The 72,089-nt window shown below is 37.6% G+C and overlaps 1 pseudogene; it reads left to right on the top strand.

Moving 5' to 3' along the window:
• Positions 1–18,822: 18,822 nt before the first annotated feature.
• Positions 18,823–69,100, top strand: LOC128046850 (3-beta-hydroxysteroid-Delta(8),Delta(7)-isomerase-like; annotated as a pseudogene).
• Positions 69,101–72,089: the final 2,989 nt, after the last annotated feature.

Here is a 72,089-nt window from a genome sequence, read left to right as displayed (position 1 = left end):
ATTGTGCATTTTTTTAAGTTGACATTAGTTTATCTATCAATTCCCTTCACATTTTTGTTTAATCAGCTCTTTTTAGTTTCATCTCTTACCAATCATTAAATCTACCCTACATTCTAATTGAGATCAGATTCCCATCCCTTCAAAAGCAGGGAGGCACCACAGATAACTGAACCAGACTGGGACATACACTAGATAGTGGCTATGTGAAAAGTGTAGGATTCAAGTCCAAATTATAAAAACCCTTTGCTTGTCAAACTGAACACATCTGTGAGCCAAACACAGCACTGAGCAGTATCCCACCAAGATAGCAATCTGGAGTGTACTGTGACCCCCCAGAGTCAACAGTGAAGAAACCAGAGAAACTGATTTCAAAAACAGATTCCAAGAACCAGTGAACATTTGTGAAAGCAGAGCAACTAAAGGCCACCTTGATCTCAGGGATGAAGGAAGTGAGCAAAGGGCTGCCTGATGCAGGGCTGAGAGTCTAGGTGAGAGAAAAACTAAATAAAATTTGCCCTTGTTTTCCCCTAATATTGCAATGAGCAAGGCTTTGTCTGACACTTCATTGTGAAGATCTGTAGCAATACCTGAACGGTGGGGTGCTTGTATCTTCTGAGAAACATCAATGCTTTTACAAAGAGTTGTGGAGATAGACAAAGAGTTGATAAAAATAGAAATGATTTGTCATGTTCCCTTTGGACTATCCCTCTCTACCATTTTTCCCAAACCATTCAACAGCTCGCTCACAAAATAAAGACATTGATTCCAACTGATGTTCTTTTACTTTAAGAACACAAGAAAATATCAAAGGGGACAATTTAACCAAAGGAACTGCCTGCCACATTAGTAGCAAGAGTGATTAACACATCTTTCCTTAACTTGAGACAGGAGAGACTCTGATCACTGGTCCTTGCCCTAAACACATTTTAAGACAGAATGGTGATAGCCAACTTCAGGGAAATATCACTCAACACACCAGAACAGCTAGACAACCGAGAAAAACAAAACTATCTTAAAAGATTGACAAGTAAGTTAACAAACATAGTATCTGAATGAAAATGTGTGGAAAGTGGTGGGGGGGAGGCATAAATTCAGAATTTGGGATTAGCAGATTAAAAACTACTCTAAATAAAATAAGTAAGTAAGTAAGTAAAGTCACTCAGTCGTGTCCGACTCTTTGTGACCCCGTGGACTGCAGCCCACCAGGCTCCTCAGTCCATGGGATTATCCAGGCATGAATACTGGAGTGGGTTGCCATTTCCTTCTCCAGACTCTGTATAAAATAGATAACCAAAAAGGGCCTACTATATAACACAATGAACTATATTTGATATCTTCTAATAACCCATATTGGAAAGGATTTTAAAAGCTATTTGCATATATATATATATAATATATACTGAATCACTTTGCTATACACCTGAAACTAACATAACATTGTAACATTGTAAATCAGCTATACTTTAAAAAATAAATAAAGAAAAAATATGTGGAAAGGATAAGTAATTTTTAATATAATATATGCAAGGAAATGAGATAAAATATTAGCAACATAAACAAGATCATCAGAAGAACTGAGTCTTATTCAGCTGCTAAAAATAAAGCAGCTGCATAAAACTTTATAGATGGAATAAATGGATGAATGTAGCTGAAAAAAATTAGCAATTAGGGATAGCAGCCTGTAACAGAAAGAAATACAAAAATGATGAAAGATAGATATATAAAAATATATTATAGGAATGAAGTGAAGTGAAAGTTACTCAGTCATGTCCTATACAGTCCATGGAATTCTCCAGGCCAGAATACTGGAGTTGGTAGCCTTTCCCTTTTCCAGGGGATTTTCCTGACCCAGGAATTGAACAGGGGTCTCCTGCACTGCAGGTGGATTCTTTACCAACTGAGCTATCAGGGAATACCCATAGGCATGGAAGGTGTAGATAAATGCTTATAATATCTAAAAAGTACAACTACCTATCTAATAAAGTCCCAGAGAGAGGGAATAGTCAAATGGAAAGGAAAAAATACTAGAACGATTAGCTGTTGCTCCAAAGTTTAGGAAGATCAAAGTCCTCCACTACATTGTTTGCAGGGTAGACACTTGCGGTATGGCCCCTGTAGTCCATGTTGTCAGGGAGCTGGAGTTAAACTCCTGGTATACCCTCAGGTGACTCATGCATCAGGAAAAGCATGTGACACAATTATTGGAGAAGCAGACTGTGTGAACACATGGCAATCTGACTCCTCCTTAAAGACATAGTGTTGATTGGTTAAAAAAAAAAAAAAAAAGGAGAAGCAGGTATATGCATACACATCATATAATTTGTATACATGAAAATTATAAGTGCATAAAACAGTCATTTTCTTGGAATATTTATGGGGCTTCCCATGACTTCCCAGGTTGCTCAGTGGTAAAGAGCAGCTCCATTGCAGGAGCTGCAGGAGACATGGGTTTGATCCCTGATTGGGAAGTTCCCTTGCAGGAGGAAAAGGCAACCCACTCCAGTATACTTGTCTGGAAAAACCCGTGGACAGAGAAACCTGGTGGGCTACAGTCCATAGAGTCACACAGAGTAGGACACCACTGAAGAGACTTAGCATGCACACACACCGGTATATTTATGATCACAAAGATATGTATTGTACATATTACAAAAGTTGTATGAGAGATGGAAATAGGGTTACACACAGACTAAAGGAAAATAATTGTTAATTAAGAGACTGATTCATTCATAATGGGTTTGCTTAGCTGTGCATGACTTGTTACTGCTCCTGAAACAAGTCTGCATGTCCTCAACTCTCCATGCCCCTCTCTGCCCTTGCACCTCCTTCAATATCTCCCTCCACCCTCTTTACTGGGAAGCTCTGCTGTTGACTCTGCCTGAATCCTTCCTTCAATTTGAAGTGTACTCTTCTTGTGTACTGTGTGTGAACCAACCACTGTGACTTTCAATGTATGGTGCCTCGTTTAGAACAAGAGGAAGGTGACAGCAAAGACCACTTCTCACTTCTCTTTAATGCCCTAATATTCAGAACAATGTCTGCTTTGTACCTAGTGCAAAATAATATGCCTGAAAAAAAAAAAGTTGCTAATACTAGAAGGGGCACTTCATCTCCATGTTGGGTTTTGTTTCCTTAAGCCACCTGTGTTCTTCAAAGTGTGACCAGAGCTGTGTCAGGAGGAAAGCAGGTTATGGACAGGGTCCTGTCAGCCAGAAAAGGAAAGGGATCGAGTGAGTTACTGTCTCTGATTCTCCATCCAAATGGTTTTCTTGAAAGTTTTACTTAAGAGAGGCCATCACATCTTATACGAAGTTTAACTCAAAATAGATTGTAAATCTGAGCTTAAAATATACAATCCCAAAATCTCTAGAATAAAATAGGAGAAAGGCTTCACGATTTAGATTTCAGCAAGAACCCAGACATGACAACAAAAACATGATCCATAAAAATTTCATGAAAATAAACTACATACCCCATTTAGATTTCATCAGTCATTACCATCATCTGTGTGTGTGTGTAGTCAATGAAATTTTATCACATACAGGAACTACCAACATCATTGGTACCAATATAAAAAGCACAAAGAAAAAAGAAATGATCTATTTCCCATTATTATATATTTGTCATATCTAGAATATTGTGCAAGAGAAATCAAAGAGTATTTTGATATTACTTAATTCAATAAGTCTGATGCATTTGAACAAGGTCAGGAGGGGCAGCGGTGAGAAGATACCCCTCGTCCAAGGTAAGGAACAGCAGATGCACTTTGCTGGAGCAGCCATGAAGAGATACCCCATGTCCAAGGAAAGAGAAACCCAAGTAAGGCGGTAGATGTTGCAAGAGGGCAGACACACTGAAACCATAATCAAAGAAAACAAGTCAATCTAATCATACTAGGACCACAGCCTTGTCAAACTCAATGAAACTAAGCCACGTCCTGTGCAGCCAACCAAGACGGGAAGGCATGGTGGAGAGGTCTGACACAATGTGGTCCACTGGAGAAGGGAATGGCAAACCACTTCAGTATTCTTGCCTTGAGAACCCCATGAACAGTATGAAAAGGCAAAATGATAGGATACCAAAAGAGGAACTCCCCAGGTCAGTAGGTACCCAATATGCTACTGGAGATCAGTAGAGAAATAACTCCAGAAAGAAAGGAGGGATGGACCCAAAGCAAAAACAATACCCAGTTGTGGATGTGACTGGTGATAGAAACAAGGTCCAATGCTGTAAAGAGCAATATTGCATAGGAACCTGGAATGTCAGGTCCATGAATCAAGGCAAATTGGAAGTAGTCAAACAAGAGATGGCAAGAGTGAACGTCGACATTCTAGGAATCAGTGGACCAAAATGGACTGAAATGGGTGAATTTAACTCAGATGACATTATACTTACTACTGCGAACAGGATCCCTTAGAAGAAATGGAGTAGCCATCATGGTCACCAAAAGAGTCTAAAATGCAGTACTTGGATGTGTTATGCCCAGAGTCCGAGTCCCCAAAACTGAGAGAATAAGACGTCCACAGCAATGCAAAAGCATAAAGGGGTTTTATTGCCAGCTCGAGCTAGGGCTCCCATCTCATCCAGCGCAGAGGAGTCTTGACGAGAGCCCCGAGCCCAGATTTACAGCAGTATTTATAAGTTTAAAACAAAGACAGGGAGTTGGCAAGGGTTGATTGGCTGCAGGGGTTTCCTGGTATTTACTGATTGGCCAGTCATCATCCCTCTGATTGGCCAGAGTTATCATTTCTGATTGATTGGCCAGAGTCACCATCTCTCTGATTGGCCAGAGTTACCATCTCTCTTATTGACCAGAGTTACCATCCCCGGAAGCATGACTCAGGGATTATTTTTGGCCTAGTGCACCTCTCTGAGCCTGTCATGGCTCTGGTGAGGTAGTAACATTCCCCCCTGTCTTTAGATCAGATAGAGGAATCTTCCTGTTTGTTTTGGGGTACAGTTTGGTATTGCTGTCTAAGCACAAATAGTTGAACTGTGTTAATATGCTCTTTTATAAACATAATGAGCCGGGTGTTTGTTTTCGGGCCCAGTAGTTGTACATTATCTTCTCAGGGTGGTACAGGATTTGGGGCATTACAGTCACTATTATACAGAACTCTCTGTTTTGATTAAAAACTGATGCATGTAAACATGGAGTTAGCCTGATGTGTGAACAAACCCACCATCTTTTGTCTCAGACACAATCTAATTTGTTTTATTTAGTCTTGTAATATTGGCCACCTGGGCACATAGTGGGGCTTTTTACTTTTAAAGATAGGCCATATGGGAGGGAGCCTCTCATACATAACTTTGAAAGGGGTTAAGTCCAGCTTGTAGGGGGTATTACGCACATGGAAGAGGGCGAAGGGAAGGAGAGTCACCCAGTCCCCGCCAGTCTCTATTGCCAATTTTGCCAAAGTTTTTTAGAGTCCGATTTATCCTCTCAACCTGTCCTGAGCTCTGGGGATTATCTTTACAATGTAGCTTTCATTTGGTCCCCAGAGCTAGGGCCAGTCCCTGTACAATCTGACTCACAAAGGCAGGCCCGTTTTCAGAGCCAATCGTCACTGGCAGCCCAAACCTAGGTACTATTTCTTTTAGGATCTTTTTAGCTTCTATCATTGCTGTTTCTCTCTTAGTAGGGAATGCTTTCACCCACCCAGAAAAAGTATCCACCAAAACTAACAGATAAGGGTACCCATACTTGCCTGGTCTTACCTCTGTAAAATCTATCTCCCAGTGTTGCCCTGGCCTCTCTCCCCGGTACCTCATTCCCGTATGCTGTCCTTTTCCCGGCTTCATCATCTGGCACGCTTTGCAGGCCTGGACTATGTCTCGTACAGTTGCCTGTTGTCAGGGAAACTGCAAACGTGCTGTCTGTGAGAGAGTTAGAGTCTTTTTTTCTCCTAGATGGGTGGTCAGCTGTAGGTGCGTACAGAGGTGTTGACCCAAGTTGGTGGGAAGTATCAAGCTGTCATCTTGGTCACGATACCATCCGTCTTAGCCCTCCTGAGGGCTGGCATTTTTTTTTTTTTTGAATCCAGTTGAGATCAGAAGAGGAATACTTGGGGGTTGGGGGCAAGGTTCCCATACCTGGGGGTGGCAGCCCCACAGTTAGTATAGGGGCTGTGCAGTCCCTGTTAGCCGCCCCATGAGCCACCATATCAGTGGCTCAGTTGCCTTGAGCCTTAATGTCTCTTCCCTTTTGATGTCCAGGGACATGTACTATTGACATTGTTCGAGGCTGTTGGATGGCTGTTAAGAGTCTGTGGATTTCAGGCAGGTTTTTAACTTCTTTTTCCTCAGCTGTCAAAAATCCTCGTTCTTTATATATTGGGCCCTGGATGTGTACGTTGCTGAATGCATACCGACTGTCGGTATAAATAGTGACTCTTTTCCTTTTGCCCTCTCCAGAGCCTGTATTAAGGCTATTAGTTCTGCTTTTTGGGCAGCGGTACCTGGGTGAAGGGCTTCAGCCCATATTATCTTTTCAGAGTCATCAACTATTGCAGCTCCAGCCTTTTTCTGTCCATCTTTTATAAAACTGCTTCCATCTATAAACCATATCAGCTCACTGTTATTTAAAGGCACATCTGTTAGGTCTTCTCGTATTGCCGTTGTCTCAGCCAATATCTCACTACAGTCGTGGAGGGGGCTGTCTTCCTCCAGGTTGGGTAAGAGAGTGGCCAGGTTCAGGAAGCAGGGCATCTGGAAGTATATCTGTGGGGTGTCCAGCAGCAAAGCTTGATAATGGGTCAAACGGGCATTAAAGATCCATTTATTTGGTGGCTGCTTCAGAATCTCTTCAATGGCATGGGGAGTGTAGACCAGGAGTCGCTGTCCATAAGTCAGCTTGTCAGCATCATGGACCAGGAGGGCAGTAGCGGCAATGATTCGGAGGCAAGGTGGCCACCCTGCAGCCACTGGGTCCAGTCGTTTGGATAGGTAGGCCACTGGTCACCTCCAAGGCCCCCATTGCTGTGTCAAGACTCCTTTTCCCATTCCCCGTTTTTTATCTACAAACAATTGGAAGGGCTTGGACGGGTCAGGGAGAGCAAGGGCTGGGGCTTCTAGCAGAGCCTGTCTGAGTTCTTGAAAAGCCTGTTTCATTGGCTCATCCAAGTCCAGTTTTTATTTATTTTTTTTTACTTTTTTCATATAGTGCCCGGGCCTTTTCAGCAAATCTCAAGATCTATAGCCGGCAATACCCAATAGTCCCAAGAAATTTTTTTAATTTGTTGAGGAGTCGCCAGCTCAGGGATCTGCAATATGGCCTCTTTTATGGCCTGCGTCAGCCATCTCCGTCCTTGTTTTATTTTATACCCTAGGTATATGACTTTTTGCTTAGCAATTTGGGCCTTCTTTGCACTAGCCCGGTACCCCAAGGTCCCCAAAGTTTGAAGGAGGTTGCCTGTTGTTTCTAGGCATACTTTCTCAGTGGTTGCGGCTAGCATAAGATCATCAATATATGCAATAGGACAATGTTGGGGTGATCAACCCGGTACTCATGGAGGTCTTCACCCAGAGCCTCATTGAATAGCGTTGGTGAATTTATGAAGCCTTGCGGAAGTCGAGTCCAAGTTAGCTGTCCTGAGGTCTGGCTGCCTTCTTCTATCCATTTGAATGTGAAGATCTCTTGGCTCAAGGGGGCCAAGGGTAAACTGAAAAAGGCATCTTTTAAGTCCAGGACAGTGTACAAGACATAGTCTGGTGGGAGGCCACTCAAAAGGGTGTACGGGTTAGGGACGGTTGGATGTATATCATTTACAAGTTTGTTGACTTCACGAAGATCTTGCACAGGCCTAAAGTCTGTTCCCCCTGGCTTTTTTTTTACAGGTAACAAAGGAGTATTCCATGGAGATTGGCACCGTTTAAGAATTTTTGCCTCCAGAAGCCATTGTATATGTGGTGTGATTCCTCGCTGGGCTTCTAGGCTCAAAGGGTATTGTTTTACCCGGATAGGGGTGGCGTCCGATTTAAGTTTGACAATGATGGGAGGCCTCTGCTTGGCTAGTCTTACCCCCGCAGTTTTTGCCCAGGCTAGAGGGTATTTTTGGACCCAAGGTTGTACATTGGTGTCAGTGGCCATGAGCGGCTTTGGCTGATACAGTCTGTATTTGTCCCTCAATGCCAGAGACAAAACTTGTATGGAATGTCCGGTCCCATCTAGAACTGATATCTCTCTGTGGTCAAAGTGAATTTGGGCATTGACTTTAAATAGTAAGTCTCTTTCCACAAGGGTGCTGGGCATTCTGGTATCACAAGAAAAGAGTGGGTCACCTGCTGGGCCCCCAAGTTCACTTAACATTTAGGAGTCCATCCATATCGTTTAGTCCCGGTGGCCCCTTGTACCCAGATGTTCTTCTTAGATATCAGTCTTTCTTTTCGATTAAGGACCGAGTATTGAGCTTTCATGTCCACCGTGAAGCCAACCAGTTTCCCCTCCACATGTATAGTTATCCAGGACTCGGGGAGGGGTACCGGGCCCTGAATTTTTTTCCTCTTGCCTAACACGTTACTCCCTTTCCTCTGGAGTCTCTCTATGATTAAAACCCCTCTCTGTTGCCCTCACCAGGTCTTGCAGGGATTGCTCTCACAACCTCTCTATTTTCTGTAGTTTTTTGCTGATATCTGGGGCTGCCTGATTCACTAATGCTAGCATGACGGCTGCGTGCGACTCATCGGCTTGTGGGTCCATGGGGGTGTACTGTCTAAAAGCTTCTATTAATCTCTCAAGGAAAGCTGCCAGGCTTTCATTTGGCTCTTGTCTAACCAGATTTACTTTAGCCAAATTTGTTGGCCTCCTGGCGGCTGCTCGGAGGCCGGCCATGAGAGTCTGGTGGTACACTTGGAGATTCTCCCTACCTTTAGCGCGCTCGAAGTCCCAGCAGGGCCGCGTCAGGGGAAATTCCTCATCAATCGGGTTAGGCTGCATAGTGGGTCTCCCATCTACCCCTGGCACATTTTTTTGTGTGTTTCTGACAAGATCCGTTCACGTTCCTCTGTAGTAAAGAGCACTTGTAACAACTGTTGACAGTCAACCCAGGTGGTGTTATGGGTGAAAAGGATAGACTCTAAAAGATCAATGAGGCCCTGAGGTTTTTCAGAGAATGAAGAGGTCTGAGTTTTCCAGTTGTAAAGATCACTGGTGGAAAAGGGCCAGTACTGGTATGTCCGATCTCCGTCTGCTCGGGCAGGCCCCGCCCGAACTGGAAATGCCTGGACTGTGGAGGAGGGGGCTTCCAGGTTGTTTTCTTCCGCCATATTGGTGATGCCCCTGGTTTTTCTCCGAGCCCCTTGGGTGGGGCCTCCTTCCTGGGCTGGGGCCGAAGGCTCAGTGTCCCTTTGTATCCCTTCAGAAGAGACCTGAGGAACCTGAGGGGGCAGAAGTGGATCTGCATGGTGGGGCGGGGAGAGTTCAGTCTCCAGGTCAAGTAAATTGGGGTATAGTGAGGATTTCTGGAATACCGGTTTCACCCGGTTGCTGCACTTTTTGTCTTCTTTTTCTTTGGATGCTTTCATGACTAGTACCTGTGGACGTAACAAAGCCGAGGACAGGGAAGAGGGAAGGGAAGTGAGGGGCTGAAAAACAAAAGGTTTTAGCCAGGCCGGGGGGTTTTCCACCAGATCCTGCCACACCAGAATGTATGGAGTTTGGTCTGGGTGCCCCAAAGGGTATGGGGTGAACACCTTCTCTCTGACCACTTGAATATTAGGCAGGCTGAAGGTGCCTTCTTGTGGCCAGCCAACATCAAAAGCAAGCCACTTGGCAGAACAAAAGTTACTAACTTGCTTTTCTTCACCAGCAATGATAGATTCTGTGCTCTAGACTTAAAATCAGAGAAGTGGTTAATCATAAGAGATAAAGGAGTAGAGGTTGTTTGTCCCATGATCATAGAAAAGTACACTGGGAGCCAACAGAGCACACAAAGAGCAACGCAGACACCACAAACAGACAGATAACAAACACAAGGTGGCCACCGACAATGCACTCAGTCTTACCTGCAGGGTGTTCACAGAGCCAGCTGCCTCCCCGGCACGATACCTGGCCTCGGCCTTACGCTGGACTTAATCCAGTAACCAGAGCCAGCCCCCTCCCCAGCATGATACTGGGCCTTGGCCTTCGCTGAACTCAATCCAAAACTAACACCGGTGTTCAGATATCTCTCCTCCTAGTGAGGAAACCCCTTCTACCGGGAGAATGTTATTCTTCCCAGTTAAAGGGATCCCGGACGAGCCCCCAAATGTTATGCCCAGAGTCCGAGTCCCCAAAACTGAGAGAATAAGACATCCACAGCAATGCAAAAGCATAAAGGGGTTTTATTGCCAGCTCGAGCTAGGGCTCCCATCTCATCCAGCACAGTGGAGTCTTGAGAGAGCCCGGAGCCCAGATTTACAGCAGGATTTATAAGTTTAGAACAAAGACAGGGAGTTGGCAAGGGTTGATTGGCTGCAGGGGTTTCCTGGTATTTACTGATTGGCCAGTCATCATCCCTCTGATTGGCCAGAGTTATCATCTCTCTGATTGGCCAGAGTTACCATCTCTCTGATGGGCCAGAGTTACCATCCTGGGAAGCATGACTCAGGGATTATTTTTGGCCTAGTGCACCTCTCTGAGCCTGTCATGGCTCTGGTGAGGTTGTAACAGAATGCAATCTCAAAAATGACAGAATGATCTCTGTTTGTTTCCAAGGCAATCCATTCAATATCATGGTAATCCAAGTCTATGCCCCAACCAGTGACACTGAAGAAGCTAAAGTGGAATGGTTCTATGAAGACCTACAAGACCTTTTAAAACTAACACTCAAAAAAGATGTCCTTTTCATTATAGGGGACTGGAATGCAAAAGTAGGAAGTCAAGAAACACCTGGAGTAACAGGCAAATTTGGCCTTGGAATGCAGAATGAAGCAGGGCAATGACTAATAGAGTTTTGCCAAGAAAAATGCACTGGTCATATCAGACACCTTTTTCCTTTAACAGAAGAGAAGACTCTACACATGGACATCACCAGATGGTCAACACCAAAACTAGATTGATTATATTCTTTGCAGCCAAAAATGGAGAAGTTCTAGAGAGTCAACAAAAACAAGACCAGGAACTGACTGTGGCTTAGATCATGAACTCCTTAATGCCAAATTCAGAATAAATTGAAGAAAGTAGGGAAAACCACTAGACCATTCAGCTATGACCTAAATCAAATCCCTTATGATTATACTGTGGAAGTGAAAATAGATTTAAGGGACTAGATCTGATAGATAGAGTGCCTGATGCACTATGGATGGAGGTTCGTGACATTGTACAGGAAACAGGGATCAAGAACATCCCCATGGAAAAGAAATGCAAAAAAGCGAAATGACTGTCTGAGGAGGCCTTACAAATAGCTGTGAAAGAAGAGAAGTGAAAAGCAAAGGAGAAAAGGAAAGATACAAGCATCTGAATGCAGAGTTCCAAAGAATAGCAAGAAGAGATTAAAAAAAAAAGACTTCTTCAGTGGTCAATGCAAAGAAATAGAAGAAAACAACAAAGTGGGAAAGATTAGAGATCTCTTCAAGAAAATTAGAGATACCAAGGGAACATTTCATGCAAAAATGGGCTCAATAAAGGACAGAAATGTTATAAACCTAACAAAAGCAGAAGATATTTAGAACAGGTGGCAAGAATATACAGAAGAAATATACAAAAAAAAATTGCAAACAAGATATTCACGATGGTGTGATCACTCACCTAGAGCCAGACATCCTGGAATGTGATGTCAAGTGGGCCATTGAAAACATCACTACGAACAAAGCTAGTGGAGTTGATGGAATTCCAATTGAGCTATTTCAAATCCTGAAAGACGATGCTGTAAAAGTGCTGGAATCAATATGCCAGCAAATTTGGAAAAGAGCAGTGGCCACAGGACTGAAAAAAGTCAGTTTTCATTCCAATACCAAAGAAAGACAATGCCAAATAATGCTTAAACTACTGCAGAATTGCACTAATCTCACACGCTAGTAAAGTAATGCTCAAAATTCTTCAAGGCAGGTTTCAGCAATATGTGAACCATGAACTTCCAGATGTTCAAGCTGGTTTTAGAAAAGTTAGAGGAACCAGGGATCCAATTGCTAACATCCGCTGGATCTTGGATAAAGCAAGAGATTTCCAGAAAAACATCTATTTCTGCTGTATTGACTATGCCAAAGCCTTTGACAGTGTGGATCACAATAAACTGCAGACAATTCTGAAAGAGATGGGAATACCAGAGCACCTGACCTGCCTTGAGAAATATATATGCAGGTCAGGAAGAAAGAGCTAGATCTGGACATGGAACAGACTGGTTCCAAATAGGAAAAGAAGTACATCAAGGCTGTATATTGTCACCTTGCTTATTTAACTTATATGCAGAGTACAACATGAGAAACACTGGGATGGAAGAAGCACAAGCTGGAATCAAGATTGCTGAGAGAAATATGAATAACCTCAGATATGCAGATGACACCACCCTATGGCAGAAAGTGAAGAGGATCTAAAAAGCCTCCTGATGAAAGTGAAAGAGGAGAGTGAAAAAGTTGGCTTAAAGCTCTACATTCAGAAAACGAAGGTCATGGTATCTGGTCCCATCACTTCATGAGAAATAGATGGGGAAACAGTGGAAACATTGTCAGATTTTATTTTGGGGGGCTCCAAAATCACTGCAGATGGTGACTGCAGCCTTGAAATTAAAAGACGCTTACTCCTTGGAAGAAAAGTTATGACCAACCTAGATAACATATTGAAAAGCAAACACATTACCTTGCCAGCAAAAGTCCGTCTAGTCAAGGCTATGGTTTTTCCATTGGTCATGAATGGATGTGAGAGCTGGACTGTGAAGAAGGCTGAGCACCGAAGAGTTGATGCTTTTGAACTGTGGTGTTGGAGAAGATTCTTGAGAGTCCCTTGGACTGCAAGAAGATCCAACCAGTCTATTCTGAAGGAGATCAGCCCTTTAGCCACCTCATGTGAAGGGTTGACTCATTGGAAAAGACCCTGATTATGGGAGGGATTGGGGGCAGGAGGCGAAGTGGACGACAGAGGAAGAGATGGCTGGATGGCATCATTGACTCGATAGACGTGAGTTTGAGTGAACTCCGGGAATTGGTGATGAACACAGAGGCCTGGCATGATGCGATTCATGGCATCACAAAGAGTAAGACACTACTGAGCCATTTAACTGAACTGAACTGAACTGAAGTTGCTGGGTATATCAATATCTTTATTATGTCTGAGTAGTTTTTTTTGGTATAGATGTATTCATTTCACGTCATTTCAGTTGCTCAGTCATGTCTGAATCTGCAGTCCCATGAACCGCAGCACTCCAGGCCTCCCTGTCCATCACCAACTCCCAGAGTTCACCCAAATCCATGTTCATTGAGTCAGTGATGCCATCCAACCATCTCATCGTCTGTCGTTCCCTTCTCCTCCTGCCCTCAATCTCTTCCAGCATCAGGGTCTTTTCAAATGAGTCAGCTCTTCGCATCAGGCGACCAAAGTATTGGAGTTTCAGCTTCAACATCAGTCCTTCTAATGAACATCCAGAACTGATCTCCTTTAGGATGGACTGGTTGAATCTCCTTACAGTACAAGGGACTCTCCAACACCACAGTTCAAAAGCATCAATTCTTCTGTGCTCAGCTTTCTTTATAGCCCACATTTCATATCCATACAGTACTACAGTTTTTGTTTCAGCTCCTGGTAGAAGGGGAGACATACAACTGTTTTGGTAATTACAAATAAATTTGCTTAGAACATATGTGTGCAGTTTTATGTGGATATATGCTTTCAAATACCAGGCACAGCAGACCAATAAAGACATTTAAATAATATTTTAATCAACCTTTTCATTTTAAGAACTGTGTATTTATGATGAATACAGCTGACATAGTCATAAGAGATGCTTTAGTAAGAATTTTATGAAGGTTACTTTGAACGAGAGATTAAGGAGAAATTAAGCAGAAATTCTGTGTGATTTGGTAAATTTAGCTTCTCTACTAGCATCTTTTTGATTATTCAGCATAACTCTTCCTTTTGTAAATACTTTTTGATAACTTAGCTAAAACTAAAGTGAAAAGTTTACACAGTAGTTTTTTTCTGATTATTCTATATAATATTTTAAAATGCCCTGTAGATTCTTTTCTCCTTTTAAATAATAGACTTAATATTGAATTAAATTTAAATTCCAAATTCTGAGTCTATTGGTTTATTTTTATTTGTTTTTAATTTCATTTTTACTGAAGAATAGTTGATTTACAATGTTTCAGGTATACTACCAAGTGATATATATGCATATATATATGTGTGTGTGTTGTTTTTCAGATTATTTTCCCTTATAGGTTATTACAGAATATTCAAAATAGTTTCCTGTGTTATACAGTAGGATATTGTTCATCATCTTTTTATATAATACTATGTATCTGTTAGCCCCATACTCCTAATTAATCCCTTCCCCACCCTTTCCCCTTTGGTAACCAGTAGTTTGTTTTCTATATCTGGGAGTCTACTTGTCTTATAAATAAATCTACTTGTATCATTTTTTTTTTTAAGATTCCACACACAAGTGACATCATATGTGTCTTTCTGGGTTACATCACTTAGTATTATAATCTCCAGGTCCTTCCATGTTGCTGCAAATGGCACTATCTCCTTTCTTTTTATGGCTGAATAATATTCCCTTGTGTATATGTATTTCATCTACTTTATTCATTCCTCTGTTTATAGGCATTTAGGTTGCTTCTATGTCTAGGCTCTTATAAACAAGACTGACCTTTAGCTTCTTAATGTTTCCTTTTTAAGAAATTGAAGAAATCAAATTAGAATTTCCATATCTTTTCTTATTCTGCTAACTATAAACTTTTTCACAATTTTTATGTTTCTTCAAAGTCTTCACAATAGCTTTGTCATTGTCTGGAGGTTTCCTTTCTTTTCACAGCTGTATTCTTTTTAGAAAGAGTTGAAGCATTTTAAAAATCTTCGATCTCTATGGTATAAATTAGATATAAACAGTTTCCTTGCATTACAGTTACTATAAATGGTGGCTTCCTGTGACCCCTAATTTATGCATAGGCAATCCTGCTACCTCCAAAAAACAAAAATCTGTGGCCAGAAAATGGTTTTGATAATAATCAACATGTAGTCTCATGCAAGGAACTAAGCTAGTTCAGAAGTAATTGGACCTGGTGCCCCATGGCATAAGTCCTGTGGGAAGTTGGGAAAAGATCCACAGACATCAACACTGGTTCAAAGAAATTTTGTAATATACATGGGCTTACAACAGAGAAGGTCTTTTGTTTTTGTTGGTATAAAAGTCATCAGTGAAAAAAAATTTCAGCAATAACATCTTTGAAACTAAATAGCATAATTAGTTGCTAAATCACTCAAGTATTATTTTCCAAAACTAAGTGATGCTGACATTTTTGGTTGACAGTTCTTTCTTTTGTAGAGATGTAGTTCTTTGTTGTTCCAGACCTTTTTTTTTTTTTTTTTCCCCTCTGCTCTTCTCCTTTCTTTCCTTTGTAAAACCTGAACTATACTTTAGAATAATGTTATAGCATTTGGAATAACAGGTATGTCTATATGCCTAAAGATAGGATTTGTAGGTCTACATTAAAATATGAACATTTCAAATAATAGAGTACAAAAAGAATGAATGAATAAAATACATGAGAGATTTGGGGGATATTATATTAACCCAGCATTTCATGCCAGCTGTATATATAATCTATTATTATACCTGTTTTCTCACTTGTTTGGTTATTTGTGAATCCTTTATTAGAAATTTATATTGACAATCATTGAAGAGTTTATACAAAGGAAATCTTGTTTCAACAAATGAAAAGTTTTATTTGATGCCATAACAAACTTTGGTGAATATTAATGAATCTTTATTGAAGTATCTCACTAAATTTGAACATAAAGATGGTGTGTTTGGCAGCCCTTGTCTTTTGAACACACTGTACTGTGGAAATCAATTTGATATATGAAAAAAATATGCTGAATTATCTTTATATTTATGCAAAGGGAGTGAGAAGGTAGACAAGACTGTGAATGTCATATTTCTCTTAGAATTTCTGGCTACAAGCACCTAGTTGGATAATTAGCACCTCACTTTTTGAAACGTGTGATATATTTGCTTTACAATATTTTAGTTTCTGGTATAAAACAAAGTGAACCGGCTATACGTATGCATATATTCTCTACATCTTTATCTTCCTTCCAGCTCTGCATCCCACCCAACTAGGTCACCACAGAGCACCAAGCTGAGCTCCCTGTGCTATACAGCCATCTCCCACTAGCTATCTATTTTACACATGGTAGTGTATACATGTCAATCTCAATCTAATCCATTCCATCTTCTCCCCAGCCTTGTGTCCAGTCTATTCTCTACATTCGTTTCTGCTCTGCAAATAGATTCATCTGTACCATTTTTCTAGATTCCACATATATGCCTTCAGTTCAGTTCAGTTCAGTCGCTCAGACATGTCTGACTCTGCGACCCCATGAATCGCAGCACGCCAGGCCTCCCTGTCCATCACCAACTCCCGGAGTTCACTCAGACTCATGTCCATCGAGTCAGTGATGCCATCCAGCCATCTCATCCTCTGTCCTCCCTTTTTCCTCCTGCACCCAATTCCTCCCAGCATCAGAGTCTTTTCCAATGAGTCAACTCTTCGCATGAGGTGCCAAAGCACTAGAGTTTCAGCTTTAGCATCATTCCCTCCAAAGAAATCCTAGGGCTGATCTCCTTCAGAATGGACTGGTTGGATCTCCTTGCAGTCCACGGGACTCTCAGGAGTCTTCTCCAACACCACAGTTCAAAAGCATCAATTCTTTGGCGCTCAGCCTTCTTCACAGTCCAACTCTCATATCCATACATGACCACTGGAAAAACCATAGCCTTGACTAGATGGACTTTTGTTGGCAAAGTAATGTCTCTGCTTTTGACTATGCTATCTAGGTTGGTCATAACTTTTCTTCCAAAGAATAAACATCTTTTAATTTCATGGCTGCAGTCACCATCTGCAGTGATTTTGGAGCCCCCCAAAATAAAGTCTGACACTGTTTCCACTGTTTCCCCATCTATTTCCCATGAAGTGATGGGACCAGATGCCATGAACTTCGTTTTCTGAATATTGAGGTTTATATGCCTTAGTATATGATATTTTTCTCTTTCTGACTTACTTCACTTTGTATGACAGTGTGGAGGTCCTTCCATGTCACTACAAATGACCCAATTTCATTACTGAAGATGCGGTACATATATATAATGGATTTTTACTCAGCACCTCACTTATAACACATTACTTGGAAGACTGTTTCAATTGCCAGAAAATATCAACAGTAATATGAGCAAATATACCGGTGGGCTTTCCAGGTGGCACAGTGGTAAAGAATCCACCTACCAATGTGGGAGACACAGAGACACAGGTTCAATCCCTGGGTCAGGAAGATCCCCTGGAGTAGGAAATAGCAACCCACTCCAGGATTCTAGCCTGGAAAATTTCATGGAGAGAGGCTCCTGGCTGGCTACACTCCAGCAAAGAGGGGTCACAGTGTTAGACACAGCTGATGACTAAACACACACCCTGATTTTAGGAGTACAAGCATCCTCTGTGTATCTCAATACGTCTCCACACCTCTTGTGGTCACTGAGGGCTCCCTTCTCTTCAGAGCCAACAGAAGCCTCAGGCACTGGCCTGTTGAAACACTGGGAAGACTTGATAACACGACTTGGCCAGAGAACCTGATTTCCATTCCATTTTACTTTACTTCTCAGTGTTCTTACGCTAGCCATACTCTTTCCTAGCCACTGAGATTTTGTTGGTATTTTCTGAGGTTTACTTTAAAGTTCTGCAAAGTATACTGACTACCATATCAGGGAGCACTGGACTCTTTCTGAGGTATCTTGTCTTACCTCTCTGAACAGGTACACTCTGAGAGTAATAAAAGTTACGTTTGTCTGTATGTCTGTACTTCCACCTTTAGTTGGTTCTCATATCACATCACACAATTACTGAGTAGATGACACAAGAGAATGCTCTTCATTCAAGTTAGACTTAATCCTAGTTGAGGAGGAAAAGGTGAAAAGCTACAGGGAAAATATCTTATCAAAGCAGGTAGTCTACTATCATTTCCTAGGAAAGAAGGAGGCAGGAGGCTATAATATCAGAAAAAAAAATTTTTAATATATTAGGAATATTATAGAATTAGGAGAAATAACCAAAATATTATTTTTTTCTGACCATTAATATTTTAGAAACTCAAAAGTATAAAATGAAATACAAAGTATTTACTGACAAAATATTTATGGTAAACATTTTCATGGTAAAATTAAATGATGTTTTGGAATTCTTTGGAGCTGTGCAAAGTTTAGAAAAAAGTAGTTTTGGAACCATTTCACAGTCATTCTCCCCCTTCTTCCTCTGAGCAGCAGATAATCACTAATCTCATTTCCAACACTGCAGATTTCTTCTGTTGATCATTTTCTGTAATTGGAATCATAAAATATGTAATATTTTCTGTCTAGCTTTTTTCGTTTAGATTAATACTTTATTGGGTTCACCTAGGTTATTGCACATAGCATTTGATTTCTTTGTATTGTTGAAAAATAATCTATCATATGACCACATTTTCTTATCCATTTAAAAGTGACATCTGGGTTGTTTCAAATTGTCAGTCGTTAGATAAAATGCTGCTGAGAATGTAGCAGCACATTCTTTGTGTGAACATATATTTTCATTTTTCATGGTACATACCTACGAGAAGAACCATTGGGGTATTTGGTAAGTTATTTTTAAATTTTTAAGAAAATGGCTTTAAGACAAAATGGATTACAAAATGATTCTATTATCTTACATTCTCACCAACAAGGTATGAATGTACCATTTTCTCCAAATCTTCATCTGTCTTTATGAATATGCTCATCCTAAGACATGTGACAAGGTAACTTGTTTTAATTTTCATTTCCCTAATTGAGCATTTTTATTCTGTTTGTTATATATATACTTACTTGATGCAATAACTATTCAGACTTTTGCTCATTTTTATTTTTTATTTATTTTTAATTTTTTTTACACTTGGCAGAGATTTTATTTAACTTCTTAATTAATGAGGGAACCAGTAAGATGCTACATTTCTTACAATGGAGGCTTTAACTTACAGGTCTATATACCCCACCTAAGAGAATCTATTCATTTTTGCCACATTCAGAAGTCATTTGCATAGTTATAGACTGGCAACATTTGCACTAGTATTATTTTTTAATTGTTTTTTTTTTCTCTTATCATTGATTTGAAAATGTTCATAGAGAAATGTAAATCTTTTAAAAACTAATGATCTCAAATTTAACAAATTTTCTTTTATATATTGAGCTTGGGGTTTCATTTGCAAGAACTATATCTTGCTTAGCCAGAATTGCTTAGAATTAAAATGATTTTCTTCTAAGTTTTCTTCTAAATTTTATGTAGCTTTTGTAGACATTATGCTATCAACTTTAGTTTAAGTTAAATTTTGTTAGTTTTTGTGTACAGTATCATGAATAGGTCTAAATTAATGTGTGTGTTTTGTTTTGTTTTGTTTTTAAATTTCCTTTGTGATTTCTCATCCAGGTCAGTTCAGTAGCTCAGTCGTGTCCGATCTTTGTGACCTCATGAATCGCAGCATGCCAGGCCTCCCTGTCCATCACCAACTGGCGGAGTCTACTCATACTCATGTTCATCCAAACATCTCATTCTCTGTCATCCCCTTCTCCTGCACTCAATCCCTCCCAGCATCAGAGTCTTTTCCAATAAGTCAACTCTTCACATGAGGTGGCGAAAATATTGGAGTTTCAGCTTTAGCATCAGTGCTTCCAATGAACACCAGGACTGATTTCCTTTAGAATGGACTGGTTGGATCTCCTTGCAGTCCAAGGGACTCCAAAGAGTCTTCTCCAACACAGAGTTCAAAACCATCAATTCTTCGGTGCTCATCTTTCTTCACAGTCCAACTCTCACATCCATACATGACCACTGGAAAAACCATAGCCTTGACTAGACGGACCTTATTCGGTAAAGTAATGTCTCTGCTTTTGAATATGCTGTCTAGGTTGGTCATAACTTTCCTTCCATGGAGTAAGCATCTTTTAATTTCATGGCTACAAGTACCATCTGCAGTGATTTTGGAGCCCCAAAAAATAAAGTCTGACACTGCTTGCACTGTTTCCCCATCTACTTCTCATGAAGTGATGGGATCAGATGCCATGATCTTCATTTTCTGAATGTTGAGCTTTAAGCCAACCTTTTAACTCTCCTTTTTCACTTTCATCAAAAGGCTCTTTAGCTCCTCTTCACTTTCTGCCATAAGGGTGGTCTCATCTGCATATCTGAGGTTATTTATGTCTCCTGGCAATCTTGATTCCAGCTTTTGTATCTTCCAGCCCAGCGTTTCTCATTAGACATAGCATATATTGAGGAATGTGTTGCTTAATTACCAAGTTTTAGGGATTTTATGGATTTCTTGGGCTTCTTTTTTTTTTCTCTATTTCTAATTTATGTGTTCTAAATTAATTAAATTATAATTTGAAAGATACTTTGTGTAATTTCAATATTTAATTAGATTTTTTGGATTTGGGGAAAATTTGCATTCAGAAAGTATATACACTGATGAAAAAAGTCAAAGAAGATACAAATAAATGGGTAGATATACCATGTTCATGGATTGGAAGACACAGTATACAAGATGTTTTACCCAAAGTAGCACAGTTACACAATAATAATCAAATTCCCAGTGAAATTGTTCATAAATACAATTAAATTAATTCTAGAGTTTAAATTAAAAATGAACTGAACTAGAAGAGCTAAAAAAACTTGAAAAATAGAAACAATAAAGTTTCAGAAATTTTACTACATCATTCTAAAATATGCTACAGTGATAGCAACAAAGACAATTAGACATTAGTAAAAACAGACACACAGACTAATAAGATGATAGTGAGTCTATAAACAGGCCTATAGAAATATGGCCAAATTATTTTTGACAAAGTTGAAAGGTGATTCAATGGATAAAGGATAGTATCTTCCATAAAGTGTGTTTCTACTACTGGGTATTCATGTACAGAAAAATAAATCATAAAATAAATTTCATATTTTATATAAAAATTAACCCAGGTTTATTAATAGATTTAAATGTAAAACAAGAATACACAACATGTGAAAGACAATAGGGAGACACATTATGATCTGAAATTAGTCAAATATTTTTCTACACATGTACCAAAAGTTCTATTTGTTAAAAAAATAATAATAAAATAATGAAAATGATGATGATGAATAGTTCTCATCTATTAATAGAAAGAAAAATCTATTCTGATGTGACAGTGATTACAGAATTTATGTATGTGATAAAATTCATGGAACTGTGCACACCAAAAATTGATTGTCTTTATATTACTCTTTTAAATAAACTACTAAATGTTCTTCATATAGTCAGGGAATAATTTTGTTCCATTTGGCATGTCTAACTAGTTCATCTTTACACAGATGGTGTATGCTTTTGAGAGATCACAATAAGACTCTCACATTAGGAGTTTCTAAAACCACCCTTGGGTTTGATGATTTACTAGGAAGACTCAATAAACACAGCAGATAGTCATGCTCTCAGCTATGATTTATCACAAGGATAGAAAGAAAATCTGTAAAGGATGTGGCACATAGGACAAAGCCCAGAAGAATCAGAAGACACAAACATCCAAGTGTCACACAAGATGTGCATACATCCTCCAGCATTGGATTGTGAACACTTCTAGGAAATGTTGTTAAGCAGGAAAGCTCATTAGAGATCCATGGCCCAAGGATTTTATTGGAATTTAATCATGTCTAACATCCCAAATTCCTGAATCCCAGAAAGAATATACATGTTCATTATAAGTAATACTGTTATGCAAACTATTTAGGCACAGTGAGTACTCTTACCAATTCTGGAATTGATAGGAACAGTCCTGAAACCCATATACCTAAACACTAATCAAAAATGATCCTACAGGCCAGAATTTCTAAGGGTAGCAGCCTCACATTTGATACAGCACTCTTTTTTTGTACAACTGCCCACCCCTAGGGAAAAAAAAAAAATTTTGTCTCTTGTATCCCTTGCATCTACAAGATCACAAATGTCACCTTTATTTGAAGAAATTTCTTAGGGAAAGCTTGATTCCTAGTTCCACTCTTTTATCTTAGTTCTTGTTTTGACTTATAATGTAGGAGAATTGTGCATTTTCTGTCCAAATGAATATTTTATCATATTTTATATTTTATTCAGCATTTTAATTTGTTTTCTTTTAATTTGAAGTGTTAGCATGACTTACATGCTAGATTTAAGAACATAAAAATCTATATATCACCCATATTTGTCTGTTTGTTTGTTTTTTAATTAGAGTATAGTTGCTTTACAATGTTGTATCACCCAAAGTCTTATTTTCATGCTTAAAATTATTAGGAAATATCCTTGGGATCAATATTGAACAAAAGGAGAAGTTGAACACAGTCTCTGCAAATATCTCAGCTGATCTGACAGAAGCTCTGGATCTGAACAATCCTCCTGAACCAGGATTGGACAGGCTGCCTGGGGAACATGAGCTGGACTTGGGCAATGGACAGTTTTGCCACGTTCCTGAGTTGAGGGACCAAAGTGAGAGCTGTAGGCTCTCACTCTCAGTAACTGGAAGAATTTCCACTGCCAGGAGCCCAAGGAAATAGGAAGAGGTTCTGAGTAATACAATTTGGCATCCACTGCTCTCTCATGGGAAACAAGCAAATTCAAATTAAGCTTATTTGAAATTATTTTAAATATTTTCCTATATTAATATTGAAAAGTTGCAGTTAAATAGAAGAGATAAATTTGTTTTATACTTTCTTTCAATGTTTTAAATTGCAATTGGGATTAGCCATGGTTTGAATCATTATCTTTATCAATGTTACTTTTTCATAGTTAGCAATTAAGTCATTACTATAACTACAGTTAGCCTATGGGTCGATTAATTTTACAGTTTATTCCAAAATTTGATGCTAAAAATCATCAGTTATTTCAAAAAAATTTGTTGTGTTCTTGAAGTGAAGTGAAGTCGCTCAGTCGTGTCCAACTCTTTGCGATCCCATGGACTGTAGCCTACCAGGCTCCTCTGTCCATGGGATTTTCCAGGCAATAGTACTGGAGTGGATTGCCATTTCCTTCTCCAGGGGATCTTCCCAACCCAGGGATCGAACCCGGGTCTCCCACGTGGTAAACAGACGCTTTACCATCTGAGCCACCAGGGAAGTCCTATTGTGTTCTTAGTACTCCACTATAGCTAATAGGAAATTGATTACACTCATGAAATAAATAGAATGTGAACAAACATAGCACAGAACATCTGAAGTTATTCATCATATGGTGAGTCAATTCTTCTATGCTTCTTCAATTCAGATTGCTGATAAACCTTCCCTTTTTTGGCCTATTGTAACAACGATATTACTTAGCCTTTGCTGGGTGTAAAAGCAATTATAAATTTGTTAGAAAATTAGCCTATTGAAATAACACAACATAAAGCCAGCCAATAAAAACTGGTTTTATGATGGTCATGAAATAATTAATAACTTCAGCGACTATGTGCATTGTTCACTTTAAAAAATATATACAAATATGAACCATTCAAATTCTGGTTCCCTGAGTGATAGGATGCACATGTCTTGAGAAAGAAAACATCATCCCTTTTTCCCTGACTTGCATGTAATTCTAGGCTTACTGAGACCTAGAATTTCCACTTTTATGAACTGCCTTCCAGCTAATTTTGAACATTGTCACTTTATATCACAGAGCACAGAAGTGGAAGGAAAAGCCTTCAGAGCAAAAAGCTGAGTTGGCTTTCTTGACATTGGATAAAAGTTAGCTAATATTTCTTTACCAAAGTCATTTAATTCTGTTCTAGGATTTGGAGATCTTAGTTATTCTGAGGATTGGGACGTAAAAGAAAGTTCTGGTTCATGAAATATCACTTATCCATTTGGACTAAATGCAAGAAATGGTAGGTCCTGGAAGATGGAAGGGAAGGCCTGCAGGTTATCAATGATGAAGAAGATCACAGAATAGGGGGCATCACAGACACATTTTAATCACTTTAGGATTTTTACCTGGGAATAGTTCTGGGGCTGACAATTTTCATATCTAGATTCTAGGGATAAAACACTCAGAAGTGACCTCTCTAGTTAATGTTAGGAGAGAGCACACTTAGCAGCAAAAACTTACTGTCCTCAAGGCAGTTTTCTCTTTCTGCTTACTCTACTTTTGGTTATATTTCCTTAAGTTCAGCTGGTCATGACTTTCCTGTGGTCAGAAAATGAATGCACCAGTATCTGATAATTATATAACAAAGATGCCTATTAAATGAATCAATAGCATCAAACATGTAACTAAGTGAGGAGCAGCCAGAAGCTGTTAACAGTATTGTGTGTTTCTCAGCACTTTTGTTCCATTTTTAAGAAGTTTTTAGATTTCTTTGAGTGTGGATAAATACTTGCTATCTAATTCAAAATTAATATATGAAATAAAAATGTTTATGAGGGCATATATTTTTAAGTTGTTATAGTTAATAAATTCTACTGACCATAATTATTGGAGAGACTAGCCATTATTTTTTAAACATACAATAACATTTACTAATTTTAAATGTGCAAAACAGTGAGTTTTGAAAAATATATATAGCCACATACTATATAGACTATTTCTACCACTCAAACATCTAATTCATACCCCCATTGTTCTTAATCACCTCTCCTAACCTCTCACCTCAGGCAAGCACAGATATACTATGTGTCTAGAGTACTGCCTTTTCTAGAATTTCAAATAAATGGAGTTATGCAATATGAGTGATTTTGACATCTTATGCTAGCCATTCTGCCAGTCACAGGGTGGAGGAAACTTTGGCTTCATTTTAATTTGCAGGAGTCCTTATCTTAAGTGCACAAACCTATTGTAAACCACACATTCTGTTCTCACCACGGAGATTTTTATCTAGACATTTTATAACTTCATATGAAACACAAATATGCAGGACTTGAACTGTTCTTATTAGGGTTGAAAGGTAATTGGATTCCTTACTAAATTATTTCACTAGTCCATTAAATATATATGTGTATGTGTGAATATGTGTGTATATGCATCTGTGTTTGTGTGTGTGTTCAAAATGCCTATCCTCCATATTGGGAGAACAGTGTTACAATTTACTTATTTGGGCTCTCAAAAATAGAGGTTACTTGTATCAGTGAAATGTTCCTCCTGGATCTTTGGTTTCTGACTCCTGAATAGACAATCTGATGTGGGGGGTATTAGCCTCTTCACATTTTTAGCACTTTACGTCATGTTCAACTGTGCTATCAGGGTCTAAAAGTTAAATTTTGTGGATTGGACTGCAAGTCCTACCATGAGATTATTTTCCCCAAATATAACCTGTGTTTAATTGCATAAGCTTCTGGAAAATCTGTTCCGTCCTTCCTTCCTGACTGCCTCCATCCCCTTCCCCTTCTCTTCCTCCCTCACTCCCTTTTCTCTTTCCTTCCTCCCTCCCTCCCTCCCTTCCTTCTTCTTTGCTCTCTCCCTCCCTCCCTCTTTCCTCCAGTTAAACACCATTCCTTTTTTCCTCAACAGATCAGTTTAATAGGAGGACATGTAACGTGTTCTTACTTGACTTGGTTTGAAGCCTGCCTTGACTCCACATTCATTAGTTGAGTGAATGCTGATGTATTATGTACCATCACTATGTCCATGTTTACCTTGAAGATAATGTAAGCATTGGACTATTACGGGGATTGCTAGAGAAGAATAATGCATGGTAAGCAATTAGAATATTGCCTGGCACAGAGTAATACACTATTATTAATTTAAGGACTAAGTGTGAGGTGCCAAATATGTGCTCTAGTGTTGAACAATTGTTGAGGTTTGTACATGAAAAGTAAAACCAATTCATAATCTGGTAGTCTGAAGAAATGTCCATAGTCTCCACTATGCCTTCTACATAGAATCCAGGCTGTTGGAGGCTTAGAGTTTTCCTTTCACATTGACTTTGGGCTTGCCCACATGACTTTTGGGACAAGAGTCAGCATAATGCAGAGACCTTAAAGGTGCTTGTGCATTGGATATTGCTTTCTCTCTCGTCACTTTCAATACCTCTGCTCCCAGCATGATGAGAAGAATTTTGACTAGACTATTGCACTTAGCAACAGATGCTTCAGTTTCTTCCATCATCACTGCTCACTCACTGTCCACCATGAAATATAAGAGAATCTACTGTATAGCCCAGAGAACTCTACTCAATACTCTGTAATGACTGTATGGGAAAAAATCTGAAAAAAGAGTTGATTTATCTATATGTAAAACTGATTCACTTTGCTGTATATCATAAGCTAATATAACATTGAAAATCAGTTATACTTCAATACAGATTTTTTTTTTTAATTAAAAAAAGAAAAAGCCAGCAACAGCCAGCTGATTTCTGACCTGTGAGTGATCCTGGCCAAACCTACATAGCACAGATGACCCATCCTAGCTAAGCTAAGCCCCAATTGCTGACTCACAGAGTTGTGAGCCTCTGCACTTTGAGGTGGGTGGTTATGTAGCAAATGACAACTGACCTTCTTGAGCTATTTGCTTGATTTTTGTTTTATTTTTTTGTGACTTTATGCTTGAGGGAAGTCTATCTCAAGGACTCTTCCTCATACTTGTGATAGAGCCCTGAGGCCCTCTCAACACTAGAAAACTTAATCCAAGCTTCCCACTTGCCATCTCTTTAGGAAGCACTCCTCAGAATGGTGGCAGGATTTTCTCACCTCAAGCTAAATGTCCTTTCATGGCAACTCTAGGATGACGTTTCCCAGTTGTTTCCTTTGGTGTGTGAATGAAGATGCCTTGGGGTATGCAGATTGCAGTATGCTTGCTAACAAAACCATGATGCTTGGGAGATTCCCTGCTTTATCACCAAAATGTCAAATTACTTTGAACACCTAAAATCAAGTTGTTGTTGTTGTTGTTGTTTTAAACAACATAACATAATTATCATGCTTAACTTCTCAAAATTAGCATTAAAGAAATTTCATTTAATGTTATTCCTTACCTTCTCTGTTTTCTTTTCTTCTCTTGTTTCCTTTTTTTTTTTAAGGAGTATGATCTTATATGTGGCAGAGAACAAATGGTAGATTAAACAAATCTCTGACTCCGTGTTATATAATGTAGTGAATCTCCTAATTATATAACAATGTGGAAACTAAAAAGAACAAAGGAAACATTGAAAGATGAAATAAGGGAAAAAGTACATGATCTTCGATAAGAAATGTACTAAAAAAATTCATATAAGTATTTAATTTGCTTCTTGCAATGTCCCAATACTATAGGCATGTTAATGTTATTTTTGAGAAGCACAATGGCACTGTGTAGAGACTTTTAGCACTGTTCATGACCTGTTGATAGAAAGTAGTGGGACCAAATGTTAATGTCCTTGACTTCTCTTTGTTGAAGAAAACTCATTAAAAATACCTCAGAGGAGTGCCAGTTAAGACCAAATACACATCACGTCCTACTGACTGAACCGTATCCTCTCAAAATTCATATGTTGCTACCCTTGTCCATGTGCAGCTGTATCTGGAGACAGTCTTCAGCAGGTAGTTAAGGTTAAAAGAGGCCACAAGTGTGAGAACCCATATTCTAGCCCCATAGAACGGCTGTCTCACCACCCTCGTCCTTCTCTCTGTCTCTCTGCTTACAAGGTGAAGACACTGTGAGAGTGGCCATCTGCATGCTAGGGCAAGAGCTCTCCCCAGACACCAAATCTTCTGGACTTTGATCTTGAACTTCAAGCCTCCAGAACTGCAAGAAAATTAATTTCCACTATTTAAGTCACCCAGTTTATGGTATTTTGTCATAGCAGCCTGAGAAGACTAATATATATGCTTAATAGTTAGGTCTATGTCTTTTTCATGCTAATCTAGGAGGCAAGGGACAAGGATTTCCCCTCTATTTATTTTCCTTTCTTCAAATTTCTCTTGACATGACATTATGAGATTTTCGTAGAGCCAGTGTTACAAATATTGTGGCATGCCCTTGATGACAGGTACTAATAAAAGAGAGAGAGAGTCCCAATTTTTTTTCTGGCAAAATTTTCCATAATTTAGATACTCCACATTTAAGAATTTATTCCAAGAAATTAACAAAGGATGTATGTAAGTGTGTACAGATAGTAATTTGCACTGAAATGTGATTTACACTACTCAAAATTACAACTTAATATTAAGTGATATGAGAATGGGTCAGTAACGAAGATACTCCAATAAATGGAATATCATATAACATGAAAATAGTATTGAGGGAGGAAATTCATTAACAGGAGTCAGTGCCCATAGTGTATTGTCACACTAGAAATGGTGCATGCCATAGTATGTAACAAGCATGCATACATGCATGTCAGTCTACAAATGTACATTTGTACTGTGCTTCTATATAAGTATATATTTTTAATGTCTCTATATTTATCATATATCTGTCTTGTAGAGATGAGATTGTTAATTGATTTTTAACCTTACTCACCTATTTTTAAGGTATCTTGCTATAAAATAATATTTTTGATAGCTAGAAGGAGATATTTAAGAAATAAATGCAAATTTTGTCCTTAATAATACTAAATAATAATTTTTATACCATGTTTTTATTATATATAAGCAAAAATGAATAAGGTGGGTATAATCTAATATTGACAGGGTTAAGCTGAAGTATTCAAACACTGTTGTCAGTATAAACTGTCTTGTGCTTTCCAGAGAGCAATTTTACAATAAGTATCAATATCAATCCAAATATATGTATCTATTATTTCTTGTAATATCAAGCAACAAATTTATAAGGAAATAAATGGTCAAAGGGGGGAAAAAACTGTTCAAAGATTTTTATAACAAATGACTATGAAAACAGTGAGTAATTAAAAACAGCTCAAATTCCCCCACATTGGACAACTAAAAATGAAATAAATGTTGTGTTTCAAAATTCCTCTAGATGAGCAATACTTATATTGAATGTGACAGGCAACAATAGGGTCATGTGGAATGTTTACATACATTAAAATAAAGCCAAGGAGAAGATGGAAAATATAAATAGTTGTAGCTTTGGGCTTATTTTCAGTATGTATGTACATTTCTTAAATATTTCTTAAAAACTATATTTTATAAAGATTTATAAGTACATCAACAGCATTGTAATACATGAGAAAGTGATAATTATCTTTAAACATTCAGGATTAAAGAGTAAGGACATTGTAGTCTACATACAGTGATGGTAAAATTTTCTTCTAATCTGTGATTTTGGAATAAAAACAATTAATCAGTGTTTCCACAACCTTTCTTTGCTTGTGTTTTATAAAATTAGAGGCAGTGAATGAAAACACAAAGCTAAGAATAATGAGAGCCTGGGTGGCAGTGTCTGTATCCTGAATTGTGGCACCAGGAACCCACAAATCACAGACCGAAGCACTCAGGACCTTGGACATTTGCTTTTGTTTATGAACTGTGTAGGGTGCTTATTTTCTGCTTTTCATGATGGCTTCAACCAATCTTTTCACACTGTATTTATGGTGCTGTTCTTTCTTTTTTATTGTTTGTTTTATACTTGGCAGTATCTAAATGTTGTATCTGGAATTTAAATAGGAGAAACCATACTTTAGTTTTATCTAACTAAAAGAGGCCAAGATCACTGCTGGACAGAAGGTGATTTTCCTTTGAAGAATGAGAAGGGAGGTCACCAAGTGGAGGCTGTTATGACTTGGTGCCTTTCACAGCTCATCTCAGCACATCCTCACATCCCAATGGAATGGGATCTATAAAGCTCAGTTTGCACCTGAGAACACAGTAAGGAATGGAGCAGACTTAAGTTTAGGTTGGTCGGCCAACTGCATTGAAAAGCATGTTTAGAAGACAAAAGCCCATGGTTGGTTGGCCAAATGCATTGAAAAGCATGTACAGAAGACAATAGTGCCTATTTGTTCTGAGATCAAATATACAGACAGTGTTGCACAAAGGTGTCAGGTCAAGAACTTTAAAGCCATTGGTGTCATGTATGCTAACATCCTCTGGAGTTCTGTCTAAAGGTGTATGACACACTTGCATTATTTAAGCACCTTTTGAGATAATGATCAGATTTTTAAACTGCAATTGAAAATAGTGCATGCGTGCATGCATGCTCAGTCACTTCAGTCCTGTCTGACTCTTTGTGACCCCATAGACTGTAGCCCACCAAGCTCCTCTGTCCATGGCATTCTCCAGGGAAGAATTCTGAAGTGGGTTGCCATGCCCTCCTCCAGGGTATCTTCCTGACCCAGGGATTGAACCCATGTCTCCCTCATCTCATTGCAGGCAGGTTCCTTACCCACTGAGCTACCTGGGAAGCCTAAAATAGTAGTCAATAAAAGATTTTCGGCTTCATTGGTGGCTCAGTCAGTAAAGAATCAAATATTTCACCTGTAAGAAAGAAAACCACAGCTCTTTAAACAAGTGTTTATTGAGGAGTAATAAATACATTGGCAATAAAATATATATTTATTTCCCCTGAAAGAAGAATATACAATTTTAGTAGTTCTTATAGATTCTTCCAAAAATCTATAATTTATTTAAACTGAAAAACTCATTATTGAAAAATGCTTGTATATACTTTTATACAGAGTAAACATTTATTCAGCCCACACTTTCTTCTCATGTGATTTAAAGCCCCATGTGGAGTTCAACTTCATACTAAGACTGAAAAAAAGGAACTGGATCTGACCTCCCACATGCAAAAAAGAAAAAAAAAAAACTAAAATGTTTAAGTGAATTAAAAAAAATTCGAATCATACAACACATGTTCTCTGACTATAAAGGAATTATACTGGAAGTTGATAAACAGAATTATGTAAGAAATTATCCAAATATTTAAAAGAAATATAAAACAATTACAATAGCCCATGAATATAACAATAAAAGGGAAATTAGAAGCTATTTTAACTGAATATTAATGAAAATACAACATACTAAATATTACAATATGCAGCTACAAGGTACACAAATTAGAAAAAGAGGATAGTTTCAAATTAAAGAGTTTCATTTCTGCCTTAAGAAAGTAAAAATATTAACACCACATAGAGGATCAGAAGGTAAAGCTAATCTATTAGTGACAGAAATCAATTAAGGAGAGAAATACAATAGACAAAGGCTATAAAAGTAAAATTTGGTTATCCATTTTAAATATAGCAATGTGTACATGACCTTCCCAAAGTCCCTGGATAAATAATCTATTGTATGATACATGGAACTCTGCTCAATGTTATGCACCAGCCTGGATGGGAGGAAAGTTTGGAGGAGAATTAATACATGCATATGCATGGCTGAGTCCCTTTGTTGTTTACCTACTTTCCAATACAAAATGTTTTTAGTGTTAAAAAAAGAAAGAAAGAAAGAAAGAAAAAAGACATCCCACTTTTCCATTAAAAAATAATCCAAAAAAAAACCTAAAATTTGTATTTTTGAGAAGATAAACCAAGCTGTTAAAACTTTATCAAACTGGCCAGGAAACCAAAAAAGAAAGCACAATTTACTCCGTGTTAGAAATGTTGTTGTTTAGTCACTAAGTCATGCCCGACTCTTTACAACCCCATGGACTGCCAGGCTCCTCTGTCCATGGGATTTCTAAGGCAAGAACACGAGAGTGGGCTGCCAATTTCTTCAGAAAACTAAGAAAAAAAAACACAATTTACACCGTGTTAGAAATGACACAGGTGATATCACCAGAACATCTATAGCTAATAAAAGGAAAATAACAAAATATTTTGACTATTTTATGCCAATAAATTTGAAATATTAGATGAAATAAGCAAATCTTTGAAATCTTTGAAAGTCATGAACTACTAACACTCACTGTAAAAGATAGTTCTATATTTTCAATTAATGTTTAGTAAAATAGCTCACAGAAAAAAACAAAACAAACAAAACTCCAAGCATGTGTATTTTCACTGGTGATTCTACCAAACATTTCAGGAATGGATACTAGGGGGAAAATTTCTCAGCATTATGAAGCTGACACATTCTGTTATCAAGGCTAGATAACTTACTACAAAATACATATAAAAAAATAAAATTAACCATGTTAAAATGTAAAAAAAAAAAAGAAGAAAGAAATAAAATCAAGCCTAGAGAACATAAATGTATATTCAAAAATATCTTAAGAAAGTTTTTTGTAAATGACTCCAATAATGTTTTAAACATACATTATGGCAAAGTGTGGTTTATTCCAAGACTATATTGTTAATTCACAGTATAAAATAAATAGTTTGTTGTAAATAATAGTTTGCTGTATTGAAAAATTAAAAAGAGCATCTTCTTTCAAAATTAAATGCAATGTTAAATTTATATATCAAAAAAGGGTGGTATTAGCATATATAGAGAAACTAATGGAACAGAAAACATTCCTAAAATAAATGCATATTTATATGTAAAACTGATTTTCAACAAAGGTGCAAAAGTAGCTCAATGGAGAAATGATAAGCTTTTCAACAAATGGTACAGAGGCTCTAGAGGCATTACCAAGAGGCTTCAGGAAATGTTTGGGATGATGAATGTGTTCATTATTTTGAATTTGGTGATGATTTCATGGCTGTACATTCATATCAAAATGTATGAACTCACACACTCTAAATGGGTGCAATTCATTTTATGTCCATCATACTTCAATAAATACATCCTTCTAAAATCTTGTTTATTTTTAATATTACAATAACTTAGCCAAAATACTTTCATTCAAATTATTAATAGCAATTATTCATAATTTCAATTTCATTTAGAATCACATATATTCAAAGAGCCTCTGTGAATGAAACAGAATACAGGAAATAAGCATGAAAATTATTCACTAAATTTACCGAGACAGTTCACATATTTTCAGATGTTCATAGAAGAAGGTGGTAATATTCAAATCATGCAATGTGTATTTCAGTCAAGAAGACACACCTGACTACCTAAGCTAAGTAAAAGCATTTATTGGCTCTGCATGGCTACTCATGAATTACTAGGATACTAATTAAGGTAAAATATAGAGAATAAGTGTCTTGGAAATTGAAGTGTCAGTAAGATTTCTTTGTGAGGAAAAGGCATTGATAACTTTTAAAAAGACAGAGCAAAAATGAAATTTGTGTAGCACAAACTTAATAAATTAAATGATAATTTTACTTCTAAAAATAAATGCATTTTGAGGATATAATCCTTTTAAAAATATGTCTCTTAAGATGTCTATTTAATGAATATATTGTAGATCAGAAACTAAGAAACACACAGGAAAGGATATATGAGGAATCACATTTTATATTTTTATATCTGCTAGTCTGTGATCCACAGTTGAAATTGGAGATAGATATACTTTTGCTCTTAACTATGTGGTTTGTCTCATACATTAGTTGGGATGGGAGTTTTCCCCATTGCTGAGATAAGCAGTAGATCTCTAAAAGGCACCATGAACATTGTATACGAGGATCAATCTTGAAATCTTTTACAATCTTGAAATCATAAGAGCTTGGAAATAAATTTTTGGTCCACTAGTTATACTAACACATATATATGGAATTTAGAAAGATGGCAAGACGCAGCTGTGTATAACGGACTTTTGGACTCAGAGGGAGAGGGAGAGGGTGGGATGATATGGGAGAATGGCATTCTATCATGTATACTATCATGTAAGAATTGAATCGCTAGTCTATGTCTGACGCAGGATACAGCATGCTTGGGGCTGGTGCATGGGGATGACCCACAGAGATGTTATGGGGAGGGAGGTGGGAGGGGGGTTCGTGTTTGGGAACACATGTAAGAATTAAAGATTTTAAAATTAAAAAAATAATAATAATATTAAAAAAAAGAGGTTTTTTAAAAAAATCTCTCTGAGTCTTAGTTTTCTTATTTTAATTTGAGAAATCTATTTTGTTTCAGAAGAAAAAAAAATCAATGTTTATGAGAACAGTACACTAAATTATGGTAGAGACGCTTCATAAAATGACTCTCCTAGTGTCCACATTTGTGTGGACACTTCTTGCCTCTGAGACTGCCCTGTCTCTGTTCCAGCTCTCACATGATAGATGCATGCATAGCATTCTTAGCTACAGAAAGGGTACAACTGATCACAGATGGGCCACTGTTGGTACCTCACCATTGGTACAGTGATTAGGCCATCAGGTGAGAATGTGAGTTGATGAAGATTAATTGGACTATCTCATCAGGTTTCTATAACTGCTGCTGCTGCTAAGTCGCTTCAGTCATGTCCAACTCCATGCGACCCTATAGACGGCAGCCCATCAGGCTCCCCCGTCCCTGGGACTCACCAGGCAAGAACACTGAAGTGGGTTGCCATTTCCTTTTCCAAAGCATGAAAGTGAAAAGTGAAAGTGAAGTCGCTCAGTCGTGTCCGACTCTTAGCGACCCCATGGACTGCAGCCCACCAGGCTGCTCCGTCCATGGGATTTTCCAGGCAAGAGTATGGGAGTGGGGTGCCATTGCTTTCTCCATTCTACAACTGAAACAGAGAAAAACTGTTTTTTCTCTCCCTCTTGCTCAAGTAATATAAGTCTCACTCTGCTAGGGACCTTGTTCTTCAAGACATTAGCCTGATTTGGTCTGTAGTAAGAGAGAATGTTATGGGATTCCCTTGTGGCTCAGATCGTAAAGAGCCTGCCGGAAATGCGGCAGGTGTGAATTCGATCCCTGAGTATGGAAGATCGCCCTGTAGAAGGAATTGGCAACCCACTCCAGTATTCTTGCCTGGAAAATCCTATGGATGAAGGAGCCTGGAGGTTACATACAGTCGATAGGATGGTAAAGAATCTGACGCAACTGAGCAACTACACTTAACACTTACTTAAGAGAGAATGCAGTTGATTTACACAGAGATTCAGAGTAATCTTATTTATCCTGGTGGCATTTGAGTCCATGCCCCTATTTCTATGGAATTCAGAAATCTGTTGTCATCTGAAGAAACTGAACTCCTATATCAGGATAGCAAGTGAGAGACCATCAAATTCTGAGTAAGCCAAGTGCAAAAAGACAATGTTCATAGAATAGTCTGAGATTGAGCGCCAAATGTTACAAACATATTGGTAAGGTTTCTGTGATCCCTAATTAACTTGTCTTCAAATTTTGAGAACCAATAGTGGTCTTTCCAGAAAACCCTATTTTTTTTTTTTTACTTAAATCAGTTTTAGTTTTGTTCAAAAAGTCTTCTGACAAATAGCTGCTGCTTTCAATGCCTTCCAAATAGCTTGCCTATAATAAGTACTAAAACATGATTCTAAGCATCTTTGTTTGTCATGATCAATAGTTTGAATTTTTGGCTAATGTTTTAACTATTCCACAGGTACACAGTGGATACCTTAACCCCAAATCTGTGAGAATATTAAGATTCATGACACTACACATACACTTTAAGAGGGAATGAGAATGTTTACTGTTTATAAGAAGAGAGTTTGTGGGGAGAGAAGGTCAGGCTTCCCAAAATGGATGGAGAAAGGACTGAAAGAGTGTGGAAGGAAACCAGTTTGGGAATTTTATCTTGGTTAGTAGATGGCACTGGGATGAGAATTTTTACATGCCTAGAGGGATGGGGCTGATGTGGTTTGAACTTACCACTGGCAAAAAAGGAAGGGACCTAGACTTTGTAATAAACTTGCTTAGATCTAAGCAAAACAAGTAGTAAGGAAGGATGAGATATAGAAGTTGACATCAAAATTGGAGTCTGTGGGCATGTATCTGCTGCTGTTGCTGCTAAGTTGCTTAAGTCATGCCTGACTTTGTGTGACCCCATAGATGGCAGCTCATCAGGCTCCCCCATCCCTGGGACTCTCCAGGTAAGACCACTGGAGTGGGTTACCATTTCCTTCTCCAATTCATGAAAATGAAAAGTGAAAGTGAAGTCACCCAGTCTTATCTGACTCTTAGCAACCCCATGGACTGTAGCCCACCAGGCTCCTCCATCCATGGGATTTTCCAGGCAAGAGTACTGGAGTGGGGTGGGCATATATCTGAAAAAACCATAATTCAAAACCACACATGAAAATAAACTCAAAATGGATTAAAGATCTAACAGTAAGACCAGAAACTATAAAACTCCTAGAGGAGAACATAGGCAAAACACTCTCCGACATAAATCACAGCAGGATCCTCTAAAAGCTTCTGCACAACAAAGGAAAATATAAGCAAGGTGAAAAGACAGCCTTCTGAATGGGAGAAAATAATAGCAAATGAAACAACTGACAAACAACTAATCTCAAAAATATACAAGCAACTTATGCAACTCAATTCCAGAAAAATAAATGACCCAATCAAAAAATGGGCCAAAGAACTAAATAGACATTTCTCCAAAGAAGACATACGAATGGCTAACAAAGACATGAAAAGATACTCAACATCACTCATTATTAGAGAAATGCAAATCAAAACCACAATGAGGTACCACTTCACACCAGTCAGAATGTCTGTGATCCAAAAATCTGCAAGCAATAAATGCTGGAGAATGTGTGGAGAAAAGGGAACCCTCCTACACTGTTGGTGGGAATGCAAACTAGTACAACCACTATGGAAAACAGTGTGGAGATTCCTTAAAAAATTGCAAATAGAACTCCCTTATGACCCAGCATTCCCACTGCTGGGCATACACACTGAGGAAACCAGAATTGAAAGAGACACATGTACCCCAATGTTCATTGCAGCACTGTTTATAATAGCCAGGACATGGAAATAACCTAGATGTCCATCAGCAGATGAATGGATAAGAAAGCTGTGGTACATATACACAATGGAGTATTACTCAGCTGTTAAAAAGAATACATTTGAATCAGTTCTGATGAGATGGATGAAACTGGAGCCGATTATACAGAGTGAAGTAAGCCAGAAAGAAAAAGACCAATACAGTATACTAACACATATATATGGAATTTAGAAAGATGGCAATGATGACCCTGTATGCGAGACAGCAAAAAAGACGCAAATGTGTATAGCAGACTTTTGGACTCAGAGGGAGAGGGAGAGGGTGGGATGATTTGGAAGAATGGCATTGAAACATGTATACTATCATGTAAGAATCGAATCACCAGTCTATGTCCAATGCAGGATACAGCATGCTTGGGGCTGGTGCACGGGGATGACCCAGAGGGATGTTGTGGGGAGGGAGGTGGGAGGGGGGTTCATGTTTGGGATCACATGTACACCCGTGGTGGATTCATGTCAATGCATGGCAAAACCAATACAGTATTGTAAAGTAAAATAAAGTAAAAATAAAAATTAAAAAAAATATATATCAAAAAAAAAGAAAAGAAATACGAGCCTCCATGTTCATTACAGCATTATTTAGCATAGTCAAGACATGGAAGTAACCTAATGTCCATGGGGAGATTAGTGAGGTATATATACATATGCAACAGAATACTACTCAGCCATAAAAAGAATGAAGTGATTCCTTTTGCAGCAACATGGATGGAATAGAGATTATCATACTAAGTGAAGTAAGGCAGACAGAGAAAGACATATCAGGATATCACTTACATGTGGAATCTGTAGAAAAGATATAAATGAACTTATTTACAAAACACAAAAGACTCACAGACATAGAAAACAAACTAATACTTACCAAAGGGGAAAGGTAGAGGGAGATAAATTAGGCGTTTGGAATTAACAGATATACATTAATATATACAAAATTAATAATCAGCAAGGACCTACTATATAGCGCACAGAACTATACCCAATATTCTGTAATGACCTACATGAGAAAAGAAACCCCCCCAAAAAATAAAAAAAAAGATGTGTGTATATGTACAACTAAGCCACTTTGTTGCACACCTGAAAGTACAAATATACTATACTCTAATATGGGATTTCCCTGGTGGCTGAGATGGTAGAGAATCTGCCTGCTGCAGAAAGCCAGGTTCAATACTGAGTCAGGAAGATTCCCTGGGAAAGTGAATGGCAACTCACTCCAGTATTGTTGCCTAGAGAATTCCATGGACAAAGGAGATTGGTGGGCTACAGTCCATGGAATCCCAGAGTCAGACATGACTGGGAGACTAACACATTCACATACTCCAATATAAAATATATTTTTTTAACGGAGTGTGAGCTCTTTGTACAATAAATCATTTCCCTTAGTGATGATGTCTGATGTGGGTAGTGTCTACCTTAAGTCAGATCATAGGTAGATTGGGACCTGACTAAATAGTGACCTGTACTAAGTTGTCCAAATGAAGATATATTGTTTTTAGCCATAAGAATCAGTTCAGATCAGTTCAGTTCAATTCAGTTCAGTTGCTCAGTCATGTCCGACTCTTTGCGACCCCATGAATCGCAGCACGCCAGGCCTTCCTGTCCATCACCAACACCCGGAGATCATGCAAACTTGTGTGCATCGAGTTGGTGATGACATACAGCCATCTCATCCATTGTCGTCCCCTTCTTCTGCCCCTAGTCCCTCCCAGCTTCAGGGTCTTTTCCAATGAATCAACTCTTCCCATGAGGTGGCCAAAGTATTAGAGTTTCAGTCTCAGCATCAGTCCTTACAATGAACACCCAGGGCTGATCTTCAGAATGGACTGGTTGGATCTCCTTGAAGTCCAAGGGACTCTCAAGAGTCTTCTCCAATACCACAGTTCAAAAGCATCAATTCTTTGGCACTCAGCTTTCTTCACAGTCCAACTCTCACATCCATACATGACCACTGGAAAAACCATATCCTTGACTAGACGGATCATTGTTGGCAAACTAATATCTCTGTTTTTTAATATGCTATCTAGGTTGGTCATAACTTTCCTTCCAAGGAGTAAGCATCTTTTAATTTCATGGCTGCAATCATCATCTGCAGTGATTTTGGAGCCCAAAAATATAAAGTCTGACACTGTTTCCACTGTTTCCCCATCTAGTCCCATGAAGTGATGGGGCTGGATGCCATGATCTTTGTTTTCTGAATGTTGAGCTTTAAGCCAACTTTTTCACTCTCTTCTTTCACTTTCATCAAGAAGCTTTTTAGTTCCTCTTCACTTTCTGCTATAAGGTTGGTGTCATTTGCATATCTGGGGTTATTGATATTTCTCCCGGCAATCTTGATTCCAGCTTGTGCTTCCTCCAGCCCAGCGTTTCTCATGATATACTCTGCATATAAATTAAATAAGCAGAGTAGCAATATACAGCCTTGATGTACTCCTTTTCCTATCTGGAACCAGTCTGTTGTTCCATGTCCAATTCTAACTGTTGCTTCCTGACCCACATATACGTTTCTAAAGAGGCAGGCCAGGTGGTCTGGTATTCCCATGTCTTTGAGCATTTTCCACAATTTATTGTGATCCACAGAGTCAAAGACTTTGGCATAGTCAATAAAGCAGAAATAGGTGTTTTTCTGGAACTTTCTTGCTTTTACAATAGGATGTTGGTAATTTGATCTCTGGTTCCTCTGCCTTTCCTAAAACCAGCTTGAACATCTGGAATTTCACAGTTCATGTATTGCTGAAGCCTGGCTTGGAGAATTTTGGGCATTACTTTACTAGCATGTGAGATGAGTGCAATTGTGCATTAGTTTGAGCATTCTTTAGCAGAAGCCATAAGAATATGTCTACTCAATTATCAATCAGTTTGGAAGAAAACTATTAAGCTAATGTTCTCAGTTTCAAAAGCTTTCATAGAAACAAGGATTTTTAAGGCACATTCAGTGTGCTCAATTCCCTTCAAAATGTACTTATTAGCACTTGATCAAGGTTGAAAATTGCTGATAAAGTTTCAAAGCCATTAATTTGGGCATTAATTGCTATGTCAGCAGGTCTTGAGAACAGTCAACCTGGAAATTAAGCTACCTCAGTCTTAATGCATGACTCTCAGTATCTAATCTTATTTTATATTTATATATATTTTTAAATGTATAATATATAGATAAGTTGATTCAGTAGAGTGATTGAGAAATGAGGATCACAAAAAAATATTCAGATGTATCTGGGCATTATGAAGAATGTCAAGAGACCTTGTTCATAAAAGAAAAGATGGGAGTTTCCTCTTGGGGTATAACATCTGTGGTGAAATATTGTAGATAATCAAAAATACACCATTATGACAGGACAGTGGTTTGGCTTAGGATAAAGCTAATGATGCTAGTAAATGAAGATTAGGGGAATATTAGAGTGCTTTAATAAAGGAGAGAAAAGATATGGGTGAAAACAATAAGACTTTTTCAAATAAAAAAATGAAACTAAAATTGCAAATATTTGAATTACATAAATATACAAAAATGAAATTAAAACAAGAATTTATGTTTGAGAATTATGGAAAGTGAGCTGGACTGTTAAAAACCCAATAGAAAGCCCAATAAAACCAAACAAATTCCTTAAGCACTTGTGATTAGTAGATGTATATCTTCTACTTGAATTAATTTTCATTTACATGACAGTTTTTCCAGTGCTAGGCAACTGGGTAGAAAAATATGAAGAAATGGAAATACTTATATGGCAATAAGTAGAGGATTCTATATGGCATCTATAGAAAATACACCAGAAGTAGCTGGAATTATTATACCCCTGCTACATTTTGGAAAGGGCTTGGTAAACTAAGCCATGGTGGTGATAGGTGGGTGTGGGGCACTGTCTGGTTGCAAATTCAGAAGCCCTAAGTTAAGTCTCAGATATGATGAGGGGACACTCAAACAAGAAGGAGAAATCTTGAAATGTTAAAACCTGTGGCCAGAGAGGGGACTCTGGAATGTGATATAATGGGGATAGAGATGCTCCTGCTACTGAGGACACTGAGCTACAGAGAGGAGGGAGGAGCCTATAGAGTCTCTGAAGATGAAAAATCTATTTATTCACAGGATAAACATTGAGTCCTGGCACTGTGTTACTGAAAGAGCCACATGTACAACATAGATCTTGAAATTCTGTATGGTTCAACCAAATGAATTTTATATAAAAATCTAGAAATGCATTTTCACTAGAATTTTCTCATACTTACAGGTCAGGATAGTCATTATCACCAGTCATTATCACCATAGTTAGAGATGAGGCAATGAAGACTTAAAAGTATTCAATCAAATATCTCTAAACAATCAGCTGGTTCAGTATCAAACCCTGTAGGAGTCAAAACTAGCTCCATGTGTTCATGCGTGTTAAGTCTCTTCAGTCCTGTTCAGATCTTTGTGACCCTGTGGACTATAGCCCAACAGTCTCCTCTGTTGAAGGGATTTTCCAGGCAAGGATATTGGAGTAGGCTGCCATGCCCTTCTTCAGAAAAACTGGCTACACTTGGCAGCAAATCGCTCTTCCTATTACTGCTTTGTTGAAAAGAACACTTCTCCAAATGGGAAACAGAGGGTCCATTAGATGCTGATATCAAGCCTCCTGGATGCACATTTTGAGAAGATAAAATTAGAATGAAAAATTAGTATCTGAGCATAAAAATTTCAAGGTCAAACAATATGGGAAATAATGAGAGATATATGTCCTTAGTGTCTTTCAGAATGCCAGGTCTTTGAAAACAATGAAGAGTATCAAAGTATCTCTTAGATAAAATTAAATTTCTAAAGAAGTAAGAAAAAGGAAGTATTGTGAAAGAAGGTTCTCTAGTACTTGACATTCAAGAAGTGGATGCAAATTCTTAACTGTTTCTTTTCAACAATCATGTATAGACAACATATATGTTATAATGCCAAAAATGGGTAAGATGATTCCAAGGCTCTGGGGATAAAGTGGTCAGGTTTTGGGGTGTGGGGCATAAAAACTGAATTTGCTCCTGAGGAAATCCCACTGCTTTAATCTATGAACATCCCTCCTCATTATGCAAATATATAATTCATAGACTCCCAGAGTTTGCAAACATACTGCTCATACCTGTTTAAAAATTTTGCAGTTGAAAGCCATTTGTCCATATCCTGAGAGTCAGAGTTTGTGGCCACTATTCTTATTAATGTGAGGGATTTTCAAAGACCAGAGGTGGATTCAGGATTATTTTCCCTCCTTAGAGAGACTATGTTTCCTGCCAAAGAACACACAGAAAGAAGACAATTTGCTTGACAAAGAGGTTCATTTGATTAAGAGAACTTTCTGTGCTAATAATTATGAACTCATTTCTACTCCTGTGTATAATATTTTATTCAACGAGCTGAGAACTTTGTGTTAAGTGATCACAGTTCTGAAGAAATTTAATTAAATATGCCTAAAACATGTGGCAAATAAGCAAATGGTCTATATGTGTCTCTCTAAATATTTGTATTATATTTTTAAATTGAGGTATATTTGCTTTACAATGTTGTGTTGTGTTCATTTTTTTTCTGTACAATGAAGTGAATCAGCCATATATATACTCTCTCTCTTGAGCCTCTCTCCCACACCCTATCACACCCATCTAGGTCATCATAAAACACCAAGCTGAGCTCCCTGTGCTACACAGCAGCGTCCCACTAGCTATCCATTTTACACATGGTGGTGCATATGGGTTAATCCTAATCTCCCAGTTCATTCAATCCCCCTCCCTCACATGTGTACCAGTATGTTCTCTCCATCTGCATCTCTATGTCTGCCCTGCAAATAAGTTCTCTCTATCATTTTTCTAGATTCACATATGTGCATTGATACATGATATTTGCTTTTCTCTTTCTGACTTACTTTACTCTGTATGACAGTCTCTTAGGCCCATACACAACCCTACAAATGACTCAACTTTGTTCCTTTTTATGATTGAGAAATATTCTATTATATATATGTACCACAACTTTATTCATCCTTTTGTTGAAGGACATTTGGATTGATTTCATGTCCTGGCTGTTGTAGATAGTGCTGCAATGAACACTGTCATGTATACATCTTTTTGAATTATGGTTTGCTCAGAATATATGCCCAGTAGTAGAATTTCTGGGTCAAATAGTAGCACTATCTTAAGTTGTTTTTTTTTTTTTTTTTTTTTTTCCCTTCATTTTTACTGTTCTATACATCTGTGTCTCTTTTGCTGTCTCGCATACAGGTTTATCGTTACCATCTCTCTAAATTCCATATATATGCATTAGTATACTGTATTGGTGTTTTTCTTTCTATTTCTTTCTATTTTTAGTTCTTATTGCTATGCAACTTGATATTATAAACTTAGAGGCTACAACAACCATATTTGTCACCTCTCAGTTTCTGTGTCAGGTGTTCAGGCACATCTTTACTGGTCCCCTAAGACATTGGCTCACTAACTGCTGATGGGGCCACAATCTTACCTGAGACTCAAAGTTCATTCTAAACTCACATGGATGTTAGCAGGATTAATTTACTTCTGGTCTAGAGAATATGGTGGCTTCTTCTAGGCCAGCAGGTACAGTCTTTGCTGCTTGGATTTCAGGAGCTTAGTGAAAGACTAAACTTTCATTTAAAACGCTCGTTTGATTAGGTAAGATCCACCCAATGAAATCTCCCTGTGATCAACCATTATCAGTTGGTTACATATCTCACATCTGCAAAGACCTATCACATTTACTGTAAAATATAACATAACCAACAGTGTAATATCACATTGTATTCATGAAATTCCCTCAGTGGAGGAAATTATATAATGGTTTAAGTCACTGAGAAACATATTAAATTCTCAGTTCAGTTCAGTTCAATGGTTCAGTCATGTCTGACACTTTGTGACTCCATGGACTGGAGTGCACCAGTCTTCCCTGTCCATCGCCAACTCCCAGAGCTTACTCAAGCTCATGTCCATTGAGTTAGTGATTCCATCCAACCATGTCATCCTCTGTTGTTCCCTTCTTCTCCTACTTTCAATCTTTCCCAGCATCAGTGTCTTTTCCAATGAGCCACTTCTTTGCATCAGGTGGCCAAAGTACTGGAGTTTCAGCTTCAACGTTGGTCCTTCCAATGAATATTCAGGACTGATTTCCTTTAGGATTGACTGGTTGGATCTCCTTGCAGTCCAAGGGACTAAGAGTTTTCTCCAACACCACAGTTCAAAGTATCAATTCTTCAGCGCTCAGCTTCTTTATGGTACAATTCTCACATCCTTATATGACTACTGGAAAAACCATAGTTTTGACTAGATGGACCTTAGTTGGCAAAGTAGTGTCTCTGCTTTTCAATATGCTGTCTCAGTTGGTCATACCTTTTCTTTCAAGAGCAAGCATCTTTTAACTGCAAGGCTGTAGTCACCATCTCTGGTGATTTTGGAGCCAAATAAATAAAGAAAGAAAGTTTGTCACTGTTTCCATTGTTTCCCCATCTATTTACCAGGAAGTCATGGGACAAGATACCATACTCTTAGTTTTCTGAAGGTTGAGTTTTAATACAACTCTTTCACTCTCCTCTTTTACTTTCATTGAGGCTCCTTAGTTCTTCTTCACTTTCTGCCATAATGGTGGTGTAATTTGCATATCTGAGGTTATTGATATTTCACCCAGTAATCTTGATTTCAGCTTGTGTTTCATCCAGTCCATCATTTATCATTATGTACTCTGCATAAGTCAAATAAGCAGGTGACAATATACAGCCTATATGTACTCCTGTCCCGATTTGGAACAGTCTGTTGTTCCATGTGCAGTTCTAATTGTTGCGTTTTGACGGGCATGCAGATTTCTCAGGAGGCGGGTCAGGTGGTCTGGTATTTCCATATCTTTCAGAATTTCCCACAGTTTGTTGTGATCCACAGAGTCAAAGGCTTTGGCATAGTCAATAAAGCAGAAATAGATGTTTTTCTGGAAGTCTCTTGCTTTTTCAATGATCCTACATATGTTTGGAATTTTATTTCTGGTTCCTCTGTCTTTTCTAAAACCAGCTTAAACATCTTGAAGTTTTCAGTTCACGTTCTGTTGAAGCCTGGCTTGGGGAATTTTGAGAATTATTTTACTAGCATGTGAGATGAGTGCAATTGTGTAGTAGTTTGAGCATTCTTTGGCATTGTCTTTCTTGGGAATTGGAATGAAAACTGACCTTTTCCAGTCCTGTGGCCACTGCTGAGTTTTCCAAGTTTGCTGGCATGTTGAATATAGCACTTTCACAGCATCAATTTTTAGGATGTGAAATAGCTCAATTGGAACTCCGTCACCTCCACTACCTTTGTTCATAATGATGTTTTCTAAGGCCCACTTGACTTCACATTCCAGGATGTCTGGCTCTCGGTGAGTGATCACACCATCGTGATTATCTGGGTCATGAAGCTCTTTTTTGTACAGTTCTGTGTATTCTTGCTACCTCTTCTTAATATCTTCTGCTTCTGTTAGGTCCATATCATTTCTGTCCTTTATTGATTGAAAATAAAATGGAAGCTCTGTGCTGCTTCTCTCATATCCTGCCCTATGTATCTGGCTGCTCTTTCTATGAGAAACTAGCAATCTAGTAAGTTAAATATTTTTCTGAGCTTTGTGAGTCAGTGTAGCAAATTAAGTGAACTTCAGGAGGGGGCCTAACCTGGAAAATGGTGGAATAGAAGAATGTACTGAGTCATGTCTGAGTCTTTGTGACCCCATGGACTACACAGTCCATGGAATTATCCAGGCCATACTGGAGTGGGTAGCCTTTCCCTTCTCCAGGGGATCTTCCCAACCCAGGTATAGAACTCATGTCTCCCACATTGCAGGCAGATTCTTTACCAGCTGAGCCACAAGGGAAACCCAAGAATACTGGAGTGGGTAGCCTATCCCTTCTCCAGGGAATCTTTCTGGCCCAGGAATTGAACTGGGGTATCCTGTGTTGCAGGTGGATTCTTTACCACCTGAGCTATCAGGGAAGCTGTTAAAGTCTATCTACCAAAATATGTTTCTATACATAGAAATAAATCAAGGATAAACAGTAGTAAAGCAAATTTAAGAAACCTTAGAAAAAAATAGAAAGCAAACCATTTCTGACTCATTTTCTTGCTGTCAGCAAGTTCAAAATGTAGAAAGCAATTTGTAACAATTTCTAAAAAACAATTTTACAGAATTTCCAGACACCTTGTTTTAAGAAATTTTTTGAGAGGAAGGGAAATATAATCAGTAATTTTTCTTTTTTTTTTTTTAATCTTCTTTTCAATTTCTTCTTTGTCAACTTTTCAATGAGTTTTTCTTCACTATTATTTGAATTAAATACGAAAATTTCTGCCACTTGGGAAAAAAAAAAAAAGACCTAAGTGAAAATGATTGTTGTGATTAACTTCCCTAAAAAAAAAAGAACTGAGACTAGATGATTTTCTAAGGAAAGCTGCATTTCCATTCCTGACATCTGAGGTAAGAAATTTCTTTCCAATTTTAAGACCATTATTTGAGCTTGTTTTTTTCTCTGCCCAGTACTTGCCATGGGAGTAAATAATCACCTAATAAAAGGAAAATCTATTATAAGTTCTCTCTCTGGGCTACTGAAGCAAATACTGCAGACATGTCTGGATTGAAACCACATAACAAATTCATATTAACTCTATCCTTTAGTCCAAATAATTGGATTCCCTTTTAGAGTATTTTTGAGAAATCAGAGAGATAATGTAAATTAAAATAACAGTGTTAAACAAATGGAAAGTAAATTTTAGGAAAATGTTTAAATATAAGTAAATATTAATTAATATTTTTAAGGAGTTAAGGACTGTTCAGGGGCCAACATTAGCACAGAAAGTCGTGGAGAAATGGAACCTAAGAATAATTAGAAAATACATATTTTTCCTTGATTTTATGTCATGTAGGTAACATGGTGTTGATATTTTAAAAAATCCATTTTTTTTAAGGGAGGCAAGTCTTGGGCAAAATTAATTATATCAGCTGATCTATACATTCATCAAAAGTTTACCAAGTGACCTGTATGACTGGCACTGAATATGGTTATGCTTATTTGTTTTTATTGAAGTATAGTTGATTTACAACGCTGTGCTAGTTTCAGGATATATATATATATAATATTTTTATATGCTTTTCCCTTGTTCAGTTCAGTTCATCTCAGTTCATTCTTTGCGACCCCATGAATCGCAGCTCGCCAGGCATCCCTGTCCATCACCAACTCCCGGAGTTCACTCAGACTCACATGGATGGAGTGATGGATGATCCAGGCATCAGTGATGCCATCCAGCCATCTCATCCTCTGTCATCCCCTTCTCCTCCTGCCCCCAATCCCTCCCAGCATCAGAGTCTTTTCCAATGAATCAACTCTTCCCATGTGGTGGCCAAAGTACTGGAGTTACAGCTTTAGCATCATTCCGTCCAAATAAATCCCCGGGCTGATCTCCTTCAGAATGGACTCACTGTATCTCCTTGCAGTCCAAGGGACTCTCAAGAGTCTTCTCCAACACCACAGTTCAAATGCATCAACTCTTCATTTTTTTTAATTTTGCTAATTAATTTTATTGGAATATAGTTAATTTACAATGTTGTATTAGTTTCTGTGGTACAGCAAAGAGAATCAGTCTCTTTTTTTAAGTCTCTTCCCATATAGGTCATTACAAAGTAATGAGTAGATTTCCCCATGCTAAACAGTAGGTCCTTATTAATCATTTATTTTAAATAGAGTAGTGTGTATGTGTCAATCCCAAGTTCTCAATTTAGCCCTTCATCCCCTTTCCCCGTGGTAACCATAAGTTTATTTTCTACATGTGACTTCTGTTTTGTAAATGGGTTCAATTGTGTCATTTTTGTAGATTTCATGTATAAGTGATATCATATGGTATTTGTCTTTCTCTGTCTGATGTACTTTACTCAGTATGATAATCTCTAGATTCATCCATTTTGCTGCAAATGGCATTATTTCATTCTTTTGGGAGCTAAGTAATGTGACATTGTGTATATGTACCACATTGTATATATGTACCACATCTTTTTCTATTCCTCCATCAGAGGACATTTAGGTTGTTTCCATGTCCTGGTTGTAATAGGGCCACAATGAACATTTGGATACATATATCTTTTTTGAATTGCCGTTTTCTACAGATAGATGCTCAGGAGAGGAATTGCTTAATCATATGGCATCTGTATTTTTAGCATTTTAAGGAACATCCATGCTGTTTTCCACAGTGGATGCAACCATTTTCATTCCAAGCAATAGTGTAGGAGGATTCCCTTTTCTCCATACTCTGTCCAGCATTTATTGTTTGTACTTTTTTTTTTTGATGATTTTCATTCTGAACAGTGTGAGGTGATAGCTCATTGTAATTTTGTTTTGTATTTCTCAAATAATTAGTGATGCTGAGCATCTTTCCATGTGCTTCACAGCCATCTGTATGACTTCTTTGGAGAAATGTCTATTTGGGTCTTCTGACCATTTTTTTTTTTTGATTGGTTTGTTTGCATTTTTTTATTGAGCTACATAAACTCTTTGCAAATTTTGAAGATTAATTCCTTGTTGGTCACTTCATTTGCAAATATTTTCTCCCATTCTGTTTGTTTGTGTTTCCACTGCTGTGCAAAATATTTTAAGTATAACTAAAAGTCCCATTTGTTTGTTATTTTTTTTTTGACCAGTTGCTAAATTGTGTCTGATTTTTACAACCACATGAACTGCAGTACGTCAAGCTTCCTGTTCTTCACTATCTCCCAGAGTTTCCTCAAACTCATGTCCATTGAGTCAGTGATGCCATCCAACCATCTAATCCTCTGCTGCCCTCTTCCCCTACCCTCAGTCTTCCCCAGGATCAGGATTTTTTCCAGTGAGTTCACTCTTTCCATCAGGTGGTCAAAGCATTGCAGGTTCAACTTCAGCATCAGTTCTTCCAATGAATATTTAGAGTTGATTTCCTTTAAGATTGACTGATTTGATCTCCTGGATGTCCAAGGGATTCTCAAGAGTCTTCTATATCACCACAATTGAAAAACATCAAAACATCAACACCACAAATGAAAAACATCAAGAGTGCCCAGCCCTCTCTACGGTCCAACTCTCATATCCATTCATGAACACTGGAAAAGCCATAGCTTTGACTATATGGACTTTGTTGGAGCAGTGCCATTCATTTTTAATATATCATCTTGTTTTGTCATAACTTTTCTTCCAAGGGGAAAACATCTTTTATTTTCATGGTTATAGTTGTTTATTTTGTTTTTATTTTCATTACTCTGAGAGGTGATTGAAAAGCATCTTGTTGCAATTTATGCCAGAGTTTTTTCTGAGCGTTTTAATAGTGTCCGGTCTACATTTAGGAATTTGATCTGTTTTGCATTTAGTGAACAGGTTAGAAAATGTTCTTTGTGTGTGTTTGTGTGTGTGTGTAGCTGTACACTTTTCCCAATACCACTTATTGAAGCACTTTTTCTGCATTGTATATTCTTGCTTTCTTTGCTATTGATTTGGTGGCCATGTGTGGGCTTATCTCTGGCACATCTATCTTGTGACATTGGTCTGTATTTCTGTTTCTGTGTCAGTACCATACTGTCTTGATGACTGTGACTTTGTAGTATAGTCTGAAGTCGGCATAGTTGATTCCTCCAGCTCTGTTTTTCTTTCTCAAGATTGCTTTAGCTATTTGGAGTCACGTGTGTTTCAGTGTGTGTGTGTGTGTGTGTGTGTGTGTGTGTTCTCAGTCACTCAGTAGTGTCTAACTCTTTACAACCACATGGACTGTAGCCCACCAGGTTCCTCTGTCCATGAAGTGTTCCAAGCAAGAATATTGGAGTGGGTTGTCATTTCCTTCTCCAAGGGATCTTCCCAACCCAAGGTTCTGACTCACTTCTTTTGTGTTTCCTGCATTGGCAGGTGGATTCTTTACCACCTTCCCACAATCTGGGAAGCCTGCTTTGTTTTTCCATACAAATTGCATTTTTTTTTGTTCTAATTATATGAAAAATGTCATTGGTAATAATTTGATAGTGACTGCATTGAATCTGTAGATTGCTTTGGATATTATAGTCATTTTTTCAAGATTGATTCTTCCAATCCAAGAACATGATATATCTCTCCATCTATTAGTGTCATCTTTTATTTCTTTCACTAGTATCTTGTAGTTTTCTGAGCATAGGCCTTTTGCCTCTGTAGGTAGACTTATTTCTAAGTATTTTATCTTTATGATGTGATAGCAAATGGGACTGCTTTCTTTATTTCTTTTTCTGAACTTTTGTTGTTAGTGTATAGGAATACAATTCATTTATGTGTTAATAATTTTGCATGCTGCAACTTTACCAAATACATTGATGAGCTCTAGTATTATTTCTGGTAGCATCTTTCAGATTCTCTATGTATAGTATCATGTCATCTGTAGACAATGACAGTTTTACTTATTTTCTGTCTGGATTCCTTTTATTTCTCTTCTATGATTATTATGGCTAAGCCTTCCAAAACTATAATGAATAAAATTGAAGAAATTATTGTCTTATTCCTGATCTTAGAAGAAATGTCTTCAGTTTTTACTGTCAATAATGATATTTGCTGTGAGTTTGTTATATATGGCCTTTACTATATTGAAATATATTCTATGTCCACTTTTTAAAGATTTTTTTTATCATAAATTGTATTGAATTTTGTCAAAAGCTTTTTCTGCATCTATTGAGATGATCATATGGTTTTTATTCTTTAGTTTGTTAATATGGTATACTACATTCTTTTTGTTGTTGCTGTTTGCTTGTTTTTAACTACATTGAAGAATCCTTGCACCCATGGTTTAAATCCTACTTGATCATGGTGTATGATCCTCTTAATATGTTGTTCGATTCAGATTGCTAGTATTTTATTGAGGATTTTTTTTTTTTTTTGTCTATGCTCATCAGTGATATTTGCTGTAATTTATTTTTTGTGTGTGATATATTTGCCTGGTTTTGGACAGGGTAACGGTGGCCATGCAGAATGAGTTTAGGAGTGGTCTTTACTGTACTTTTTGAGAGAGCTTCAAAAGGATCAATGTTTGCTCTAAATGCTTGATAAAACTTGCCTGTGAAGCCATCTAATTCTCAAGCTTTGTTTGCTCAAGTTTTTAAAATCACAGTCTTAATATCAGTACTTGTGATTTGTCTGTTCATATTTTCTATTTAATCTCAGTTCAATCTGGGAAGTTTGTACCTTTCTAAGAATTTATCCATTTATTTAGGTTGTCCACTTTATTGGCATTTAGTTGGTTGTAGTAGCTTTACTCCCACGGATCAAGCATCTTTTAATTTCATGGCTTCAGTTATTGTCTGCAGGGATTTTGAAGCCCTCAAATAAAGTTTGTCACTGCTTCCAATTTTTCCCCTTCTATTTGCCATGAAGTGGTGGGACCAGAAGCCATGATCTTAGTTTTTTGAATCCTGAATTTTAAGCTAGATTTTTCAATCTCCTCTTTTATCCTTATCAAGAGGGTCTTTAGTTCCTCTTTATTTTCTGTCATTAGAGTCATATTATTTGCATATATTAGGTTGTTGATATTCCTCCCATAATCTTGATCCCAGTTTGTGATTTATTTAGCTAGACATTTCACATGATGTATTCTGCATTTAAGTTAAATAAGCAGAGTGACAATAAACAGCTCTGACATATTCCTTGACCAATTTTGAACTAGTCAGTTGTTCAATATCCAGTTGTAACTATTGCTTCATGACCTGCATTTAGTAGTCTGGTATTTCCATCTCTTTAAGGATCATCCACAGTTTGTTGTGATCCACACAGTCAAAAGCTTTAGTTTGTTGTGATCCACACAGTCAAAAGCTTTAATCAATAAATTCCATTTCTTTCTCTATGATCCAATGAATGTTGACAATTTGATCTCTGGTTCTTCTACCTTTTCAAAACCCAACTTGTACATGTGTGATTTCTTGATTCACATTCTACTGAAGCCTAGCTTGATGGATTTTCAGTATAACGTTGCTAGCATGTGAAGGGAGTGCAATTCTACAGTAGTTTGAACATTCTCTTACATTGCCCTTCTTTGGGGTTGGAATGAAGACTGACATTTCTCAGTCCTGTGGCAATTGTTGAGCTTTTCACATTTGACATGTTGAGTGCAGCACTTCAGCAACACCACTTTTTAGTATTTGAAATAACTCAGCTGTAATTCCATCACCTCAATTAGCCTTTTTCATAGCAATGCTTCCTAAGGCTCACTTGACTTCACATTTCAGGATGTCTGGCTCTAGATGAGTGACCACACCATCATGGTTATCATGGTTAAGATCTTTGTTGTATAGTTCTGTGCTTTCTTGTCACATCTTAATCTCTTATGCCTCTCTTATATCCTTACCATTTCTGTCCTTTATCATGCCCATCCTTGCATGAAATGTTCCCTTGGTATCTGATCTTGATGAGATTGCTAAGCCTCCCCATTCTATTTTGTTTTTCTATTTCTTGGTATTGTTCACCTACATACACACATATGAGTTTTATTTATCATTTATCTAAAACTATATATATATATATATAGTGTTTATGTATGTGTGTGTGTACATATATATGTATTTGTATACGTATATATCCGCAGAAAATGAAATCAGTATCTCAAGCAATATCTACCCTTTTATGTTCACTGTAACATTGTTTGTAATAGGTAAGTCATGGAAATGACCTAGATGTCTGTTGAGAGATAAATGGATAAAGAAAATGCAGAAAAAATATATATATATAATATATATTATATAATGTTATATAGCCATAAATAAAGAAAATCTTGGACATTTTTGATAACATAGATAAACCTAGGGTGTATTAAGTGGGAAAAAAAAAAGAAAAAGACAATGAAAGACAATATTTTTATGATCTCAGTTATACGTAAGAATCTTATAAAAGTCAACAGTATAGCACTGACTAAGAGAACAACAGCTACCAGTAGCTGGGAGGCGTAGGAAATGGTGGCTGCTAGTCAATGATCCCAAACTTTCAGTGTGAAGAAGAGTAAGCCTGGATGTGTGTAATGGGCTAGCATACAGCATGGTGACTATACCTAATACTATTATATTGCATACTAGAAATTTGCCAGAAGAGTATATCTTCCTACCATGGTAGCTGTGTGTGGTAATGGATGTTGTGATTAGTTTGATTGTAGTCATTAGTTCATAAGTTTGCATATGTCAAGTCAGCACATTGTACACCTGAACAATACATAAAATTCTTGTCAATTACACCTTAATAAAGCCTTAGGGGAAAGAAAGAAAAAATAAAAACTTGAGATTATCCTAAAAGAAAGTTTGAAAATCCTCCCAAATTTATATCTGTTCTTCAGTGTGGTGTAGAAGAAAATAGGCCTGAATACATTGCAAAGCTAGAGAGGAGATAAAATATTTCTGGGATGATAAACTAAAAAGCCATCTGAAAGTGCCATCCATATTCTAGCAAAAGGAGATTTGGTAGTCACCACTACTATTAATATTTTTTTCTTTTTTTAAATTTTATTATTTTATTTTACTTTACAATACTGTATTGGTTTTGCCATACATTGACATGAAGCCGGCACGGGTGTACATGAGTTCCCAATCCTGAACCCCTCTCCCACCACCCTCCCCATATCATCTCTCTGGATCATCCCAGTGCACCAGCCCCAAGTATCCTGTATCCTGTATCGAACTTAGACTGGTGATTCATTTCTTACATGATAGTATACATGTTTCAATGCCATTTTCCCAAATCATCCCACCCTCTCCTTCTCCTACAGAATCCAAAAGTCTGTTCTATATTCCTAAAATTTTGAGTCAACATGCTTACACTAATAATTTCAGTCCTATTAAAATCTCTCATTGTACATTTTACTTTTGTCAGTTAATCCTATTATTCTTTCAAATAGAGGTTGGAATTAACATTATAAACCCATATATAAAATATACAAACAAAAAGGCCAACAGCATAGCACAGGGACCTATACTGAACATTTTGTAATAACCTATAAGGGAGAAGAATCTAAAATGGAAACAAAAGAAAACTAAAGTCTAAAAGGAAAAATCAAATATATATATATTTCCCAGGAATCTTGTTTGCAAAGTGGAGCCCAACTACAGACATGGTCTAGGAGGGTTATTTTCTGATCTCTTTCTTCCACAGGTGTCTTTTTCAGCTATATTTATCCCCAGTGGTAATCGTTTTCCATAACCTATGTATGCCTATGTTTGTTCTCAACAAAATTCATATTTTCCTAATCTAAATGTTCTTTATCTATCTAAAATAACCCCTTCTTTTTCACATGTGAAATCTTACACAGTCCCTAGGTTGCTATTAAAGTCACACTTGTTCATTATACTCTCTTAACTACTTCTTTTTGTCAGTCTAATGAGAAACTTTCTTTAATTTCAGTTTTATTCTTCATTACCTTACCTTACTTTGTAAATTAAACCCAGACAATCCAGATTAGAATTATATACACAATAGACTATCTATTTAAAAATAATAATAAACAGCTTGATTTGTGGCTTTAAAAATAATTTGCGCAAGGTAAACCTAATTGGTGGAGAAACAAAGTTAGTAGCATTCCATATAATCTTGTAAGAGGAATTTCATTGGTTCATAGAGACCTCCAGAATACTCTATTTAAATATGAATAATAATAATCAATTGGCTTTGAGAAAGCAACATTGAAATATGAGATCATTTTAAGTTACAAATTTAAAATGTTGAAAATAATTGCAAATTAACCTAAGTATTCTAACATTTCATGACTATGTAACTGTGTTCATATATAACACAAGTTAGAAAAATTTCTAAATTAATATTCAGAACATTTAAGAAACAAAATAATCCACTTTATGAATCAAATTATTCTATTTTTATTGAACAATCATTTATGGTCAATATCCTTTTCACCCTCCTCTGATATTAAGCTGTTGTAAGAGGGATACGAGAATATGGAGAAAATTACAGTGCAAGAGCTTAGAAATATTGCTATATATTCATTTGATTTTAGATCATTTGGTTTGCCTATTTTTCTCATTTTTTCTCTTATTCATTACTTTTCCCCCAACACTAGTGACTTCTCTGATTCACTGTTGGATTTTTAGTGATGAAAAACATCTGGTATGATGCCATTTATTTGTAATGAAATTCTGAGCGTGGACTTCTCCATAGATAATTGATCACAGGAGATAAGCTTCCCATTGGTTTGATGAAAAACAAACAAACAAATAAAACATAGAGTTGCTCTATTTACAGCATCTACATTTTCTCTTCATTGCAGCTGCCATTTAGGGTTTAATACTTAATAATTACTCATTATAATAATGAACTTAGAAATAAGTTCATTTCTTATACTGCAGAAGCCCAGTCTTATGATTAATAATAAATTTCCATATTATAATGGCATGGCCACTTAACATACTTAGGAATGAGGTCAATTTCCATCTCTAGAAAGTTAAAGGAATTATTGTTTGTTCTCTTTTGCTCTTGGAAATGACATGAATGAGTTGGGAAAGACTACTAAAACAAGCTTAACTCATTTAAATTTCAAATAATATTTTACAAAGGATTATATAGTTTAATTATAAGTCACATCTCCTTTATTTTGTAACTTATTTTGAAATAAAAATGTTAATCAATTATTAAATTTAATATAATAATAATACACTTCTAAAAAGTCAAATTATTCTACCTGTGTTCTAACAAAAATCATTCTTCTCTTGTCCTTTTCCAGCCCTAATTCCTTATTCCTACAGTCATTTTTTCCCCCAAATATTTTAACTGATTTTTTTTTAACTGTGTATTCATGTCCAATATTTCCAGGTAACTTTTGCAGAGCTATTTTTTGATTTGTTTTAGATATAGTCTTCCCCATATGGAAGTTTAAGTTTTACCTCTTCTACACACTTCCAAAATAAACACACAAATGCTTATTTCATATGGAATTATGTGTCACTTCTGTTGTTGTCAGTGGTTAATGATGATTGCCTGAATATTTTTTTAATTATGTCAAATAACATAACATAACTACAATATCCTTTGCATTTTTTTAACTTGGCACTAGTGACTGCCTTATTTTTTCTTTTACTTAAATTATTTTCATATTATCCGAAAAAAATGAATGTATTTAAATATTTTCAAATAAGCACCTGAACAACTGGATTTTTTCCCTGGAACCAGGCATCTTTTATATCAGTATTTATTGCACATGTTCTTGTCTTGTTGTTTTGGGAATATTCTCATTTCCATGATCCCAGTGTTTTCTGCCTCATTTCCTTTCTTGGATTCTATTTCTTGCTTTTCTGGTTTTAGACCTTAGGGCAGTGAGGGTAAAACCATTTGTGGGCTGTATACTTGGAGATCTATATTGATCTGCAAATGTCTTCTTTCAATAGAAACTTAGATGATAATCTATTCCATGATTGGAAATTATTTCCCCTCTTTTTAAGAGTTTTGATCCATTGTGATTTGGCTTCCACCTTTGCTATCAGAGAGTTATCCTTTCCAGAGAATTTGTTCTGCTTCCTGGAAGATTTTGGACCAAAAAAAAAAAAAAAGTGTTCTAAAATTTTATAACACGATTCCATAGATTGTTACAGGCTTGTTTGTTTTGTTTTTCGTTAAAACTGTTTAAAAATTATTTGAATCATAGCACCCATTCTCAGGCTGTTGGTCAGGCACATTTACTGGGGGAAATCCTCACAACCTTACTCCTTCAACCTCAAGGGGATTCAGTACCTCTCAGCATGGGAACAGCTTCCAGAAATGACCTTCAGTATGCAGCTGGAAATTCATCATCTTTCATGTTTTCTCAATTGCCTTACCTCTCTTTATATATCATCCCCTCACCTGATGAAATCTCACCTTTTTTGTTTTATCTGCTTTTGAGCAGCTAAATTTTGCTATATTTAAAATCTCTAATGACTGCTTCACCCAGTCACGCAATTTTGTTTTATTTTTCCTAGAGAAGATTTTTTTTTCCTCTTCTCAAATCCCTTGATAATATCCTTTTCTTATCATTTGCACTGAACCTAGTGGATCCTGAAAATCTTTACACTCTCATCTTTCAGTAGTGATTAATTTTCTATTCTTATTCCTTTGACATTTCCCTCTTATTCTCTTTGTGTTTCTTTTCTTCCAACATTCCTGTTATTTAGATATTTAAACCAGACTTGAACTCATATCTTTAGTCTTCAATTTTCTTTATCTTTTTTAAAATTTTTAATCCTAAGATATTTTCTTCAGGTTCAGTTCAGTTCAATCGTTCATTTGTGTCAAACTCATTGTGACCACATGGATAGCAGCACGCCATGCCTCCCTGTCTATCACCAACTCCTGGAGTTTACTCAAACTCATGTCCATTAATTTGGTGATGCCGTCCAATCATCTCATCCTCTGTGATCCCCTTCTCCTTTTGCCCTCAGTCTTTCCCAGCATCAGGGTCTTTTCCAGTGAGTCACTTCTTCACATCAGGTGGCCAAAGTATTAGAGTTTCAGCTTCAGTATCAGTGCTTCCAATGAATATTAAGGAGTAATTTCCTTTAGGGCGGACTGGTTGGATCTCCTTGCAGTCCAAGGGAAACTCAAGAGTCTTCTCCAACACCACAGTTCAAAAGCATCAATTCTTCAGTGCTCAGTTTTCTTTATAGTCCAAATCTCACATTCATACATGACTACTGAAAACAACAACAACAACAACAACAACAACAAACAACATAGCTTTGACTAGATGGATCTTTGGCAAAGTAATGTCTCTGCTTTTTAATATCCTATCTAGGTTGATCATAATTTTTCTTCTAAAGAGTAATCGTCTTTTAATTTCAAGCATGCAGTCACCATTGGCAGTGATTTTGAAGCCCCAAAAGATAAAGTCTGTACCTGTTTTCATTGTTTTCCTATCTATTTGCCATGAAGTGATGGGACCAGATGCCATGATTTAGTTTTCTGAATGATGAGTTTTAAGCCAACTTTTCCACTCTCCTCTTTCACTTTCATCAAGAGTTTCTTTAGTTATTCTTTGTATCCTGCCATAAGTGTGGTGTCATCTGCATATCTGAGGTTTTTGATATTTCTCTCAGCAATCTTGATTTCAGCTTGTGCTTCACCCAGTCCAGCATTTCTCATAAGTTAAATTAGCAGGGTGACAATATGCAGCTTTGATGTACTCCTTTCCCGATTTGGAACCAGTCTGTTGTTCCATGTCTAATTCTAACTGTTGCTTCCTGACCTGCATACAGATTTCTCAGGAGGCAGGTCAGGTGTTCTGGTATTCCCATTTCTTGAAGAATTTCCCACAGTTTGTTGTGATCCACACAGTCAAAGGCTTTGGCATAGTCAAAAAATCAGAAGTAGATGCATTTCTGGAACTCTCACTTTTTCAGTGATTCAGTGGATGTTGACAATTTGATCTCTGGTTCTTCTGCCTTTTCTAAATCTAGCTTAAACATCTGGAAGTTCAAGGTTCACATACTGTTGAAGCCTGGCTTGGATAATTTTGACTATTACTTTGCCAGTGTGTGAAATGAGTGCAATTATGTAGTAGTTTGAGTGTTCTTTGGCATTGGCTTTCCTTGGGATTGGAATGAATACTGACCTTTTCCAGTCCTATGGCCACTGGTGAGTTTCCAAATTTGCTGGCATATTGAATGCAGCACTTTCACAGCATCATCTTTTAGGATTTGAAATAGTTCAACTTGGATTCCATCTTCTTCACTAGCTTTGTTCATAGTGATGCTTCCTAAGGACTTGACTTTGCATTCCAGGATATCTGGTCCTACGTGAGTGATCACACCATGGTGGTTATCTGGGCCATCAATATATTTTTTTGTATAGCTCTTCTGTATACTCTTACCACTTCTTCTTAATATCTTTTGCTTCTGTTAGGTCCCTACCATTTCTGTCCTTTATTGTGCCCATCTCTGCATGACATGTTCCCTTGGTATCTCTACTTTTCTTGAAGAGATCTGTAGTCTTATCCTAATTTTTTCCTCTATTACTTTGCATTGATCACTGATGAAGGTTTTCTTATCTCTCCTCGCTATTCTTTCGAATTCTGCTTTCAAATGGGTATATCGTTGCTTTTCTCCTTTGCCTTTCACTTCTCTTCTTTTCTCAGCTATTGGTAAGTCCTTCTCAGACAACCATTGTGCCTTTTTGCATTTTTTTTCCCTTGGGAATGTTCTTGATCACTGCCCTTGTACAATGTCACAAATCTCCATCCATAGTTCTTTAGGCACGCTGCCTATCAGGTCTAATCCCTTGAATCTATTTTTCACTTCCACTTTATAATTGTAAGGGATTTGTTTTAGGTCATACATGAATGGTCTAGTGGTTTTCCCTACTTTCTTCAATTTAACTCTAAATTTGGCATTAAGGAGTTCATGATCTGAGCCACAGTCAGCTCCTTGTCTTGTTTATGCTGACTGCATAGAGTTTCTCCATCTTTGGTTGCAAAGAATATAATAAGTCTGATTTTGTTATTGACCATCTGGGGATGTCCATGTGTACAGTCTTCTCTTGTGTTGTTGGAAGAGGGTATTTTCTATGATCAGTGTATTCTCTTTTCAAAACTCTATTAGCCTTTGCTTTTCTGAACTCTCCAGGTGGCTAGGTGCCCAATATGCTACTGGATCACTGGAGAAATAATTCCTGATGGAATGAAGAGATGGAACCAAAGCAAAAATAACACCTAGATGTGGATGTGACTGGTGATGGAAGTAAAATATGATGCTGTAAAGAGCAATATTTCATAGGAACCTGGAATGTTAGGTCCATGAATCAAGGCAAATTGGAAGTGGTCAAACAGGACATGGCAAAAGTGAATATCAACATTTTAGGAATCAGTGAACTAAAATGAACTGGAATGGGTGAATTTAACTCAGATGACCATTGTATCTACTACTGTAGGCAAGAATCCCTTACAAGAAATGGAGTATCTATCATAGTCAACAGGAGTCCAAAATGCAGTACTTGGATGAAGTCTCAAAAACAACAAAATGATCTGTTTATTTCCAAGGCAAACCATTCAATATCACGGTGATCCAAGTCTATGTGTAAACCAGTAATGCGGAAGAAGCTGAAGTTAAATGATTCAATGAAGACCTACAAGAACTTCTAGAACTAACACCCAAAAAAGATGTCCTTTTCATTACAGGGGACTGGAATGCAAAAGTAGGATATTTCCTTAGCTTTAATTTTTTTCTACCAAACTTTGAATTCCTGCCATGATACTTTTATTCCAAAACTCTCTTTTTATGTTTTATGTGTTTTACTTTATATTCTAAGGAAATCTTGTTTCATGGATGAAATATCTTATCTTACTGATATTTTGAGCATTGTATTTTTCTTTTCACTTCTGTAAGCGTCTCTGCCTTTTCTGTTTCCTCAGGGTACTTTTTGTTTTTGTTTGTTTTGGCCCTGTCTTTATAGTAGAAGTGTTACCTGCTCTCTGACTTTGTAGGAACGAATTGCTAAGACACATACTGGGGGCGGAGGTGGGGATGTGATGGTCTTAGTCAAATGTTGGTACTAATGTTAGTGAGTTAAGGCAAAGCCAAAGTGGTTTTTTGGAAATGACTAAAAATGATTAGTAGTTTTGAGTATTTTCTTTTGTAACTATTTATTAACCCAGAGTGGAATCTCATTCGATGTATACTTAGACTATAGTTTTTGCTTCTATCATCCTAGAAGACAAAAAAAAAAAAAAAAAGAGGGCTGGAGCGATCACCATTTAAACTCAGAACTCTGTCTCTGTCCTTAAATTCTTTTGTGCCTGGTGTGCCCAAGTCCAGCCCTCTCTATTTCAAATTCCCAAGAAAATAAAGTCCCCTTTTTTCTACCACTGTGGAACATCTACCTGGGTGCTTATGACTTGGGAATTTATTTAACTTAATCGTCCTTTTATAAAGAAGAGTCAGCAACATTCATCTTCATACATGTCTGGTGCCTCCATTTCTGAGGTTTAGGTGATGTTCTGCAAATGTGCCTCCCATAGCCTTTGCCCATGACGGGCAGTTAGGGTTCACTTTCCTCTAGTTTCCTGAGACAATTTCTAACATCCATCTACTTCCTCATCCCCACACTTTATTGATATTTGAGGGACTGTAATCCTCTTCTCAAGAATGCATTTTCCTTGAAGACTAAACCCTTCTAGTCCTCTGTGAAGTTTTGAGAGAAAGCAGGTAGAACATATTATTTCAAGCTACTGTTCAACCACAGTCATAAATATTCATACACCTCATAATTTTCTGCATAAAATATAAACGGCCCTGAACCTCAGCCAGCATCAAGTTAATGCAGGAAGTTTAAGTGTATCCAGTTGTGAACCTGCAACTTAGGTTCAGAAAACCAAATAGGCTTTCATACTGTAATAGGAAAGAACACATCTGACTCCATATTAGATCTGTTCTTTTTCCTGTGCTTAATCATGCTGCTTCTGCATCTTTTGTAAAAGCACTTTGCCTATAGCCTGAAATATACAGCAAGCCCATTCTTAAAGCCCTGACCTTCAAGAGTCCATTCATATAGAGACAAAAAAAGGTGCAGAACAGAGAGTAACATTGTCTTGTTGGAGGTTTACAGGAACATCCTGACCTGACCTAGGTGGATAGCTGCAAGAACAAAGGATTCCTGCACTAAGAACTTTGCAACAACCAACCACACCTCTCCCTCACTTTGCCTTTAAAAATGTCTTTTTGAAACCCTTCCCGGAGTTCGGGTTTTTTTAGCCACAAGCCACCCAATCCCATGGATGTCCTTCAATAAACTTTTCTCTTCTCCAAAATCTGACATTTTGATCTGTTGGATCTCACTGTGTGGGGGGCTCAGGAACTTGTGTTCATTAACAACATTGGACAGTTGGTATTTCTGAGTGTGTGTTTCCCAAGCCGGGTGAACCTGAAACTTTGGGGACAGGGTGCAGAAACCTGTGTTCACCAAGCTTCCATCTGGCTCAGGTACCAGCCTGCAGCTGCAAAGGTCATACTTTCTTGAATAAGTACATGGACTTTGTTTTTATACACTTTTCTGACACATGTTTGCTTGTCATTAGATTAGTGTTTCGATGGGATTTTATCTCTTTGCATACTGATATTATTTATTATGTGATATATTTTATTCCTTTAAAAATATTATATTTACTATTTGATGGAAGTTGCTAACCTCAGCCTGGTAGACTACAGTCCATAGGGTCTCAAAGAGTCAAACATGACTGAAAAACTGAGCATATATGCACACACACAGCTCCTAACCTTTTATGAATCTTCTTATTTGAGAATCCCTGATAATTTTCCCTGTCTTTTATAGGTTTGCAATTTGACACATTTTATCAGAATTTCTCCAGTTTCAGCTTATCATATCTCTTGTCAAGCAATTTAAATGATCATATTTACTTAGTATATATGTAGATAAATATAATTTTAATTTTTAATTCTCATAACAAAAAGCATCATATACCAAATATGTTTACCTTTATTTACTCACTCAATAATTTAAACAGCATTAGTACTGTTTCAAACATTAGGATAAATGTTGAATTTTGAACTCTAAATAATAGAGATAAATAGCTAAATATGGACCTTTCTTTAACATATCAGATATGATTGTTGCAGAAATTTAGAAGATTCATTTTAATATCTTGAACATTTCTTTTTCGTGGGAGAAAATATTGCTTAGGCCTTTATTATTACCACAAATTTGGGTGTCTCTCCAATAAAGAATTCTGTCCAAACTAGTGAATGCTCAAGTATACTTTGAGTCAGGAAATGAGAGAGATAGTATTTCTTCTTTGTAAACTTAATTTCAAACTGAACCAGAGAGAGAATAAAGCAAAATTAAAAATAAAATTGCATTTATTAATATTTTTCTAAATTATTCCATAATCATTCAGTTTTACTTTAGGAGGATTCACCAGCGGCTCAGCAGCAAAGAATCTGCCTAAAATGGAGGAGATGTGGATTTGTTCCCTGGGTCATGAAGATACCTTGGAGAAGGAAATAGCAACCCACTCCAGTATTCTTTCTCATCTAGGAAATCCCATGGACTAAGGAACTTGGTGGGCTACAGTCCATAGGGTCACAAAAGTACTGAACACAACTTAGCAATTAAACACTTAACAGAAAAAGTATTAAGGTATGATTATCTCAATATAAAATTGAGAAACAATAGAGATGAAGTAATAGAGATGAAAAAGAGGTCCTTTAATAGAATGAAAAAGATGCCTTAACTAGATACAACATAAAGAAAGCCACCAGGAAGAGATTCTAATGGAGGTGATGTCATAGTATAAGATAAGAACACTAGTGGGATATTATTATGCTAGTGATAATACAATTTACTGAACAAACTCCTTGAAACAACTGTGGCAAAAGTTTATGCAGATAAATTTATTGCATTAATACTTAAGGGACACATTCCAAAGTTGAATTAATAAAACAACAAAATCCGTACACTTAAAAAATGTTAGCTTCTCTCCTGTTTTGCCATCTTTTTTCTTTCTTGCACATGGGCACTAGTGAAAGATAATAATGCTATAAAACCTATTTTATAGCACAAAGAGATGACTGTATGTCATCAACCATGTTTTACAGCATGTGTCAGCCAAAGCTATTGTTGGATTGACTTACTTTATATTTCACATGGAACATATTTTAAAATTAAATAAATACTGCTGTTAGCATGAATCAATCTCAGAGAGCCAAGGAAATGTGTTTCCTATATCTGAAAAAAAACATCCATTTTTCGTGAAGGCATAGTATGGTTGTCTTTGCTGAAAAGTGTCTGCTGCTGCTGCTGCTGCTGTTAAGTCGCTTCAGTCGTGTCTGTCTCTTAGCGACCCCATGCACTACAGCCTACCAGGCTCTTCCGTCCATGGGATTTTCTAGGCAAGAGTACTGGAGTAGGGTGCCATTGCCTTCGCCAAAAGGTGTCTAGTCTTGCTTTTCTCTTCATAGGTAACCCTAGATTAGAGGTGGCTTAGAAAATAATTTAATGTACTTTGTCAAGTACCCTTAAGTGTTAGGAAATATCATTAAATCTGAAATGGATTATTAAGTCCCTTGTCTTTATATTACTTGTCTGATAGCTAAAGCAACTAGAATGGTTTACACTGCTATTCCTCTTATAATTGGAAAATTGCAAACATCTGTGTGAGTAGTGTAAACATGTTTCAAAATCTCCTATCAACTTAAAGAGATACTCATCTCCTAGGAGAACAGTAAGCATCTGGATACAAATGCTACATTGTGTATACTGTGAACATTCTCAAGTGGTTAGGTGATCTACCCAAAATAAATATTTAAAGAAAAGAAAAAAAAAAAGCATATATATATATATATGTGTGTGTGTGTGTGTGTGTGTGTGCATGATTCAAAAAGATGTGAGTCAAATCAATAAATTTGACTTCTGGCCCATTAATTAATTAACCATGTAATATTCAAGAGTTGTTTTGTTCTGTCTTATCTGTTGGTTTAAAGAGGAGTATTATCATGATGCTGAAGTTAGACCACACAATTTTTCAGGACCAGTTACTCTCCATCTCTGTTACTATTTTACTTCATGGTTGCCCCTAACTTTAACCAAATATATACTGTATCATTTCATTTTAACTCATGAATAAGTCAGGGTCCTGACAGACACAGAGGGTATACTCAAAACAGGTGACTCAAAGTGAGTCAAGTAACTGGAGTCAAGTAAACATGAATCAAGTCACAAAGGTGTGGGCAGGACATAGGAAAATGAGAAAAGAACTATATTCTGGACTATTCAATCTGGATCATTACCATTCCTAGATCAAGAGGAAAAAACAGAGGACATAGTCATTGGAACACAGCAAGAGAACGGTAAGAGGATTAAAGTGGAGAAAGAGAATAGATATTAGAATTATTGCATATCACTCCCTTTCTTTTGACAAACCTCAGAGAAAGAAGAAATAAAAAAAATGACCCATACAGATCTGCTTCCCAGAGCGTGAGGAGGAAAGATAACCATTCTTAATTATATCTTGTGTGTGGACCTAATTCACCATATCTCAGCTTTTCATAATTGTTCAACTTTTCATCTCTGGTTTAACTCTTAGTTGGAAAATTATTTCCATAGTTTACATACTTGGAAATGGTAGCATAGTTATGCATTTACGATAGGGCATCAGTTCAGTTCCGTTCAGTTGCTCAGTGGTGTCCGACTCTTTGTGACCCCATGAATCACAGCATGCCAGTCCTCCCTGTCCATCATCAACCCCCAGAGTTCACTCAGACTCACGTCCATTGAGTCAGTGATGCCATCCAGCCATCTTATCCTCTGTCGTATGCTTCTCCTCCTGCCCCCAATCCCTCCTAGCATCAGAGTCTTTTCCAATGAGTCAACTCTTCGCATGAGGTGGTCAAAGTACTGGAGTTTCAGCTTCAGCATCATTCCCTCCAAAGAAATCCCAGGGCTGATCTCCTTCAGAATGGACTGGTTGGATCTCCTTGCAGTCCAAGAGACTCTCAAGAGTCTTCTCCAACACCACAGTTCAAACGCATCAATTCTTTGGTGCTCAGCTTTCTTCACAGTCCAACTCTCACCTCCATACATGACCACTGGAAAAACCATAGTCTTGACTAGATGGACGTTTGTTGGCAAAGTAATGTCTTTGCTTTTGAATATGCTATTTAGGTTGTCCATAACTTTTCTTCCAAGGAGTAAGCGTCTTTTAATTTCATGGCTGCAATCACCATCTGAGTGATTTTGGAGCCCCCCAAAAAATAAAGTCTGACAGGGTTTCCACTGTTTCCCCACCTATTTCCCATGAAGTGATAGGAACAGATGCCATGAACTTCGTTTCCTGAATGTTGAGCTTTCAGCCAACATTTTCACTCTCCTCTTTCACTTTCATCAAGAGGCTTTTTAGTTCCTCTTCACTTTCTGCCATAAAGGTGGTGTCATCTGCATATCTGAGGATACTGATATTTCTTCCAGCAATCATGACTCCAGCTTGTGCTTCTTCCAGCCCAGTGTTTCTCATGATGTACTCTGCATAGAAGTTAAATAAGCAGGGTGACCATATACAGCCTTGACGTACTACTTTTCCTATTTGGAACCAGTCTGTTGTTCCATGTCCAGTTCTAACTGTTGCTTCCTGACCTGCATATGAGTTTCTCAAGAGGCAGGTCAGGTGGTCAGTTATTCCCATCTCTTGAAGAATTTTACACAGTTTGTTTTGATCCACAGTCAAAGGATTTGGCATAGTCAATAAAGCAGAAATACATGTTTTTCTGAAACTCTCTTGCTTTCCCCATGATCCAGCGGATGTTGGCAATTTTATCTCTGGTTCCTCTGCCTTTCCTAAAACCAGCTTGAGCATCAGGGAGTTCACGGCTCATGTATTGCTGAAGCCTGGCTTGGAGAATTTTGAGCATTACTTTACTAGCGTGTGAGATGAGTGCAATCGTGCGGTAGTTTGAGCATTCTTTGGCATTGCCTTTCTTTGGGATTGGAATGAAAACTGATCTTTTTCAGTCTGTGGCCACTGCTGAGTTTTCCAAATTTGCTGGCATATGGAGTGCAGCACTTTCACAGCATCATTTTTCAGGATTTGAAATAGCTCCACTGGAATTCCATCACCTCCATTAGCTTTGTTCTTAGTGATATTTTCTAAGGCCCATTTGACTTCATTTTCCAGGTTGTCTGTCTCTAGGTGAGTGATCACACCATCGTGATTATCTTGGTCGTGAAGATATTTTTTCTTATAGTTCTTCTGTGTATTCTTGCCACCTCTTCTTAATATCTTCTGCTTCTGTTAGGTCCATACCATTTCTGTCCTTTATCGAGCCCATCTTTCCATGAAATATTCCCCTGGTATCTCTAATTTTCTTGAAGAGATCTCTAGTCTTTCCCATTCTTTTGTTTTCCTCCATTTATTTGCACTGATCGTGCTTTCATTCTTACATATGCCTTTATAATCAACAGGTAAGGTCAACCGATTGTTTACAGCATGTTTGTTTATAAACAATAAGATAAATACAACTAAGAGCTGTGATTGAACCACTTGGTGTGATATGAGGCCTCAGTCTGCTTCTCCATACACCATTTATCCCTCTCTCGGATGACACAGATGGGAAAGCTGAGACCCCAGGAGGATCAAGCAAGACTGCAGGGCTGTCATGGCCAATAGCTGGTAGAGGAGGCTTTGAAGATGTATGAATACTGTTCCAAATTTATGCCCAAAGATTCAGTGCCATATAGAGTTGGCTGCTGCTCTACTAGAAAAATCTGCACTGCTTAGTATTCAAGACAACCAGGGAGGCATTGCAATATTCTTAGCCTGAAAAACTACTTATCTTACACAAATCCAACTATTTCCAAAAGAAATGGAAGAAGTAAGGTTTATCTTCTATCACTCAGGTTTTGTTAGCATCCTTTCCCACTAAACAGCTTTAGATTGACAAGTCACAGATCAGAGCTTGCTCTATCCCTTGCACACTTTATTTAGAAGGTGATTTGCATACATAATTTACATAAATCTGCATAATTACGTTCTTTTGATGGTCCAGAAATGGATTTCTGTAATCAGGAAACAGCTCTCAGGATCTCTTTGTTAATGGCACCATGTACACTTGTACCCTCTGTGAAATCACTTTTTAAAAGAAAAACATTATTTTGGTAATTTTAATTAATGCACTGGAATATAACCATCTTCATGCTGAGGTCAGAGTGTCCTAGGAAGACAAGGATCACGTGGTACTAGAAAAATTCTGTCTGCGTGCCCTCCCCCTTCTCTTTCCATTGGAAAGATCCATTATCCACAAGAGGATCTAGGCACTCTGGGGAAATTTGTCTTCTACCTGAGTGAAGACTGTCTCAGCATTGTCAAGCTAATCTTTCTCTCTGCCCAGCAAGAGGGGCCCTGCCCTGAGAGCAGTGCCTTATGTGTTTCTGCTTATTATAAACATTCCCAAAATAAGTTCACCAAAGCACACACTTGTATCCTTTACTGGGTCCAGCTCAGGAGACCCACCTTTCTATGTGCTCTCTCTTTCAGCAGTGTCATAGCTTCAGGGAAAGGCTTTGACAAGGTTCCACCCCTGCTTCTTTGAAATACAAGGTGACATGTAGCTAGAAGATAGATAGACCACATCCTCTTTATCCATTCATCACTTGATGGACATTGACTATCATAAATAATTCTGCAATGAACATTGGGATGTATATCTTTTTCAATTGTAGTTTTCCTTCAGCGACATGGATGGACCTACAGATTATCACACAGGGTGAAGTAAGCCAGATGAAGAAAGATGAATATCTTATGATATCATTTACATTTGGAATTTTTAAAGTGATACAAATTAACTTATATACAAAACTGCAACAGACTCACAGACATAGAAAACTTATGGTTACCAAAGGGGGAAAGAAAAATCGGGATAAATTAGGTTGTTGAGATTAACGTATACCCACTACTGTAAATAAAATTGATAAACAACAAGGCCCTACTGTATAACACAGTGAGCTTTACCCAGCATCTTGTAATAATCTATAATGGGAGAGAATCTGAGTCACTTTGCCTCACACCTGAAACTAATATAACACTGTAAATCAACTGCACTTCAATTTAAAAAAAAAAATAGGTTTTCTTGCAGGTTGGTTGCAGGCTTACAAAGACACGACCACCAGTCCTGTGCACCCATTCTGGCCTCTGGGCCTGAGGCTGGACAACTCTGTGACTAATGACTGTGCCACCTGACAGATCCTGGCTGGCCTCTTCTCTGTCTCTGAGTCTCAGTTGTGACCACGTGGCTGTTGTCAGGGTATGTTGTGGTTGTCTCACTGGAGGCTTCACAGAGACTGTCCCTGTGCTGGTTTGCAATATGTGGGTTCGTTCACTTGGTGATTGAAAGCTGGTTCAGCCTCTGCTACGTGGACCTTCTTGAAGACTAAACCATCTTATCTCAACTCTGGAAAGAGTATGCCAAGGGAGACAGCCAATATGTCCTGAATGATAACTTCATGATATGCATGGAGACCATCACGGTTTAGCTGTGGGGACCACTCAGCCTATGGATGGAGATCACTTTTCTCCACCAGCAACCCCTCCACTTTGTCCTACAGCTTGTGGTCTCTGTGGGTCAGGTATATGGAGATGTGCTCTACTTCCTGATGGAGTACCATGATGGATTCCAGCACGAGGAGCTGGGACACCCACTCGACTTCTGGTTTTACTTTGTCTTCTTGAATGCCCCGTGGCTGGTGCTGCCTGGACTCCTCATACTGGCTTCCATAAAGCAACTTGCTCATGCCCAGAGCATACTGGTGCCAAAGCCCCCAAAGCTAAGAGCAAGAAGAACTAAAGAGTGATGGGCTAGGCTTAAACACTGGCTATTGAGGAACTTTCCACCTGCCAGAAGATTCCAATCCTTGCTCCCACAGGTTGGAAGGACAAATTGAATTGACCTGTCAATCTCAGGTTGATGGGTGGGCAGTGGGAAGAAAAGGGCTGTGTGGAGCCACTGTCAGCAGCCAATGGGACAAGGGTACAAGAGAACATAGGAAGTCTGTGATAGGGATAATTTTTTAAATCAGGAAATATAGGTCTTGACCCTAAAAAAGAAAGAAAGAAAGAAATGCTAGGTGACACATTGGAAGGCCCTGAGGCTGCTGATAAAGATCACAGACTCCAAATGAAGGGAAGCCTATGGAATGGGAATAACCTAGAGGAAGAGCTGGCTGGTGAGCTTGCTGAGATTCCTCCCACAAATCCACTGACAACTGAGCACAGACCACAGATCCCTGCAACATACCAAGGGAGCTTCCTTACCCAGACCGTAAAGGGTCCATTTTATGCAGTCTTTCCTGGTCCAGTTTGGAATTCTGGAGGTGACCAGTGATAGTGTGGATTCACACTGTTACTCAGGGCTGCAGAGGATCATGCAAGATAAAGCCATTCCATTTTCTCCCAATTCTCATTTATGTGTGAATTCAGAGGTCATGTGCGTGAACCATGAAACTGATTGCCCTCATTGACAACTAGATGGATGCAATAGTTTTACTCATAAAATTACTTCCAATGTTTGATTTTTTTTTCTAATAGTCACTCTTTTCTTTTCTTTTTAATTTTATTTTTTCTGGTCTCTCCACACAGCTCAAAGGATCTTGGTTCTCCCACCAGGGACTGAACCTTGTTAGTGAAAGCACAGAGTCCTAATCACTAGACTGCCAGGGGATTTCCTAACCTTTGGTTGTTTTAAAAACCTAAATAAATTGAAGCATTATTTAAATATTATAATCATAATTTATACCTATATAATATGTATTCACCTTTTTTTTAAAGCAAAATGTGAGATATCATTGACAGACAATAACTGCACATATTCTGATGTACAATCTGAACAGTTCCCATATATATATATATATGTTTATGAACACAGTACCATCTTCAAGAACACCATATTGATCGATTTCAAAAGGTTCCTTACGTGAAATATACTCCCCTCTTCCAGTGCCCCAGAAACCGTGAGGTTTCCCAGTCTGGTCACTGGGAAAAGGCACCCTTCTTGGATTTTTGTGAGCACCACATCATATTAACTCTCATCCTATTGGAGGATACTTGCCAGGACCCTAGGTAGTTTGTTCATGGTGCAGCTGCATAGGAGACGGTGATTTTCTGAATTGCTGGTAGTCTCTCTGTGAAACTCTTTTCTCCCCATCAGCATAGCAGGAGAACTCAGCCTGGTTTTCTGGGCCCTGCTTGCCCACTGAGCCCTCCCCTCTCTCATTGTGCTTGTGGTGAGCCAGATAGACACTGTTGGACTGCTTCAGTCAGTGTTCCCCTCCTAGGGATCACTGGCTGGCCTTGTCCAATATCCAGTGTTTTTAAAATCTGTGTTTTAAATGTATTTTTTTTCCTTTTGCTTCAGATAGGACAGTTCATCTAGCCCCTCTTATTCCATTTTAGCCAGAAGCAACCTGCATTTTAATTTTACTAGATAATTTTGTATATTTATGACTTTAATAATGTGAAAATATTTATAAAAGTATTATTTTCCATTTCAATTTACCCTTATGAAGTTATATTCTGACTTATCCCTTTAAATACAATTACACTTAGATTTTAAATTCTTAAAATCATCACTGACAATATCTCAGAAATTATGTGAACATTTTGATACTAATTATAGCATTGGTGAGTTTGTTGAAATGAGGACAAGAAAATAAATCTTGTGGAGTAAAAATAAATAATATGATTTATGAATGTCTTTAATTTAATTATCGCTCATTCAATCATTGTCAGTTCAGGATCTGGGACTTGGCTACAATCCAGTCATCCTTTTCTATTTTAGCCATTTTCAATCCTAAAAAACTGTAGCTTAATAGACATTACTTAATTTTGTCACTGAGAATGTATCTCTGATGAGCAGAATGACAGAGAACATTGTCTTCATCAATGTGCAAACATGCTTTGTATCTATGTGCAGTGGTCAGACACGCAGGGCGCCATCCTCCATGTGTGCCCTCCTCTGCCCAGGCTCAATAGAGGGGTAGTGCCATCTCAGGCTTCATCCACCCACTCCCTAACCTGGCTCCCTTTATGGGCTCTGGCATGGATTCTGAACAATGAAAGCTCTCCCTCTAAATCTGGGGTTACCTTGCTTCTACAGTTTTTGAAGGACTTCATTCTTACCTGTGGCCTAGTTTCATGGTTTTTGTTCTTATTGTGAGTGATAAAAGGAATGTTCACATATTGAGGTTTTGGGGCAATCATTTTGACTTATACATGAGTTAACTTGAATATCATGCCTGCTTGTGGTCTATTAAAAATTCGCTGTACATCTACTTTAATATTAAGGAAAGGCATACTCACCAGAAGTAAAATATGTCCATGTTAACAATAAAGATTCAGCTCCTTCCTTCCTGGGATGCTTATGCTGATCCTTTGATAAGATGCCCCACCCAGGTGCCAAGGCCATGCTGTGCACGTACAGGTCTAATGTTTGATTGTTAAATCTTGACATCCTGATTGGTGTAATGTTCTTTGTTCCAACAAGATATAAAATTGTGCTGAAAAACATGCTTCTCCAGAGAAGTCTATCAGAGTACTCTGGGCTATAGTCCTCAGTTTGGCTCAAATAAAACTCTTTTCTATTCCCAGTATAGATTGTTAATTATATATTATTATTTTCATTGACAAGGTCTAGAAAGACTCCCTGATTATGGTTCCCAGTTACTTGGATCTCTGCATTCTTGCACGGGCATGTTCAGTCACTTCAAGAGTGTCCGATTCTCTGCGAACCTATGGGCTTAGCCTACCAGGCCCCCCTGTCCATGGAGATTCTCCAAGCA

The sequence above is a fragment of the Budorcas taxicolor genome, chromosome 4, assembly GCF_023091745.1.
Source record: "Budorcas taxicolor isolate Tak-1 chromosome 4, Takin1.1, whole genome shotgun sequence".
Classification (NCBI taxonomy): Eukaryota; Metazoa; Chordata; class Mammalia; order Artiodactyla; family Bovidae; genus Budorcas; species Budorcas taxicolor.
Note: the sequence above shows the minus strand (reverse complement) of the source record. Positions and strands in the feature narration are given on the sequence as shown.